This window comes from Aythya fuligula, chromosome 4 (genome assembly GCF_009819795.1).
Source record: "Aythya fuligula isolate bAytFul2 chromosome 4, bAytFul2.pri, whole genome shotgun sequence".
In the NCBI taxonomy this organism is placed as follows: Eukaryota; Metazoa; Chordata; class Aves; order Anseriformes; family Anatidae; genus Aythya; species Aythya fuligula.
The window spans coordinates 56,302,879-56,374,967 of NC_045562.1; positions in this window are offsets into that span (position 1 = coordinate 56,302,879).

Below are 72,089 nucleotides of genomic sequence, written 5' to 3' on the forward strand. Positions count from 1 at the left end.
CTTGTTGAACTTCATGCAGTTGACCTCAGCCCATCGGTGCAGCCTATCCAGATCCTCCTGCAGAGCTTTCCTACCCTCAAGCAGATCGACACACGCACCTAACTTGGTGTCATCTGAGAACTTACTGAGGGTGCACTCGATGCCCTCGTCCAGATCATCGATGAAGATATTAAAGAGGACCGGGCCCAGCACCGAGCCCTGGGGGACGCCACTAGTGACTGGCCTCCAACTGGACTTGGCTCCATTCACCACGACTCTTTGGGCCCGGCTATCCAGCCCGTTTCTAACCCAACGAAGCGTGCGCCAGTCCAAGCCAAGAGCAGCCAGTTTCTTGAGGAGAATGCTGTGGGAGACGGTGTCAAAAGCCTTGCTGAAGTCAAGGTAGACCACATCCACAGCCTTTCCCTCATCCACCCAGCGCGTCACTCTGTCATAGAAGGAGATCAGGTTCGTCAGGCATGACCTGCCTTTCATAAAGCCATGCTGACTGGGCCTGATCGCCTGCTTCCCCTGCAAGTGCTGCATGATGACTCTCAGGAGGATCTGCTCCATGAGCTTCCCTGGCACTGAGGTCAAACTGACAGGCCTGTAGTTTCCCGGGTCTGCCCTCCGGCCCTTCTTGTAGATGGGCGTCACGTTTGCTAGCCGCCAGTCGATTGGGACCTCCCCCGATAGCCAGGACTGTTGATAAATGATGGATAGAATGTTAATATTTATGCCATCAATTAGTAAAGTAAATACCACTCTTTAGGAAAGTAAATAATAATTATTAAATTTTGGCAAACATGAAAAATATGAAAACTATAATTTGTTGTTTCAAAATGTTTTAGCAAATAAGCAAATTCACCATTCAGTAAAATTTGCCTTGACTGCCCTGTGTTCCCTGTGGAGAACTGAAAAATCCTGCACCTGGGTTGGATATTTTATTTTATTTTATTTTATTTTTTTTTTTTTTTACTATGAGGGTAATCAAATACAGTAACAGATTGGCTAGAGAAGTTGTGGATGCCCCATCCACAAAGTGTTTAAGGTTATGTTGAATGGAGCATTGAGCAACCTGGTCTTGTGGAAAGCGTCCCTGCCCATGTCAGGAGAGTTAGAACTAGATGATCTTTAAGGACCATTCCAACCCAAACCATTCTATGATGCAAAAGCTGACTGGACATGTCTCTGAAGAACCTGGTTGAGTTTTCCTTGCTTTGAGCAGGATGGGTGGACTAGGTAATCTCCTAAAGTATATTCCAATCTAAACTGTTCAGTAATTCTGTAATATAGGTATCTCTGAGCATATACAGCCCCAAATTTATATTAACAAATTAATACTTTTTTTTTTTTTTTTTTAATTTTTAAACATTTGTGTATAGGCACATATGTATTGCAATTCGAGGTAATTAGGATATATATTAGCTAGACTCAATTCATTATGTAATAAGAGATACGAGATATATAGATTGAGGTATTCTTTCATATATGTCTTTTTGTCTTCGTTTCTTTTTGTTGGATGTGCTAGATTTTCAGTCCCCAATTTGATATCCTAGGAACTACTTAACTACTTCTGCTAACATTACAGAAATAGAGACTGTAATTTAGAGACTATAATTTAGGGACTAAATTAAGATATTTTAAATCAATTGTCATATGGTTCAGTACATTATCTTTCTGAATATGGATAACCTGTGCTTGATCTTACCAGCTAATAATGTCTATCAGACAGTAATGTCAATATTGAGATGAACCTCCTCTCCCACTACTGGATGGACAGTCTTCAAAATGCATTTGACCTTTATTAACCTTTTCTGTTAGCTGTTCTTCCCACTTCTGTTTGTACAATTACAGGTTGGCTACATTCAGTGAATTATTCACTACAAATAGTTTGTCCTGCATAGTCTTAAACACATTGAGAGAAATTAAACTTCTACTGGGGACAATTATGTAGCAAATAATTTTTACCATCAATGAACATTCTGTGCTACCCATATGGTGGAGCATCTGAACTTTATAAACTCTGGAATCATAATGCACATTGTTCTTTCTGACAGGGCAAAAGGGAAAATAACACATCGGCCTTCAAGTGTTTCCTAGAGAGACAGTCAAGTCCTAAACCAAATACTTTCATCTGGAATATGAAAAGTACAAATTTTTGAGATTCCATCAAATCCTTCTGCTGAAGACATCTTTCAAACATCTTTAATTCCTTTTTGACTCTCATCTATTCAAGTAAATGTTCTGCTTCACCATTATGATATTTAAATGTATTTTTACTACATCCCCATATTACATTTTCTGAACAGATCTTGGAATTGCATTCTGGTATGCCTCATTTTATTTTATTTTATTTTCCTTTGTATCTTGAGTCTTGAAGGGAGCATTGACAGCAAATGGTTGCCTGAGATGTATACTTCCAAAAAGATTAAAGTTATTATTATTATTTTTTTTTAAGCTTATTATGTTTCTTTATTATTATCACTATTATTATTAATATTATTATTATTATTATCATCATCATCATCATCGTCATCATTATTTTTAAATGTTCTGTGTGACCAGTTCTTCAAAGGAAGTTGTTTAAAACATCCAATTTTGTTGGAATTACTCATCTCACATTTTACAATTCTACTTGCAGAAATGCACTCGCCAATAAGGAATGTTGTTCATTTCAAAGTTTTGAAATTAAACCCCTCCCCCCCCCTTTTTCTTTCACCAGCAAACATTTCCACTCCTTTAAGACACAAAGACACTGTTCTACAGAGTATACCAAGTTAAGTTCTGTTGCTATTTTACAGCAAGTAAACATATATTGACTTTTTTAGGTCAGTATTAAGCTTATTGACTGGAGGATTTAATATTTACAGTCTTTTGCCATAATCAATATGATGACCTTAGGGGGAAAAAGAAAATGTCTTTGAGTCAACTAAATAACAATATTTTCTATTTGTGCCTGAAGCCTGCTGATATTTAAATATATCTACACTGAAAAATTTGGAATGTAGTTACAGTTAACAAATCATCATTCTTCTCCTGGAACTCAATTTTTTCAACACAAAAAATGCTACTTTTGAAAAAGTCTATGGCACTTGCTAATGCTATTTGATGTTTTAAGTTCTTTTTTAGAGACAGCTGATATCACTTGCAAGTCCCAACTCAGAGAAATTCTGAGCAAATTTTAGCAAAAACACATAGAAATCTGTGTAACAAAGTGACTGCATACTTGTTTGATAATTGTATGCTCACATAATAGTTATGATATAACTGATTAGTTATGAATGTATTTTGTGTTAATACTCATTTTATGTATATTTTCATAATTTGAATAGTATATATATTTTTAAGTTTTGTTCTACTTTTTGTATTAATCACTTTTTCACCTTTTCTCTTAGAGATTCTGAACATTATGAATGTCAGTGGGGAAGTTTGTCCAAGAAGCCCAAACTGAGGAAACTGCGTTTTAAATTTTAAATGTAAGTTGTTTTTGTAAGTTTTGTTTTGTTTTGTTTTGTTTTGTAGAATGCCAAAATCTAAATAATTTTATAAGAGCATCTGACTAATTTTCTATTTGATAATCAACTCTTTGTAACTGACTATGTTCATGAAAACATTAATAAAGATACACCTTAATATGCAAGAATAATGGAGGAATCAGTTCAAATGCTTATTTCTAATGTATATAAATGTTTTAGATTCTCTCCATTATGCAATAACTGACTTTTTAATGTACTGGATAGAACGGCTTTAAGGAAAAAAAAAAAAAAGACACTCCCCTCCCCCACTTATTTTTTTTCAAGTTGAAATTATCTATTTTCTTATTACAAATCCCCCCAAATCTCTTGGGATGAAGTTGGAAACAAATGAGCTACAGAGATGTTAAATGGTTCACTCTATGATGCCCTAAATACTTATTTACTCTGAAATGAAAAAATAAGGGAGAAGGGACATAGCACCTGTAACAACCCATGGTACATGTGCTGTTGCTGAGATACAGTTTATTTTTAAAGAAAAAAAAAAGTCAGTATGTAGTACAAACTCTTGTTCTGTGTTACAAGACAAAAATAGCTCCTACATGAAAAAAAAATATATATATTGCTCACCTTTAAAACTTCTCTTTCTTTTTTTTCTTTATTTTTTTTAAATATTTCCTTTATTTTTTTTATATTTGTCCCTGTGAATGCACGCATATTTGTCTTTGTATCTTTATCAAAATGATGCCAAAAGGAATTCAGAGGTACATTTGATTTCAACGCAGCATGGAATGAAGAGAGAAAACATTATTATTTCTGTGTCTCTCTCTAAGTGCCTGGCCTGAGTACACAGACTTAGCACTTGTACTCATTTTTTGTTTGTTTATTTGTTTTGCCTGATCACCTGTCTTTGCCTGTCACCTGTTCTACCTGTAACGCCTGATAATGGACTGGTTGCTATCTTTACTCACCTTTTGCTCACACATGGCCTTAATAAAGATGAGTGTAAAAACTGAAGAACAGCTGTACACTGTCAGGTGAAAAGTTAATCTAGTGAAAGGTTTCTTATGCTGACTCTGGCAATGTCCACTAGCAAAGAGTGATAGAGTGGAGCAGCCACGTGGTACTCTCCTACAGTACCTTCTTAGTATCCAACTGTTTTTGGCACTTCTTAGGCCAAAAGTGTTTACTTTCTTCTGAAAACTCTGAAACTCTCCAATTCCCCTTTACATGTGTTATTCTAACCTGACTTTTGATCCTAAGTAATGTAAATTACTACAAGTTAAGCAAGTACTGTTTCTTTCAGATGATCTGCAAAAGCTGAAAAAAATATTTTCAAACAAATGTTAACACTGGCTACAGAGAAAACCACAATCTGTTATAGTGAAAAATATTGTTCAAAAAACAAACAAACAAATGAAAACTTGCTTCTTAGGCTATAGTTTGAATGTTTTTCATCAATTGCATATATCTTTCAGATAAAACTTTTAAAAATCACGTTAAATGTGCAACATAAACACAAGTCGAATTGCAGTGTCTTAGGGGAGAGATTTGCCCAATTATATTAAGACTTAGAGCTTCTGTAAATAACAGTCAAATTCCATAGCAAAAGCACTTTGAATTCAATTTTAAAGCTATATTCTTATGGTGGTTTTACCCAGCTGGGCAGCTGAGATCTACCACAACCACTCTCTCACTCTCCCTCCTCACAGAGAAGAAAGGGGAGAGAAAATATGATGAAAAGGGCTCAAGGGCTGAGATAAGGACAGGGAGATCTCTCAGTCATCGTCACAGGCCAAACAGACTCAGCCTAGGGAGATTAATGTGGTGTATTACCTATTGCTAACAAGCTAGAGCAGTGAGAAACTAAAAACAAACTAAACCACTTTCCCCCTCTTCCACCCTCTTCTACTTCCTCTCCCTGAGTGATGCAGCAGAAAGGGGAATGGGGGCTGTGGTCAGTCCATAAAGCTTTGTCTCTGCCTATCTTTCATGGTCATTCTCTTCCCCTGTTCCAGTGTGGGGTCCATCCCATGGGATGCTGTCTTTCCCGACCTGATCCTCTGTGGGCTTCACACACACAGCAACTCTTCAAGAGCTGCTCCAAATACGGGTCTGTACCACGGGGGCCATTCGTCACGAGCAAAATTCTCCAACATGGGTCTGCCATGGGTGGCAGCTCCCCCCAGATCCCCTGCTCCTGCATGCTTTTCACTCCAGGGACTACAGGTCTGTCCCACTTTGGCAGGCGCTATTCATAGGCCACAGCATCCTTCATGCCAGATTAACCTGTTCTGCCTTGGGCTCCTCCACAGGCTGTAGTGTGGAGATCTGCTCCAAATGGTACACCATGGGCTGCAGGGTGACAACCCACCATGGACCTCTCCATAGGCCACAGGGGAACTTCAACTCTGGCAACTGGAGCATTTCCTCCCCCTCATTCTTCATTGACCTTGGTGCCTGCAAGGCCACTTCTCACTCTTCACTCTCTCAGCTGCTGTTGTGCAGCAGATTTTTCCCTTTTCTTAAATATGGTCTCACAGAGGCGCAAACAACATCGCTTATTGAATTGGCTTTGGGCAGCGGTGGATCATTTTGGAGCTGGCTGAAACTGGCCCTTACCTAATGTGTGGCAGCTTCTGGATTTTTCTCACAGATGCCATTCCTGCAGCCCCCTACTACCAAAACCTTGCCACATAAACCCAATACAATTCTCATATCAGAGATATCTCTCATATCTCTTCCTACAACTATGTGCAGGAAAACTTCCGTGTTTTCATAAACGCATATGTGAGTTTGTCTCTGCTTGATTTCAAAAACAAACAAACAAAAACCAAAACAAACCAAGCCAAAACCAAAAACCAAAGAAACAAAGAAACAAACAAAAAAATCCACCACCACTACCACACACACACACACACACAAAAAAAAAAAAAAAAAAAAAAAAAAATCTGTGGTTATTATTATTCTAAAAAATAAAATATAATAAAAATGTCATTTATAAGAAATGCCAGCTAAGTCAACAGGGCATACCTCTGAACCCAGTTACTCTTAAAAATATCTGAGGTTCTCTTAGTCACTCAGATCCATGTTATATAGTATTCTCTACCAGTTTAAGTACATGTTGATATTTTGTAACCAAAGGAAATTTAGAATGTTTTCAGGGGATGCTGTGATACAAACAAAATGCTCAATGCAAACAGGTTGTAGTTATACCAGTACTCCTGCCTTGTGGTGAAGTATCATCCAAGTGTACATTGAACATTTTTCTTGCAAACTATTTGCTTTGTATCTGTTTTCTGTATCTTCATATGCCTATTTTCTGATAGCCTGAAAATAAAAAGATGGTATGTGAAAATGCAGGAATGACTCAATTGTGACAAAAACTTCCAAACTCTCAAACAAAAAAGTAGAAAACATGTCAATATATCTTAAATCTGTGTTTTGTTGTGTGTGCATTTTTTGCTTATTTGCTTTTTCCTTGAAATTTTCATTGTATTTAATTCAAGAGAAGACTTGGTGAGAAACAACATGTGGATATTGATGTACATAATATTCTTTACTGTGCAATCCTCTCTGTGCAAACACAGAGTGTCTACTGTTCATGATAAAAGTTAAGAGCTATTGAAAGGTGCTTAACACCTCTTGTGAACAGTCTGAATTTGACAAAAAAAAAAAAAAAAAAAATTAAAAAATTGCTTCTCTGCCTCCAGACAGTTCATTTAAGACTATTATTCATTGTGTATCTATAGAAAAAAAGTTTGGTTCAAAACTGAGTGATTAATTATTGCCTGACTTGAAAAAAACAAAAAAAAATATAGGAACTTGTCTGCATTGTCTGGAGAAGCGATGACCCTCAGTACTTCCCCAATTTTAACAGTTTGTGTTTTCTCATTTATTTTATTGAGTTTTGAACATATAGGGATTGCCTAAAAGGACTGAATAAAAAAAAGAAGAGGGGAGAGGAGAGGAAAGGAGGCAAGAGGAGGGGGGGGGGGAAGATGGGGAACTAGTGGAAGAAGAAAATAAAAAAAAAAAGCCATCTTAAGCTAAGGAGGGGCAAAATGAAAATGAAGGCAAATATGTAAGCACACTCTGAAAAATAATAATAACAAAGAATAGACATCACATAATGCTTATTAATGATATGTGCAACAACTATACAGAAATGTAAGGCGATGACATTAGAAAAGTAAAAAAAAAAAAAGTCTCTGATTGAAGAGCTTTTATTGGAAATGAAGGCTGAACTCTCATTAAAGTAGTATGAACCACTGTAAAATAAGAGCTATATCAGTTGCAGGTGCTTCTGTGAATTTTCAGTTGTTTTTACGAGATAAATTTTGATGGGATTACTTGAGATAACTTATTCAGTTTCTCAAACCTAAGGACTGAAATTTACAATATTTTAACTGGGAATATCAGTCACCTCTGATTTGAACACTAGACATAATGAAATGTTATAGTTGATATCAAGAAATAAATTAATGCACTCAGTAGGAAGATATTTACAAAAATAACAAGTGAATGAATGGATGGAAAAGAACTTCAATCTGTCATGATTTTTTGCAGAAGAATACATATATTATGATGGTTTACAGGCACTCTGCTCAAGTAAAGCAATAGACAATCTGTTCCAATTTTGTGTATGTTGAAATAACAGCTGGACAGACACAAACTGTAATGTTTCCCAAATGATGGGAGAAATTTACAAATTCTTCTTAGAAAAATTCTTTGTTAGACATTGGAACAGGCTGCCCAGGGAAGTGGTGGAGTCACCATCCCTGGAAGTCTTTAAAAGACGTTTAGATGTAGAGCTTAGGGATATGGTTTAGTGGGGACTGTTAGCGTTATGTCAGAGGTTGGACTCGATGATCTTGAGGTCTCTTCCAACCTAGAAATTCTGTGATTCTGTGATTCTCTCAAATTTCACAGTCCTCTAATGCAATAGCTGAAATTCATATTCATATGGATATTGCATGTCTGGAAAAAATTATTGTGATGTGTATAAGCAAGAACTTGGTTGCAAATTATCGATGGCAGCTGTTTATCAACTATTCTATTTTGGAAATTATCAAGGGGGAACTTCAGCTGTGTTTTACCATTAATCATCGCTTAATGAGTAACGTCAAAGGTATGTAATTTTTGTATAAAATATAGTTTAAATTCACGTCTGTATCCTTGAATCATTTAATTTTTTTTTTCATAATTATTATTGCAAACAATAATTTATATAGACGTTGAACAGATATAAATACTTCCTATAAAAATATTCTCATTTAAGTGAATCAGGTAATCTTCATTCTATCATCTGTTGTATTTTCTTCACATTAATAATGTAACATAGATATACATTTTTGAAAATATTGATTAAAACCAAATATTAAAGAATGTGAGAAGAAAATCAGCTTTGGGTTTACAAATGCAAATTAATTTACTAAAGCATTGCTCAACATATTTTGGATTTTGAATTTTAGAATCTTGCAGGAAACCTAGTTTTAAAGCAAGTTAAAGGTCAATATTTACTCCTGGTAAAAACACAGTAAATAATTTTGACAATGAATATATTTAACTGAAAAAAAAACAAAAACAAAGACAAAAAAAAAAACAGCTCTCTGCATGAAAGGAGGAAGGATTAATTACATAAATTGTTATATTTTATTTTTTTTTCCAAAATTTATATTTATGTCTATGATCTTGATATCACGTTATTACCATTTTTCTAGGTTTGGTTAAAGTCTTGTAACTTAAGGAAATAAATAATGAAACTATTCTAGAGATAATAATCATTATTTAGGACCAATACTAATACCATTACTCCGTAGCTGGTAAGGTTAAGGATACTTACAACTCAATTTGTCCATGAATAAACTCAGCATAAACATCTTTTAATTTTAGAACATAGTTACTACACAAAGCATTCAATACTATCTCTGAACCCTAAAAGTGTACAGCCTAAGACAACTACTACATGTAGATTGGCTATTAGTACAAAGTAAATCATAGGAACGTCATAAATGATAAATTAACAGGACAGATTTGCACCTTTCTGGATCATACTGGCATTAAAAATACTTAAATAGAAACAAACTACCATTAAATACAGAAACTCTAGATTTCCTTTTATTTGGTCACAGCTGGTCATATTTTCCCTTCCAACCTGAAACCTGCAATCCTAAATTTCATAACCATAATTATAAAGGATTTTTGCATGACCAGGATATATTTTTTTTTCTATGTTTTTATTTATTTATTTATTTTTTCTCCATGTGGGATGGCCAAAGTCTGTTTCTGTCTTCTGTTTCATATGTGACCAGATTATAGCAGATCAGAAAATACATATAAATAAAAAATCTGTAGGTAGGCCATACATACACAAAATTAGCTTTCATAGATATTTTGAAACCTGGCTGTGTCCCTGAAATTCCCTCATCTTCTTCATTATTTCTGAGGAGAAAAAATGCACCATTTATATCATTTTAGGAAAGTAAACATAATCATCTATAACGTCTATGTATATCTTCAAACAAGAAGACTCATAATTATTAGAAGAAATCAAACTTAAGTAACAGAAAAACTGTAGTGCTGGCTTATTACAACATCTAAATAATAACACATCAGAAATTTGAAATTATATTGTACAGCTGAATGAAACAAAAAACAAGTAACAAAAGCATTTAATGTATGTGTGCTTCACTGACCCTTGTGTTTGTATTAGATCAGAACAGATAATTATTCTCATTCATAAAAGCTGAAAAGGCTACAGGGAAAATGGAGAAACACAATAAACCAGATAAAAATGTCACAATTAAATTAAACTCTAAACTAAAAATAAGCAGTTATAATAGTAACAATAGAAATCCATAGTGTTACTCTTAGCCTGAAAGCATTTACTGGATCTTTTTATTATAAAAAGAAATAAAAATAAACTGAATTATCTTGTGATCAGTAGTTTGTGCTACTACAGAGTCACCTAAATGTGAACTGCAAACAGAAAGTGAATTTTACATTTGGTAGAACAATATGGTCGTATCAGTATTTCATACTACTGTGTGAAATGTCATCTGCAAATAAGTTAATGTAAAATCAATTTCAAGCTCTATATTGTATAATTTTATAATTTTATTTTATAACCTTTCAAAAAATTGCAGTTGAATTTCCAGATCCCTGGAACAGAAGAACAGAAAACAGAAGAACAGAAAACAAATACTTTATATCTGGATCTTTTAAATAACAGATTATCTGTAAAAGATAATAGGGACAAGTCATTAGAACTTCTCTTTTTACACCTTAATTATTTCCAGCTGCATTCACTTGTTATTAGTGAAACTTCCATTGGTAACAGAATCAGATTTATAAGCATGGTGACTCATAAACCCCAATGAGTATATGAATGATTTTTTGTCTCTTCTAAGGTCAATTCAAAGATTTTTTTTTTAGGTTATATGAGAGGTGACTCTCCATTTAAATTTAAGTCTTTCTTAATGTCTTTTTTTGTTTGGGAAGGAATAGTTTGAGTCATGGAAAATACCTTTCAATAACAAAATAATGAATATTAGATAACGAAAGATATCTTGAAAGATACTGAAAAATGCCAAGATAATATATCACGTACAAAGTACTATAATATTAATTATAAGTGACTTTTTTGCATGCAACATAAACCCAGAAAATTTGGGAGTGGCTTGAGACTGTTGCATAAATAGGTGAACCATTTCTAAAAAGGTATAAAGACATGCAGAGGTAAATAAACTGACTTTATTATTTGTATAGGTGGTATTTTTTTTGTGAATTCATTCTTGAAGAATAGGTTTGCACATGAATTTTGGAAGTAACTTAAATGATGCATGACTCATTCCCTAAGGCAATGATGTTTATACTTACCTAGTGCTTGACAACTTTAGGATTGAGTACACAGTATTACAACTGTTACTTCTTTGATGGCATTTGGAGTGTCTCTGGGGATAAGTATTCACAGTATGGATTTCACACACACAAAAAAGTCATACAGGTTCAAAAACACAAGTGCATTGTTTAGTCTAAAGAAGTGAAGACTCCTGGCTTAAAGAAGTGAGACACCATAAGACAACAGCCCTTAAGTATACAGAGGACTTTTGTGAAAAGGAAAGTAACAATTTGTTCTTTATGTCTGTGGTAGATAAGGCAAAGGATGGTGGGTTTGTATTGTTGGATAGACAATTCATATTAGATAAAAGAAAAAGCTTTATTATGACAACGAAAATGAAACACAGGATATATTCGTTGGGAAGGGGTTGTAGTGTTCCTCATATAGAGTCTTTGAGAACAAAATAAACTATCAAGAATGACATAAACTGTTCCTCTCCTAGTGCAAGATGATGAATACTCAAAATCTAACACTTCTTCACTTTTATTGTCTTTTAAAATAACTCATTTAAAACAGGAAACAAAAAAAGAAGTTGCTGAGACTTTAAAATTGTCAAGTGATAGCTCAGCTTTGAAGAGAAACAAAAAATAAAACAGATTATTAGGAAAAAATTACATTGAGTTTTTATATGGAAATTATAGTTTTACAAGTATGTTTTTTTTTTCCTTTTTTTTTTTTTTTTTTTTTTTTTACCCATTTCAGTGTGAAACTAGTACTATATTAAATCAGAAGAGTTTGGGGTTTTCTTTGAATATTTTTACATACTGTAATACAATACAGTAGAATTCTCTAAGATCTACAACTGCCATTAGTGTTTTTAGGCACTGTACTCATGCACAGTGCTTTTGTATACCACCATGTTCTGTACCTGATGTGAAGAACAAGCATTTTAATTCAGTTTGGTCTTGATCAAAATCCCACTGAATTTATTGGGAGGATTGTTTCTGATTTCTATTTTGCTTTGGATCTTTTTTTTTTTTTTTTTTTGTGTGTGTGTGTGTGTGTGTGTGTCCGTGTGTGTGTGTGAAGATATTTCCTTTGAAAAGCTGCATGTGGAATTACATCAGCATTGTTGACTGGCTTCACTGTTGTATAAGCAAGTAGGGCAAACTGACCAAGCACTAGAGGTAATTTAGACTTTCCAAGCAATAGCAAAACACTTTTATGTGCTGTATGCAGCAATGTGAATTTCTGTCTCCTTACTAACACCTTCTGGAACCTTCCTAAAACCTTATTTGAAAATGATTTTCACTATTTTCAAGTGAATCAGATGTTTCTTGTATGCATCCAGATACTCTAAATGTGGGACTGAAACAAGGTAAATATAACCCAGACCACTTAGATGCTGTCAAAAAATAAAGTTTCAAAACTTCAAAATATTAACTACTTTAAGATCACATACGAAATTCTCATTTAGAAGGTTATTCTGTTTTACTTAACTTATTATAATATATAATAATTCTGATTAAAATTAAGAGAAATATACTCAGGAATTTACTGAGTCACCATTCCTAGAGGTCTCCAAGAAATATGTAGATTTAGAACTTACTATAATGGTTCAGTGGTGGACTTGTGAGTACTGGGTTAAAGGTTGGACTAGATGATATTAGAGGTCTTTTCCAACATGAATGTTTCTATGATTCTATGAAAATAATTAGTGCTTGGGGGAAAAAGGACTACAAAGAATAATTATGCTAACAGCAGAAGATAAAGTTGTCCAGAGAATGTTTTAACATATGAATAATGCCTTAGTTGTAATGTATTGTTTGTCACAACGGAAGGATTACAATTAGAAGATAATATGCTTTAAAAAATGCATGCATAAATCATATCCACATTTATGACACTCTAAAGATATATTTCACCTTAAAGTCTGTGACTGATATACAGTATTATGATTTACAAAGTGAAATTTATCCTCTATTATGCATGTGTGTAGTACTGAATTATTCAGCTCAATAAAGGACGTAATAATAATCAAAATAGTAATAATGAGAATACCTTGGTTCTGCCAGAGGCATGAGGTTATAATGCCATTTACTATATAATGTCATTATGTTCTTGTTAAAGCCAGGAATCTAAAGACTGACTTTTTGAGGTAAAAAAGCTATACTGCTAATTACTATTTTTTTTCATACTATAATTTACTTTGGAGTCTAGCTCTGATGCCCCCAACAAATGTCTACACTTGTCTAAATGCTCAGATCTTACACCTGCTGAGTACCATCAGCAGATTAAACTGAGAACTTTTAAATTAACAGCAGTTTATGTTTAGTGTTTTCAAACAACATTGTTCATCTGGGTTTCTAGATATGTATTTAACATCTAAATGAGACCACTCATTAATTTGTTTTTGTTTCTTACAATGTTCAAGCAGCAGCTCTATTTCAACATAGATTTATTATTATTATTATTATTTTTTCTGCTAAGATTGTATTTTCTACAGCTGATATATAATCATTTGGTCTTGGTTAACAGATTTGATTTGTATATTCAAGGCTTTAGTGGTCTAAAGCTGAAATGAAATGATCAGTTTCTGGTACTACTATGCTACAGGAGAGGAAAAAAATGCAAGAATGTTTATTCAAAACAGAAAGGAAAAAAATGGCTAGTGTTGTTGCCATTTTGTGGTGGCACAAAAGTGGTATAAACTGGAGCTACATCAGTACAGAACCATGTTCCTTGTTGATCCAGACCCTGACTTTTACCCACAAATCATAAAATCATAGAACTGTGGAACGACTATGGAAGGAATCATAGAATGGCTTGGTTTGGAAGGGATCTGAAAGATCATCTAACTCCAACACCCCTGCCATAGGCAAGAATGCCACCCACTAGATCAGGTTGGCCAAGGCCCCATCCAACCTGGACTTGAACACCTCCAGAGATGGGGGCATCCACACCTTCTCTGGGCAACCTGTTCCAGTGCCTCACTACCCTTACTGTGAAGAATTTCCTCCTAATGTCTAGTCTAAATCTATCCTCTTTTAGTTTAAGACCATTCCCCTTTCTTCCATTATTATCTACCTGAGTAGAGTCCCTCTCCATCTTTTTTATAAGACCACTTTAAATAATGAAAGGTTGCAATAAGGTCACCATGGAGCCTTTTATTCTCCAGGCTGAATATGCCCAGCTCTCTCAGCCCTTCTTCATAGCAGAGGTCCTCCAGCCCTCTGGTCATCTTTGTGGCCCTCCTCTGGACTTACTTGAGCAAATCCACATCCTTCTTGTGCTGGGGGCCCGAAACCTGGATGCAGTACTCCAAGTGGGACCTCACAAGGGCAGAGTAGAGGGGGACAATCACCTCCCTCAACCTGCTGGCCATGCCTCTTTTGATGCAGCCTAGGACACTGTTGGCCTTGTGGGCTGTAAGAGCAAGCTGCTGGCTCATGTTGAGCCTTTCTTCCACAAGCACCCCCAGGTCTCTCTCCGCAGAGTTGCTCTCAGTGAGTTCTTCTACCAGTCTGTACTCCTGTCTGGGATTGCCTTGACCCCGGTCCAACACCTTGTACGTGGACTTGTTGAACCTCATTCAGTTCACATGGGCCCACTTCTGCAGCCTATCCAGGTACCTTTGAGTGGCATCTCTTCTTTCTTTGGTATCAACTGCAGCTTGATGTCATCTGCAAACTTGTTGAGGGTGCACTTGATCTCACTGTCTATGTTATTGATGAAAATATTGAAGATCACCAGTCATGTCCCAAGACATACACCTGAGGGACATGGCTTGTCACTGTCCTCCACCTGGGTATAGAACCATTACTCTCTGGGTGTGGCCATCGAGCCAATTCCTTATCCACTGGATAGTCTACCCATCAAATTTGTAAGTTTCCCAATTTAGAGATTAGGATGTTGTATGGGACCGTGTCAAAAGCCTTACAGAAGTCTAAGTAGATGACATCAGTCGGTCTTCCCTTGTCAACTGATGCTGTCACTCCATTGTAGAAGGCTACCAGATGAGTGAGGCATGATTTGCCCTTGGTGAAGCCATGCTGGCTATCACGGATCACATCCCTATTCTGCATGTGCCTTAATATTGCCTTGAGGAGGATTTGTTCCATAATCTTCCCAGACACAGAGGTGAGACTCACTGGTCTGTAGTTCCCTGGGTCTTCTTTTTTTAAAAATGTGAGTGATGTTTCCCTTTTTCCAGTCACCAGGGACTTTGCCTGATTGCCATGATTTTTCAAATATGATGGAGAGAGGCTTGGAGACTACATTAGCTAATTTCCTCTGGACCCTGGTATGCATGTCATCAGGGCACATAGACTTGCATGTGTTTTGTTGTGTCAGGAGGTCCCAAACTTGCTCTTTGCTTACAGTGGGAGGGACTCTGCTCCCCCAGCCTAGAGGTTTGGTGACTTGAGAGACCTTTTCCACTTCTGCTTTTACCAAATATGTTATCCTGTTTTGACTTCAGATCTGCCCCATTATTATGGACTTGATGGAGACCATGGCACTGTCATTAACCACTTTACCACAAACATACTCACCCTGACTTGTGGAATTCCTGTCCTAGCTTCAGAACATACCTTCTTCATCACTATGGACCTATCTAGCTGCCACCTCTGGGCCTGCCCTGACAGTCTTGCTTGCTGGAGTGTGGCGGGACACTTCACTGTGCCTGCCTTGTTGACAGCTAAGATCTCCCAGTTTGTCTTTCCGTAAGAAAGACCAACCCTCTTATTCTCTGGTAAAATCTTATTCCTGATAATTATTAAAACATATTTGAGCAAAAGAGGAAATTAATGTTAATTGTATGATTTGGAGGTTAGTTGTCCAATGATGCCATCACAAGGAAGGAAAACACACCCTTCTAAAGGAAAATTTAACAACTACTGCCAGAACATATATTGCTATATAGTAAGGTACACTTTGCTAATACCTAATCAAACCTCCAGGTTTTGGATCCCTGCTATATCAGTAATGATATAAATCAAATTTATAAAATTGAAACAAATACAGAAATTTAAATTCAGTCCCCTGTGGCACTTTAAGGCTACAGGCTACCAGGACTCTGAAAGTGATGCAGTGGGTGAATAAGTTTTAGACTGAGATACCTACATGCAATGCAAATCCTACATTAAAAGAAAGTCATGCCTACACAGTGCTATGGAGTATAATACAGAAATAGCACCTCCAGAAATACAGCAGTGTATCTGTGTAGGATTTGGAGTATATCTATTTTAATTAAGTATATTGAGAAATAGAGTTGATTAGTCCAGGCAGAGTGTAACCCTCCAATGGCTATCCTGCCTTTGACCTGAGCTTACAACCCTTCATGGAACGGCACACCATGATGCAAATGTGCTAGCTTAGATGCTGGCTAGGGGGTGTCTCATGAAATTATTATTAATTTCTGAATTATATAAATCATGAAATCTATGACATTTGACTTTACAAAGATCAAATCTGGAATAAAAAGGATATAACATATAGTCAAAAGATTTTTAACACAGCTGTGATTCTTGTTTGTTGTATCTGGGAAGCAACATTTTAGCTCACACAGTACTATAGTTCTTAATAAATGGATTAAATGAAAATAGAATATTGTAAATTGATGCCAAGAAGCTAAAGAGGAGAAGATCTATAAACTGTTCATAACTTCTATGACTTTATTTGAACTATCATCTTTCAGTGCACTAAAATTTAGGTAATTTTGTTTTGTTTTGGAAGATTGAATAATAAAAGTATTTTTGTAATCTTCACTAGGTTTTTCAGCATTTTATTGTTCTGAAGTAATGTACTTTTTAAAGCAAGCTTATTTATTTATTTATTTATTTATTGATATCTAGCTATTGATACACAAGGACACAATAAAGTCCCTTTATTGTGACTGTGGACACTTTCCTACTTGAATGACTGGAAATCCACAGTAACAGCATCATTCATTACAAAACCCTTTCTGTCATTTTCTCTGTGACTACACAGATGAAAAAAAGTGTTTCTTAGGTGTCCAAATGGATCAATCAACAAACTATACTTTAAGAACTGAGTTGGAACAACCTTTCACCTCCACTGATACAAGCTATATATATGAAAGGAAATAAATGTTTTTCTATGTTACAAGGAAGTACAAGGTCAAAGATGATCATTAAACTTGATGAAGAAAGTAATTGATACTATGTAGTTTTCATCTTAATAGACATTCATATCAGTATTCAAACAAATTAAACCCACAAATTAAACCAGAGGATATTACAATATAAAATATTTTTTCATGTGTTTCTTTGGACTTATTCCACAAACAATAGCAGAATGTATTTCATCTATGACTGGTTTGGGCTTTATACAGACAGGCAAAATAGGAGGATTTCTTTGCACGCCTTGCATGACAAACATTCCATGTGAGCATAGATGTCAGTGTATCATTAATTTCTACCGTCTACCGACACAGCTGTATGATATGAGGACATTTTATCAGGGCCATAAGAACAAATAATTTGCTTTAGTTATTTGAAAGAAAAATATTTTCTAAATTATAAATTGTGTGAAAATTGAACATTCATAGTCTTAAATTTTATATTTCTTGCCAGGAACATACAGAATTTAACATATGGAATTAATAAAAGGTTTACTGTAGGAATATCAGTAGAATGACAGCACACAGACATTTTTCAGTGAGATTATCTTTCTTCTGGTATATATTGTGTCACATTCTGACAAAATGTTACCTTACTTAGATGAGATACAATGCTTTATTTTTGACAAGATAGACCCACTGAGAACACAAAAGAAAGACTTTTTTTAGACAAACTTTTATTTGATTTGCAAGTAAAAATTCTCAATATATTTTCTAATTTCTAATCTCACTAATCCATGAAGTTTCTTTTCATATATACAAAGGTGCAGAGTTTGTGTAAAATTTTTATCTTGTGCACCCAAAATAAGAACACATTGATGTCAGATATGAAATATGCGCATCCTCATCCATCGCTCAAACTTGTTTATACAGCAGTTGGCAAAAAATATTTCACTGTGGAATAACCACACTCCAAGAATGAAAATTCCTTCACTTCAAGAAAAAAAAAAAGAAATTCTTTCACTTTCATGCTCGAAGTCTGATGTTGCAGATGAAAAGGTCTGTTCACTTGAAAGAAAAAAAAAAAAAAGGAATTTGGATTCAGATTTATTAAATAAATAAGAGAAAAGGTATTTGTACACATGAATGATGAAAATGTATTTGTGTGCATGGGCTTAGGCGTTAAATAAATTTATTCATCTTCTTTCAACCTTAATATATATATATAACAGTAAATACTGTCTGATCAATGTATATTTATGTCTAGAAGAACTTGGAATATCCACACATAATTTTCATAAAGTATCTTTAGTTTCCAGAAGAAGAAAGCACATTACAAAACTAGTATTCTCTGGTACCAGGCCTTGTACCTCAACTCACACCAGTATGTTGATGAAGACATTTTATATTTACAAAGCTGTCCACTGATTTACCTGCAGCATATTCTAGTCCCTCACCTGGACTACACCATCTGGAGATAAAGCTTCAGTTTGAGGGAGCAGCTTTTTGTCTTAGACTATTACTAAAGTAATCCAAAGAAATAATAACGTTAAAGTTTTGCTAGTGGGGAGATGAGTATTTAAAACTTCATGTGTTCACTTTCAATAAAAGTTGTTAGAACAATTCTCAGAAACCTATAAGAGATTTTGACAGTGAAATAATTTGGTATTCTGTTACAGTGGTGTCCTGGGTTTGACTGGGTTAAAGTTAATTTTGTTCATAGCAGCTGTTATGTTGCTGTGTTTTGAGTTTTAGATGAAAATAATGGTGATAACACAGCAATGTTTTAGTTGTTGCCGAGCAGTGTTTAAATTGTCAAGAACTCTTCTCATGCTGCCCTGTCAGCGAGGTGTGGTGGTTTCACACTGATGGACAGCTAGGATCCACCACACTGCTTTCTGACTCTTCTTTCTCAAAAGAGCAGGGGAAGAAAATATGATGAAAAAGGCTCATAGGTTGAGAAAAGGACAGGGAGATTGCTCACCAATTACCGTCATGGGCAAAACAAACTCAGAATAGGGAGATTACAGAAATTTATTACCTATTACTAACAATCTAAATAAGTGAGAACTAAAAGTAAACTAAAAACACCTTCCCCCCCATCCATCTTCTACCTCCTCCCCGAGTGATGCAGAGGAATGGAGGCTGCAGTTAAGTCTATAATGCTTCACCTCTGCTTCTCCTTTATGGTCACTCTCCTCCCCTGCTCCAATGTTGGGTCCCTCCCACGGGATGCCATCCTTCCCAAACTGATCCTGCATGCGCTACACATAGGCAACAGCTCTTCAAGAACTGCTCCAACATGGGTCCGTACCATGGAGTCCATCCATCACGAGCAAACTGCTTCAGCACAGGTCCCCCATGGGTGGCAGCTCCCTCCAAACCTCCTGCTCCTGTGTGGGCTCCTCTCCACAGGCTGCAGCTCCAGCCCAGAGCCTGATCCTGCGGGGATCTCTCCATGGGCTTCAGCCTTCTCCAGGCCATATCCACCTGCTCCACCAGGGGCCTCTCTATGGGCAGCAGACGAGCTTCTGTTCCAGCGCCTGGAGCACCTCCTCCCCCTCCTTCTTCACTTACCTCAGTGTCTGTGGGATTGTTTCTCTCTACATTTTCTCACTTCTCTCTCCCAGCTGCTCTGGCACAGCATTTTTCATTTTTTAGTTTTCTTCGGTGTGCTCTCCTAGAGGCACAACCAGTGTCAATTTGGCTCAGCTTTGGTCAGTGGCAGGTCTCTTTTGGAGCCAGCTGGAGCTTATCTAACATGGGGAAGCTTCTGGACTCTTCTTACAGAGGAGGGGTGGCTTCTCCCTGTGGGCCTCCCCCCCCCCTCCTCTTTCTCCTCCCCTTCCCCCCAAACAAACAAACAAACAAACAAAAGCTCTTGCCATTTAAACCTATTACATAAGGAGGCTGGGAGGGTAGAACAGCTGACCCAAACTGGCCCAAATTCCTTACCACATGGGGAGAAGCATCATGAGTAGGGGGACATTCAGGGTGATGGCTTTTGTATTACCAAGAAACTTATATGAGACGAGCTCTGCTTTCCTGGAAATAGATGAACAGCTGCCTGTCAATCTGTCAATGGGAAGCAGTAAATGAATTATTTGTTTTGTTTTGTTTGTATGCACAGATTTTTCTTTACATAGTAAATTGTCATAAACTCAAGCTGAGTTCTCGTACTTTTATCTTTCCAATTCTCTCCCGCATCCCACTATGGGGACAGTGAGTGAGCAGCTGTTTGGTGCTTAGCTGCCTACCAGGGTTAAACCACAAGTGGCTACCCTGTGTACACAGTGGGGTACAAGTGGTTCTACTGAAATAATTTCTAATGTGCCATATGTTGTATCTGTTCAAACAAAAGCTCAGCAGATCATCTTCCTCTGGGATTGTCAGTTTTGTGCATGACTTTAGACACAAGCTGATTTCTTATATCAAATTTAAGCAGCTAGTATTTGTGGATGACAGTTTTGGAATAAAACACCTAAATTTAATCTAAATCATGTTTTTTTTTTTTTTTTTTTTTTTTTTTTTTTTCATTATTAAGCTGTATTCAGAATCTGATTCATACTGTATGTAACCCCTGAAACATATTTTAATGTTATGTTGGGCACAGAATGGATGCCGTTGTGTAAGAAAATATACTGAATTATCTGCCTTATTGGTATGTCTCTTTTGAGTTACTTGTCATATTACAATGATTATTTTTTTTTCCTTTCTCCTAGCTCATGAACATTCATTTTGATTCATCCAATGTTCATACATATAGATACACACATACACACATGCATACACACAATGCATACAAATTAAAACTAAGCCTCAAGGATGAGTAAGTAGACTAAATACCTAGTGCAATTTCTTTGGGAAAAGTACATCTTATCATTGTATACAAACTGAAGCATAGGAGATTCCCTCTGAACATAAGGTAACACTTTCACTGTGAGAATGACAAAGCACTGGTAGAAGTTGTCCAGAGAGCTGTGGAGTCTCTTGCCTTGAAGATATTCAAAAGCCATCTGGATATGGTTTTGTGCAACCTGATTAGGTGTCCCTGCTGGAGTAGAGAGATTGAACTAGATGACTTCCAAACTCAACCATTCTATGATTCTGTGATTCTATCATCTTTTATGTTGAACTATGAATATATTATTACTCATTCTAATTAAAGTGTTGGCAATCTAATAAATAAATATGTATATATACATATATTAGTCCACTTGGAACGATACAAACATTTTAAATTCAAATTTTTGAATTACCAAAATGAAATAATTCATTTTGAAAACATTGAATACTGCATTTCAAAATATATTTCTTTATGTTTTTCTAACAAAGGCTATTCACCAAATTCTGCTTAAATAAGCAATTTGAAATTATTTTAAGTGAATGTAGTGGCTCTGGCAGTCCCCAATAAGCAATGAAGTTTTGCAATTAGAAACCAAACACAGAATTCAAAATTCTGTTAATTCCAAAATGGGATATTTGAGACAAAGTTTCATCATAGCTAGGGACCATGACTGCCTAGAGTTGTCTAAGTGCTTCCAGTATTTCTCTGTAAGAGTGCAAATTCTGACATCTCTAGATCTCTAGATATAGCCTCCACCATCAGAACAATGGCAGGCATTTGGAAACTCATCACACTAAAAACATCATAAAAAGCATCTCTCTTTCAACAAGTAGTATTATCCATAAGAAATTTTTCACTAGAGATTTCTGAAAGTTCTGTCATGTGAATATGGGTGAAGAATGAGGAGGATCCCCTTTACTCATTTCATACTCTGTGCTTATGGTCTTGTTGAGAGTAAAAAGGACAAAATTGTTATGAATATACAGGAAAAAAAAAAAATCAGTGCTACCTCTTTTTCCTTCTCTAGCATATCATATCAGGAAACTACCAAGAAAAAAATTGTTTTTGTCTGGTAGAAGTTGCCTTTTAGCTGTATTTTTGTCACCTTTTCAGGTTTCTTCCATGCCTGACTTTATTTATTTTTATTTTTATTTTTATTTTTATTTTTATTTTTATTTTTATTTTTATTTTTATTTTTATTTTTATTTTTATTTTTATTTTTATTTTTATTTTTATTTTTATTTTTATTTTTATTTTTTATTTTTTTCTAAAACTCTTATACATACATAGAAGTGAGATGAATGGACATTTCTTTGACAGAACCACCTTCCCTCCCTCTTTTTCTTTTCCAAATTCACTAGTCTGTGATCACACAATTATAATTTAATATAAATTTTTTTCTAGGTAGATCATTGATTACATAGTTTATTATTTAATCTTCAGTTCCTCTGAATTAAATCACAATATAAAAATATTGCTATGCACTTAAAACAGAAATAGAACATATTCATTGATGACATAGTGGTTGATCTTCCTTTTTCTTTTTCTTTTTTTTTTTTTTTGGCAAATGCAGTGTCATCACAAGCACATGCTTTGGTTAACAGAAATATAATCAGTAAGGATCTTAGATCAGTTTCAGATAATAAGCATGAATTATGTGATATCTCACAGCTTCATTGTAGCCAAAAGGATAGCAATAGAAAATGGTAATGTGTGAACACCCAAAGTTGCTTACTGAAGGTTAAGCAAGCAGTGTACGCATAAAAAATCTCAGCCAGTGAAATGATGCAGCTTTTACAGCTTACAATTCTTCTCTTGAGGATGTTTACTATTTCCTCAGAGAGTTAAGGCAAGTTCAGTTGAAAAGGAAAATTTTGAAATACCTGAGGTCAACAAAAAGCAGTCTGCTTTATATTTATTTAGTTAGATAAAAATATCATGCCTTTTGACAACTGTAATAGTCAAAATAACATTCCTGTTATTGTGAAAGTGAACAAACAAATCTATTGCATCTCCTAAATGAAACACAGTAAAATATGAAATTTGAAATAGTACTTCCTCTGCTGGAATGGTGGAAAGCTTGACTCATTTACAATTTTTTTAACCTAACTTAATGCTGGGTAAACAGAATGGACTATCATCGAGTTCAAACTATAGTATTTCCTAGCCTGTAATAGGAGAAGTTAAATGATTTGGGAAAACAAACATCTGGTCATCTTTGAAAACATACAGAACATTGTTTCTTTTTGAAAGAATAGTGCACCTAATGAAGTATTTAAAGCATATGAAAGCAAATATTTGTATTCTGAAAATGTTAAGAATTTTTGTTTTACTTCTCTGGAAACAGTAATCAATTCTTTCTCTTTAAAAAGTTTAGCCAACTTCTTGCCTTTCTGTTATAGTACTTACCATAAAATTGTTGTAGTTACAGTTAAGTTATAGAAAAATAGATATACCTTATAAAAAGGACATTATTTGTTTGGTCACTAACTCAAATTCATTCTTCTTTTGTTTAGAATTACACTTTATTTTTAATCATCATGTCATTAATCAGACATTATATGCAAAGTTTAATGCATTTTTACTTAGAATACATTTGGGGATTTAAAATCTAGATTAGATTACTGCTTTGTTACTATGAATTGTTATTGTTAATGAGTCCAATCATAGTCTTAAAGAAATATTATTTTTAATTCCAGAATTAAAAATTGGAAAATATAGTTTGATCTTTTTTTTATAGTACAGGCTACTTTTTCCTGGGTTGAGCCCAACCACATACATTTTTCCAAACCTACTTTCTTCAACAGATCTAATATTTGAATGTTAGTGTTAGTGTTATATTAACATTTTTAATAATACAGGTCTTAGATATGGACAAATTGTCATGATATGCTTGGTGTTTAAGATGGACAGAATTTATTATTCTCCTTTGGAGTTGAATTCAGCAATTAATTACCTAAGTGTTTAAAATGTGCCTATTTATGCTTTTAATTTACCTAATTTAGTTTTCAAGCACTGATTCTTCCTGTATCTTTCTATGCCAGATTAAAGTACTTTCTAGAACTCATTACTTTCTTTCTTTAAAGGTGTTTTAATTCTATGACTGAATTTGAAAATGGTAAAGAGTGTATTTTATTTTTTTATTTTTTTTAAAGTTAATTGTCTGGAATTCAGTGTATATAGGAAATTCTGAAATGATTTCCTTTTTTTTCCCATGTTGGTTTCCCAGAGATTTTCCCTCAAGTCTGAATGTATTTTGTGTTAGCTTAACGTTTTCAATAAAACTGTTCAATACAGGTCTTAGATGTGGACAAATTGTCATGATATGCCTGGTGTTTATCCATGTTTTGGAAAGAGAAATGCTCCTTATTCCAATCCTTGCTCTTTTCTGTCTATTCTTTTTAAAAGTTTCTGTAGAACAATGTTTTTGTTTATATCAACTGAAATATGATACATTCAGGATACCATAGCTTTAAGTTAATCATTTTCATCTGTGTTTGAATTGTTTGAGTATTGGGTATTGTTATTCCAAATTTGCATATGTGGGACTTTTTATTTATTTATTTATTTATTTATTTATTTATTTATTTATTTATTTATTATGACTGCTTTGTATTTTATGCAACCAAGTGAAGAACTTTTTCTTTTTTTTTTTTTTTTTTTTAAATCATGCTTTCATTCGTCCATGACCTGTTCAGATTTTTGTATGCGGAGTATGGGCAACAAAGATAACAAAAGCAGAGAATTACTATTAAAGGGGAAAAAAAAAAAAAAAAAAAAAAAAAAAAAAGAAAGAAAGTAACACCTGTCTCTGGCTTTATTCTGTAAGTTTTATAAAAAAATGATTTCATAGATTGCAGTAAGAAGTGGTGATTATTGAACAAAATCTTCCCCAAAGCACGCTGATTTTCCTTTACAGTGACACTTCCATCCAGAGCTGAGCACTTTCTATTTGGAATATACACTGAACTCTGACAATAGGCATCCTGATATTCAGCTGATGAGAACTATATAAAATGCTAATAGTAATATAGCGTTCTGTAGAGATTATTCAAGAGTATAAGAAAATGGAAAAATATTAAAAAAAAAAAGAAAAAAGAAAAAGAAAAATAGAAGGTAGAAAAATCGGAGTGATCTAAAGGATGTACTTTTAGAGTAATACAAGAATTAAATAGCTGTAGTTCAGAGCTTGACTGCCCAGAGGACTACAAGGCAAATAAAATCTAGAAATTATCTCTTTGCATTTTTAGCCTATGTTTTCATTACTTCAGCAGGACTACAGGGCACAGAGAAACTCAGTGGATTAGACTTTGTACATTATGTTGTAGATTTGAGTCTCTTGTTCAGAATGAGTTCTTATTACTTTTCAAATTATATATATATATATATATATATATTTGTATTAGCTTTTATTATCTAAGGATTTTAAATTCTTGTACCAGAGGAAATATGAGTGATTTCCTCTCAGGAAAATGAGTTTATGAATTATTTTTTTTGTTCATGAAATCAGTTTAATATCTGTCGTTGAACCCCTGATTTATTTCTTTTCCCCTAAAATCAAACGATAGACAATCAAGGTGTATTGCTTTTCTTATGTAGATGATTTATCTAAAAATAACTGACATGAATCTATGCCAAGGATCATAGTCTGCAATCTAGCTCTATGTCCGGGTGAAGGCTGGTGATGTGTGGTGCCCCACAGGGGTCCGTCTTGGCACTAGTGCTGTGTAATATCTTTATCAGTGACATAGGCAGTGGGATCGAGTACATCCTCAGCAAATTTGCAGATGACACCAAGCTGAGTGGTGAAGGTGATGCAATAGAAGGAAGGGATGCCATTCGATGGGACCTGGACAAGCTTGAGATTTGAGCCCATGTGAATCTAACAAGTCAAAATGCTGCTCCTGGGCCAGGGCAAGCCTGGACAGGAGTCCAGACTGGGAGAAGAACTCGTTGAGAGCAGCCCTGCAGAGAAGGACGTGGGTGTTCTGGTGGATGAAAGCTTGACATGAGCCAACAGTGTGCACTTGCAGAACAGAAGGCCAACTCTGTCCTGGGTTGCTTCAACAGAGGAGTGGCCAGCAGGTCAAAGGAGCTGATTGTCTCCCTCTACTGTGTCCCCATGAGAAGCACTTGGCATACTGCAGCCAGGCCTGGAGCCCCCAGCAGAAGGTTGATCTGAATGTTGATCTGTTAGAAAGGGTCCAGAGGAAGGTCACAAAGATGATCAGAGGGCTGGAGCACCTCTGTTATGAAGAAAGGCTGAAAGAGCTGGGGTTGTTCAGCCTAAAGGAGAGAAGGGTCTGGGGTGACCTCATGGTAGCCTTTTGATACATAAAGGGGTCTTATAAAAAAAAAAGGAGAGCAACTCTTTGCTCAATCAGATAACGACAGAACAACTGGGAATGCTTTTAAACTAAAAGAGGGGAGGTTTAGATTAGAGATTAGGAGAAAATTCTTCTTCACTCGGAAGGTGGTGAGGCAGTGGAGCAGGTTGCCCAGAGAATTTGTGGATGCCTGGTCCCTGGGGGTGTTCAAGACCAGTTTAGATGAGGCCCCAAGCAACCTGATTTAGTAGGTGACAACCCTGCCTATGGCATGTGGGGTGGAACTAGATGTTCTTTAAGGTCCCTTCCAACCTGTGCCATTCTATAATTCTATGAAACCATTATATCATTCTATGAAACCTGAAAATTCCTAATGAATATTCCTGGACAAACCAAGTTCACTGTAATTTTATTAGGATTTGACTGAATAAGAAAGTTTGGAAAGATTTATAGACTTTACTTTTCATGTTAATAGCACAGCTCAATGAAATTTTGAAAATGTAAAGATGTGCAGAAAAAAAACAAACAACCAACAACCAAAAAAAAACAACAAAAAAACACAAATAAAACCCCCAAAACACACCACATTTGAAATGCTTATCTTTACGTAACTTCTGCTTAAAAAAATTATAAAAAAAATAAATAAAAAATCCGCATAAATGAGATATTTGTTTCCAAAGCCACTGAGTCCTCCTATTGACACATTCTTAAACGTGAAGCAAATGTAGGCAAGGAAAGGCATGTGACAAGAGCTGTGAAAACTAAGTTCTGAGTTATGAATATGAAATTCAAGTATGTTCTTTAGTAGTAATTACACTGTCACTGGGAATAAAGGCTGTGCCTGTGTGCATGTTATTTTTCTGGGTGGCCCATGAACTCCCTAGGTGGTCAACTAAATAGATGATACAATAGACAGGTAAGTGGACTGACTTGCTGACTGAACTCTTGCTGATTGGACTCTTAGCAACCCCATAACTGATTAATTGGTGAAAGAGTTCTCTAGGTGAGAATTTCAGATTGTCCTGAAAATTCCCTCCAAGCAGCTCCTTTAGTCCAAGGAGTTTCCAAAGGAGTCTATCATGTGCTTTGACTGAACATGAGCCAGCAGCGTATCCTGGCAGACAGAAGGGCCAACCATGTCCTGGGGTACATCAAGCACAGCATTGCTAGTCAGTCAAAAGAAGTTGTCCTGCTCTACTCCACACTGATGCAGCCTCACCTCAAGTACTGTGTGCAGTTTTTGGCACCACAGTACAAAAAGGACGTGAAACTATTGGAGAGTGTCCAGAGATGGGCTACAAAGACGGTGAAGGGCCTAGAGCGGAAGACATATGAGGAGTGGCTGAGGTCGCTTGGTCTGTTCAGCCTGGAAAAGAGGAGGCTGAGGGGAGACCTCATCACAGTCTACAGCTTCCTTATGAGGGGAAGTGGAGGGGCAGGCAGTGATCTATTTTCTTTATTGACCCAAGGGAATGGTGTCAAGCTGTGACAGGGGAGGTTCAGGTTGGATACCAGGAAAAGGTTCTTCACTGAGAAGATGGTCATGTACTGGAACAGGCTCCCCGAGGATGTGGTCATGGCACCAAGACTGTTGAAGTTTAAGAAGCATTTGGACTGTGCTCTTAGTCATATGGTCTGAATTTGTGGGTGGACCTGTGTGGAGCCAAGAGTTGGACTCGATGATCCTTAAGGGTCATGCTCTGGGGAGCCTGTTCCAGCGCGCAACCACACTTTTGGTGAAGAACCTTTTCCTGATATCCAACCTGAACCTTCCCTGTCAAAGCTTGAACATAGGATATTTAAAATCTTTTTTTTTTTTTTTTTTTTTTTTTTTCCTGTTAATTTAATCTATGTATTATCGTCACCCAGATTCTAAACCTTGTTCTTATATGATTCTACTATGCTTAGTATCATAGAATCATAGAATATCCCAAGTTAGAAGTGACCCACAAGGATCATTGCCAACTCCTGGCACCACAAAGGTCTACCCAAAAATTCAGACCATAATGGACACTTCAGACCAATATGTACACTTTGAGTATGCAGTTCTTACATGCTAAAACAGTAATACTTGTCAATATTATTTTATGGTAGGATTCAGTAAAGCTAAACCAACCATGAACAAATGACATGAAACATTATGAGATGAACCATAATGGAACAGTTATTTATGTATTTGATATTCAAATACAGTTCAAACATTCTTTATAATAATAATTACTTTAAAAATGAGAAGAGGGGAAGGGGAACATTTAATAAATTTATATGATTTCAAGGATGGACATGTTATAAAGGTCAGTCTCTAAAAACCTGAAGAAAAAGAGAAATATTATACCTACATTTTTTTTGTGTGTGCAAAATTTTATCTCTGTCTACCATAGCTGTCATAGATACCAATGGAAAGAATCATGCAGACATTAGTTGAAGTTATGTTAGGGTTTTTTACATCAAATACATATAAAAGTTCATGAAATACATGTGTTCACCTAGTTCATTTTGTCTTCAAAATAAATATGCTTGAAAAAAACCACACCCATAGGATTACATTTCAAAGCCAAATAGAAAGCTTATTTAACATTTCTGTCAAGAAAACTTTTCAATGAGAAGACAAGCGAAGTCTGAGATTGTTTCTGGAAATGAAGAGTAACATCTGCCATTTTAGTCACAGTAATCATCAGACATGTCTTTTAAGAGACTCTAAATAGTATGTACCTGTTAAAGTTTCAGAATAATCCATCTGCCTTGTTATATAAATAATTCTATAAATATTGCACTGTAACAAATAATATTTTATTAATGAAGCCAAAGTATAATTTTTATATTTACACTTTAATAAACATTTATTGTAATTGAACCCTTAAACTAATTGCTGTATATATATGACGTTCATTCAGTATTAAAATTATTTATCACATAAAAAAATATCTTTTCAATATTAATAAAAGTATATCAGGAAAGTAAAACACAGCTTTACAAAAATTCCATATGGTATACAACAAAACGCTGAAATAAACACAATGGTTTCAGTTGGAGGGATTTAAAGATCCCACTACCTTATGACATTCATAATGACACAGTTCCTCTCCTGCATCCTATTTCAGGCTTTAAAAATCTGTCAGTATTCAAGTACTGTCAGTTGACATGGTGAATGTGAAAACAATGTGATGGGAATTTAAGTCAGCACCCCATCTCTCGTTTTATTGAAGTACCTTATTCATGTGATAGATCCAGCTGACTGTATCACAGGAACCTATGGTAACCTCAATTTCTTAGCTTAAGAAATATTCTGGTTAATATTAGTTTTGCAATGCTAAGTTTTGGCAATGCCTATCTTCAGTATTTTTTTTTCTTTTTTCTTTCTTTTTTTTTTTTTTTTTTTTTCTGATAGGAATTACAACAACAATAATTATTGTATCAACACTAGTAAGTATACCAATGCAGAAAGCTCAATAAATTGAGGAAGTCAGTGTCCAGATTCCTACTACCTTTTACTACCTTTTATTTATTTATTTATTTATTTATTTATTTATTTATTTATTTTTGTGGAGGGGGTGCTTTGGATGGTTAGATATAGTTTTACCTACCACTACTGCACAAATTAATGCTGCTACTGCACAAATAATTCACAGATTTCTAAACAAAATATATTTCATAAACTTGTCTGTCCCCAAATGTGAGTAGTATGAAACGCTATACTGACTTTTTATCAGTCCCAAAGATGGCGTAATGTATCAGTGGCCGCGCCTCCACAATACCTGAGAAAATCTTATTGATGTTTCTCCTTGTATTTTTCTGAATGGCTGTCTTGTACCTGCTGACTAACCCATCTCCCAGCTATAACTCTAGACAGTGTGTTGGATGACATAGTGGAAGGGTGTTAAAATAATTCAGTAGCTGCAGCAGGTATTTCAGGTAGTCTACATTATTGCTATTGCTTTACATTGGTTTAGGGGAGAGTAGGAAATATCTTCAAACCCTCTTGCAAATCACTTCACTTAAGATCAGCCATCCCTTTTAGACAAACATGGCTACTATGATTGTTCTCTCTATACAGTTTTTGTCCATTCCTGTGAAATGGCAGGAATTGCCTGATATCTTTTCATCCTTCAATAAATATTATTTTGTTTCTGGATATATGTCTGCTTAGTGCTCAGGACTTGACTACAGTAAATTTGCACAGGAAAATATTATAGTCAGTGAGTCTATGTGTAGATACAAGAGGACCTGCGGGAGAAGGCAGGTAGAGTGAAGCTTGACAAAGGCTTTGAAAAGAGAAGGTGAAGTTCCACAGAAGAAAATTTTTGAGGAATTAGGGATGTAAGATACACATGTTGCTTATTAGGCCATGGTATCTAGAATAAAATCCTTCAGGAAGGCTGTAATCTCCTCTTCTCATCATGACTAAGACAAGAGCTTTTATTCTTTTTAGTTCTGTGGATTTTTTTTATCCTTTGTCCTATTTAACCTTTATCCTTTTTAGTTATCTGAAGGTATCAGCTACCACTCTTTTTCCTAGGCTTTTGGCTGAAGTACTCTATTCAAAGAAAAACTGTGACAGAATATATATATATACATACATTTTTTATTTTACTGTTCAAAATTAATAATTACATATTTCACACATCTTCTCATGTGGTATGATGTGTAGGACATCTTTTTCTTAGGATGGGATGGGATAGGATGGGATAGTTCACTAGGAAGAGACTTTTAAAGATCATCATGTTCAAGTGCCTGATTTCTTCAGGGTTAACCAAAAGTTAAAGAATATTAATGAGAGCATTATCCAAGTGCCCCTTGAGCAATGACAGGCATGGGGCATCAACGACCTCTCCAGAAAACCTGCTTCATATTAAAGGTGCATTCACATTTTGACCACTCTCATGGTAAAGAAATATTTCCTAATGTCCAGTCTGAAACTGCCCTAGCACAGCGCCATTCCTGCATGTCCTTTTATCAGGGAGGAGAGGCACCTCCCTCTCCACTTCTCCTCCTCAATTGTAGAGAGCAATGAGGTCACCTCTCAGCCTCCTTTTCTTGGGACTAGGCAAGTCAGGTGTCCTCAGCCTCTCTTCACTTGATATGCCTTCCATCCATTTTAATAGGTTTGTTGCCATTCTCTGCATCACAAAATGCACTTTGCCCTCCTGACTGACAAGACACGCTGCTTATTCATACTGAACCCACTGTCCACCAGCATACCCAGATCCTTTTATGCTGAGCTGCTCTCCATTAATTCATCTCCCAGTCTGCACCCATGTCTGGCTTTACTCTGTTTCAAGTGCTGCACCTGTAATTTTCCTTTGTTGAACTTCATGCTGTTGCTCACTGCCCAATGCTCCAATCCATCTAGATCCCTTTGCAAGGTTTCATGTGCCTCCAAGGAATCAACAGAACCTTCCAGTTTAGGGATGCACTCCAGTCCTGCATCCAGAGCATTGATAAAAACACTGAATAGAACTGGCCCTAGAACTGAACCCTGGGGAACACCATTAGTGATCATCCACCAGCTAGGTGTAGCCCCATTCACTACAATCGTTTGAGCCCTGCTGTTGAGCCAGTTCATCACCCAGCATAGCATGAACTTGTTTTTTTCTCACAGTTTGACAATTTGTCCACTGTCAAATGCCTTACTAAAATCCAGAAAGATCATGTCTTCTGCCTTCCCTTCATCCACCAGGATGGTGACCTTATCAAATTAGATCAAATTAGATCAGAAGATCTAATTAGTAAGGCCGGGCTTTCACTTCATGAAGCCATGTTGACAGTGCCTGATAATACTTTTGTTTTTTAAATACCTTTCAATATCTCCCAGGACAATCTTATTCATAACTTTTCCTGGGACTGAGGTTAGACTAAGGAGACTACTTTCCTCAGTCTTCTGTCATGCCCTTTTTGCAGATGGGTATAATGTTAGCTAGCTTCCAGTCTTCCATCAGCAGGGACCTCCCCAGAACTCAATGACCTTTGGTAAATTGTTGAGAGGGGTCTAGCTATAACATCCACTAACTGCTTCAGCACTCAGGATGAATCCCATCAGGTACAGGAGAAGCAATTGAAATTTTTCCCTGTGAGCATATTAGCTATACCTGTGAATATGACCTGTATCAAGTCTATAATTCAGACACTTGGACACTGATCTGGTTCTTCTGATCGATGTGTACAATTCTATATCTTAATAATGGAGATTTTGGAGACCATTTTTATTTTCTTGACATATTGCTGTGGAGTGCACATGAAAGTGTGGAGAACAAGTCTTATGAGGAGTGGCTGAGGGAGCTGGGGTTGTTTAGCCTGGAGAAGAGGAGGCTCAGGAGTGACTTTGAATTAATTTTATTTGTAAGAAGTTACCAAGGGTATCATTAAAAGCAATTCATTTTTAAGCTAGATATAAATAAAATAAAAATAATAATTAAAAAAGGGAAATTCATTTGTCCTGGTTTGACTGTACAACCTTATAACCTTGAAAAAAAAAAAAAAAAAAAAAAAAAAAAAGGATTAATGCAGACACTGAAAAACTGATGGAAATTTTGAATCATACAGAATTGTTTAATCTGTCATTGAAAAACTCCAAATTGTTTAATGGATTGAAGTGTTCTAACAGTGTAGACTTTTAGTACTTTCTTGGATGCAAGATGCCAGTATTTTGCATATTTATGCTATTGGTTCAGACGGTCTTATAACTCTTCCTCTCTGGGTCACAATACAGGAACTTTTTCCAAGTTGCAAAGTGACTCTGCAGAAAGGTTACACATAATTTAAGAATACCAAGCAATTATTCTTGTCTGTAAATATATTCAATAGATGGCCAAGACTAATAATTTCCCAGCTTAATGCTTTATATGCTCACTATTTGAGATGAGACACTTAACATGCTGGGAAATTGTAATGGACTGATCGTAGATGTTGCTAAATTTTCACTTTTCTACATGATTTTATTTTTTGTTTCTGTTTTATACATTCCCATGTCAGTGCTTTTCCTCTTGAATCTCTGAACTTGACCTCTACCTGCATTTCTACCCATGCTATCTTTTATTGTTCTTTTCTATGCATTTTCTCACAGCTTATCATTTTTCTCAAAAGTCTGAGCCAAGCTTACATAACTGTATTATACCCGGACTAGTACTTTGGATCAGAGATACCTTGGAAAAGATTTACAACCTTATTCCATTTCCTTATTTGCATAAATCTAGCATTCTCCATAAAAACAAATTGTGTTATAAAATGTGGTTTCCATGGAGGGAAGAAACAAATCAGAGGACAATGATATCTTATCACAAGGTACCTTTACAGTATTTTGCCCACCTAATTTTTGGTCAGCTAATCTAACTAAAATGCCACCAACACTAGGAAACAAACAAACAAAAAAACACACACACTTCAAATATCAGTGGATTTCTCTGCTGGGTTTCTGTGGCTTTGTATCTGATATATTGAAAGGGGTTGGTATACCTTCGTAACTAAAGATGCAGTAGCTTAAAAGTGTCAGGGAATAACGTGGTGAAGGAACATGCAAGACTTTTTTCAAGTCACAGGTTACTTGAATAAGTTTAGAGGAGGAAAATGATTATCAATGGATCAATAATTTTTTTGGGAGGTGATCGTCCCCCTGTACTCAGCTCTGGTGAGGCCGCACCTCGAGTACTGTGTTCAGTTTTGGGCCCCTCGCTACAAGAAGGACATCGAGGTGCTTGAGCGGGTCCAGAGAAGGGCGACGAAGCTGGTGAGGGGCCTGGAGAACAAGTCCTACGAGGAGCGGCTGAGGGAACTGGGCTTGTTCAGCCTGGAGAAGAGGAGGCTCAGGGGCGACCTTATCGCTCTCTATGGGTACCTCAAGGGAGGCTGTAGCGAGGTGGGGGTTGGCCTGTTCTCCCACGTGCCTGGTGACAGGAAGAGGGGGAATGGGCTTAAGTTGAGCCAGGGGAGTTTTAAGTTAGATGTTAGGAAGAACTTCTTCACTGAAAGGGTTGTGAGGCATTGGAACAGGCTGCCCAGGGAAGTGGTGGAGTCACCATCCCTGGAAGTCTTCAAAAGACGTTTAGATGTAGAGCTTGGGGAAATGGTTTAGTGGGGACTGTTAGCATTAGGTCAGAGGTTGGACTCGATGATCTTGAGGTCTCTTCCAACCAAGAAAATTCTGTGATTCTGTGATTCTGTAATATCTAAATAATGGTAAAATATGAGGGTATATGAATGTTAAAAATATTTTAATGTAGTCTCATTATTCAGAAATCATTTTTTTTTTTTATCATTAAAAACAGAAAAGAAAAAAAAAACAGAAAAATAAACAGTTTTCTGTTCTATGTCAGATCAGAGGGTTGTTTTCATAGCCAGCATTCAGAACTTCAGATCCTCAGAGACAGGAAATCAGCTACAGATTAGGTGGCTAATAAATGGCCCAGAATTTTAAATTAGTGACCATTGTAGGCAAATAAGAAAATGAGGGAACCACTCACAAGTTCTCAGAAGATAGGTTGTATATTATTGTAATGTTAAAATCACTCAGTTCCCCACTTTTTCAGATTTATCTTCATACAATTCTTTACTTGTATTTCTGATTTGGTTAACTGAATAGAATTATATTTTTAATTTATAGTATTATTTATGGTATTCCTCCTCATTGTCATATTCTTGATTACATTTGTTAACAGAAAATAAATTTTTTTGCTTACTGTTTACAATAACAGTTTACTACCTGTTTAGCATCATATTTCTAAGTGGACCCAACTTTTAGGACAGTAAAGTATATTTTTCCTAGCAATATAATTTTAATAAAGTAAAAACTAGGCCATGGTTATTTTAGGATCCATCTGAGCCTTCCCCATATAAAAAAATAAAAGTCTGACAATATACTGGTGACTAAAGACTTTACAAATCCCATTTTCTTGGATAAGGTGAAGTCTCATTAGACCAGTGAAGCAACTAATAGCAGATTATGACTTTTTAAAACTGAAATGATGATCAACGAACATTTTTTAGTTTTCAATGGCATACAAACTATTATAGGACATGACATTGTAGCCATATCTTTTGTTTCTAATTGTATTAGGATTGCCTAGAGCTACTTGAAAACTTTAGTCAGATAGTTACAGCAGATAGAATTCTTTCACAATAATGAAATTAGACTTCTTCCATATATTGTGTTAACACAGGGAAGAGGGGAGAGCCAGGAACACAGATTAAGTCTTCATCTGCACAATTTACATGTACTTTCTCAATATTTATTAATTTATATTAAAAATAAATAAATAAATTATGCAATGTCTCAAAACCATACTTTTGTGGATAAACAAGAAATAAAAATCATAATCCCACTCATTACAAATGCATTTATTTAATCCAAGGCAGAAATGAAAAATGCTAAGCATGCCTGTTTACTTTACTTGTCTATTATTAATTCATGTAGATCACCTGTGATTCTACTGGACGCTGTCTCATTTTCCACAAGGGAAAATATAATCAGACATAAAATCACTCAATTTATTATATTTTTAAAATAATAATTTTAACCTTTACTTTATTAAAAAAAATAATAAGTGGGCATGTAGTATGTATTTTTACTTTATAATTGTTTGATGGGATTCTCACTAATGAGAGACATCTATTAGAATCTTTGTCTTAAAATGGAGATAATCTCAAGTTTATTGAAGGTTGCTTTTTCAATCATGCTAATCAGAATCTTCCATTATTTAAAAGTGATTATCTGGAAAGAGTTTTGCTCAAGAAACTTTTATCACTTCTAAAATCAGAGGTAAGAATTATTTATTTTTTTTCACCTCTATTTATTTATTTATTTATGTCAGATAGTAAGTTTAGTATTATGTGTTGCCTATCCAGAGGAATTAGAGATTTAATGTTTTACTTACATTTTACTTTCCTCTTTCCATGTAAAGCCAGCTGGCAGCTACTAAACACCTGTTCTCCGTATTTCTGCATTGATAGAAAAGATAGAAAGAGAGAAAGTATGTAACAGGAAATAAAGCATCAGGAGAGTGTTAACCTCAAAGTGATTCACCAAACGAGTAGCCTATTTGCAGCTGATCTAAAACCAAGCTACAAAATCAGCTGAATTTGTTAAGGGAAATTATTTTCTTTCTTTCAGTCATTATTTTCTTTTGTGTTGTGTGTCTGTGTGTTGTGTCTGTGTGTGTGTTTATTAAAGGAGTTTGATTTTTTTAAGACTTTGTATTTGGAGTTGTCAGAGATTAGGTATATAACATGTTGAGGGCACTGTCTAACACCCAAGTTCTTGAATTTTGATGCTACTCTGATATAGCCAACAGTCAGATCTCTGAACCCCTACAAATAGCCCTCTGTGAGGTCTCAAAAACCAAAACAAAATGACACAGCAAAAACCTTGCTAACCAAAAGTCCTTGCTGACTTAAAGAGACATCTTTAAAAGATGTTACTGCATGTCTTTTGTCATTCAAATTTATGTGAAAGAAGCCAAGAAGCAGCACACTATTGCTTTTATGTATCAGTGAAAGAAAGAGTATTTTTCAATTATTTGAATAATTTGTTCAATAGAACTCTTGATTATTTGTAGAATTTTAAGTTTTAACTCAGTTTATAGCAAATAGACCTTTTAATTTTTGAATTTTACAGATTCTGCTCCTTAAAGCAAGAGCCGCAAACAATTACAGAGTGAAGATTGGATCTTTTTTAAACAAGAGTAAAGAACTACTGAATGCAACCTGTAGAGCTGACTGAGTAATCATGGTAGATAGAAGTTTTAGAAGAGTGACAAGCTATTTTTCTGCAATTATTTGCAAGGTGTGAACATCATGACATCATGATTGAGACCTTGACTCCTTACAAATCAGTGGCAAACAAACAAACAAAACAATTGATTTCAGAGTTTCAGCCATAGCAAGAAAGATGAATTAGTAGAGAAAGGGAATGAAAAGAATAGTGATGAAAAGGAAAATATGAGGATAAAATCCCTGTCTCTTCAAAATTAAACAATACGTTTTAATACATTAAAGCAAGCATATATACATATAAACATTCACAAAGTACTCAAAAAACAGTTCTGTGAAATAATAAATTCATAAGGAAACAGTGGAAGCTAGCTTGTTTCTGAATTCAAACAGGTTCAGAATTCAAACATTCAATTCAAACTCTTTTAAGCGGGAGACATCAAATTGTGTTACAGAGCTATATACCTTTTTTTTTTCCCACAATGTACTATATAAATATTGAGCTCTAGAGTGTTCTGATTGTTTAAGATGTGATATAGAGAGATTTGTAATATTATGGAAAGCAGATTTACTAAATATAAAATAATTCAATTTATTCTTTGAGGCAAATAAAGACAAAATTTTGTTTAGATGTTGGAGATGAGACAGAGGTACTGTGGGCTAAATTTTCTGAAGGGAGGTTGTAATTGAAGTTCCTTGGTAAGTCATAAAGTGGTACTTGACCTCAGCTATATGATGATGTCTCTGAAAAAAAGTCTTTTGCTAAAATGTGCAGTTTCATTTAGCAAAATTGTTCCTGTACAGGAAGAATTTCTAGGCTACTAAAATAAAATATGACTGAATTATGGATTGTTATATGTTAAAGAAATAACTCTGAGAGTATGTACTCTCCTACTCTCCTTCATGGTTGCCTTTTTTTTTTTTTTTTTTTTTTTTTTTTTTTTTTGGCCCTTTGCCCCAAAGAAGGCTAGTGGTATCATGGACTGCATAAGGAGTTTTGCCAGAAGGTCAAGGAAAGTGGTCCTTCCCTTCTTTGCAGCACAGGTGAGGCCACACTCATACACTTTATTATGGTGAAGGTCACTGAGGACTGGCTCTGGCTTGTACGTATACACATGTACTTTAAGATGCAGGTTGGCAAAGGTACCACCAGACCACATTGCTATCTAAATGGAATAAAGAACATTATTCTTAAGTGGAATACTAATTTATATTAAAGCTTTTTACATTTTTAAGTTTGCTGTGACCACAAGCAGTATTCAACTGGACAGTGCAGTGGACTAACAAATCGTATCCCATGAGAAATACTACATTAGAAATATGCTTATCAATATGCCCTCTGAGCCATCATATAGCTTGATTGCTCATTCCTGAATTAATTATAATTAGCTGAAAAATCTAGTCTTAATGTCAGTTTTAGAGCTTAAACACTTTTCAACAGCTTGTAGGGTATTTAGATGTAAATATAAAGCCTAGCTGTCTGTACAAAAGCTAGTTCACAGTTTTGGAGGGTTTTGGAGCTCACTAGAGCACTATATCCATGAAATCAGGCTTTGTTTTCCCTGCTTGTGGGATCAGTGCCTATTATTGGCTGTCAAGTCAGACTTTTGCGAATTGTGGTTTACAAGATAATATTTAAAAATTATGTGAAGCACTAGAACTTTGTGGATGTGGCCCACCATTAATTTTTATGCAAAGAAACCTTTTCATTTGCTTGATGTGTGGCAATACAAGGCTCACTAAGATTTGGTGGTTTAAAAAACAATGAAAATTTTAATATGAAATTAAAAGATGACATAACATACAGCAAGGAATCTTGTCATCTGTTGCAATCTCCCTAAATATTGTTGATGTATACAGCAAAATCTAAAGTCTCTTCACAGTTAATGGTGAAAGATAGGCACATCTAAAGGTATGTCTGTCTATTTTGAATAACTATTTGTATGGCACCATAAATAATCTTTCAGAATTCACTTCAAGATCCCCAAATACTTTCTACCAAATCTAGCTTTCTTGTTGTTTACATGAAAAAGAACAGAGCTTCAGAACTAACCAGTTATTTAAATGTCAGTTAAATATGCTCTAGCTCAATGAATTTAATAGCATTACACAGCATTAATGGGAAGGCTTGATTTTTTGTAGACATATTTTTAAAGTAGAAACAAACCTATAAAACCACTATAGTAAATAGAGTGGGTTGAATATCTGCTGTGGTTTAACCCTACTGGCAGCTAAGCACCACACAGTTGTTCACTCACCCTCCCCTCCCAGTGGGATGGGGGAGAGAATAAGGAAAAAAGTAAAAGCTTTTGGGTTGAGATAAAGACAATTTATTAAGACAGAAAAGAAATATTAATAATGATAATGATGATAATAATGATGATACTACTACTACTATTAATAATAAAGTAAAAAAGTGATGCACAATGCAGTTACTCACTAGTTGCTGACCGATGCACAGCCTATACTTGAGTAATGGCCCCCCTACCCTGGCCAGCCATCCCATATTAACATGACATCACATGGTATGGAATATTCCTTTGGCCACTTAGGGTCAGCTGTCCTATGTCTGTCCTCTCCCAGCTTTTGTGCACCCATAGACTCCTCACTGAGAAAAAATTTAAAAAAGATAATGTCATACTTCTCTTGTATTAGTATAATAAATCTTCTCTCATGCTTCTATCCAAAGCTTGCAGAGGTTAAACCACAGTGTTCAATTTAAGAATTCATTTCAAATTTCTGCATTCTGTTTTGCTGTTAAAGCTTCTGCTAAAGCCACCAAGTTCTAGTTGTTTCATTCTCATCTGTTTGTGTTACATATATTCACAGAATAATAGAATCACAGAATAGTTGAGGTTGGAAGGAACCTGTGGAGATTACCTAGTCCACCCCCCAGCTCAAGTAACATCACTTACAGCACCTTGCACAGGTTCACATCCAGGCAGGTTTTGAATATCTCTAGCAAACGGAAATACACAACCTCTCTAAGCAAACTGTCCTAGTGCTCTGTCACTCTCACAGTAATGCAGTTTTTCCTAATATTCAGATGGAACTTTCTGTGTTTCAGTCTGTGTTGGTTGTCTCTCTTCTTGTCATTGGGCACCACCAAAAAGAGTCTGTCCCTTGTTCATCTAATGTTTATTTTGAATTGCTTTCCATTTTTCAGTCCACTTGTTTTAGCAATATTTTTATTTTATTTTATTTTATTTTATTTTATTTTATTTTATTTTATTTTATTTTATTTTATTTATTTCATTTCATTTCATTTATTATTCATGGCATTAGGTGTCTTTTTAAGCAATCATTGATTTAAGGTTAAATTGTCATCTTTTGCCCTTTTCTCATCTCTTTTGAAAATACACATACACTGTCTTGTTTATTAGTAACATGCTGAGATAGTGACTTTCGTGTTTATACCTTTGACATTCTAGGTAAAAAAGAAGGCAATATTCTTAATTACTATTTTGCTTCCTTTTAATAACTTCTGAAAAAGCTTCCCAGTTTGTATTGTTTCTTTGACAAGATCATTCTGTTTCTGACACTAGCTGACCAAAAGGGGAAAACTATTTGACTATTAAAAATAAATATATCGACAAAACCAGAAATACATAATTTGTGTATTTGTCTCTTTAAAGAATATTAATAAGTCAATACATATTTTCCCTCTGAAATTTTGAAAATGAACATAATCAGCTAATTTTTTAATTAGCCTACTTTTTCTATATCTGTTTCCATGATATTCACAAGCATGAAAAAAAAAATCTTTTTTTTTTTTTTTTTGATTTATAAACAGTACAGCTTTATTAAACTCCAGCATCTTTTGCTGAAAATATACCACTGATCAGGGTGAAATAAAGGCACAGTCACAGATGTTCTTTGACAAGGAGATGCTTGTGTACACACATTTTGTTCTCAAGATAAAAAAATACCTCTTGCTACTTGAAGATACTGTGACTTCCTGTCTTAATTAATTTCCTTTTTAATTCCAGATATTTTGGAAGGGGCATATTTGGACTTGATTTTAAGATATTTGAGAGTATTGAGTGAGAGTTTGTTAGTTACCAGAGTTTGTTTTTTCCAGACGTGTAAATCCTTTCATATTTCTTTGTGTGAATTTTTATTTTAAACAGTGAACATTCCCAGCTCTTCCTCTATTTCGTGTGAAAAATGATTTCTGCATATGATGTTTATCTTAAATGGAGTTGCACCATTTATTTGCCAGAATAAATCCACTATGTCTGATGCAGATATCTGTATTTGATACAGCTGACTTCAGTGCATGTAATATCCCTTTAGTAGCACTTGGACACTGCAAAATAAATCACTGCTTTCTTAAATAATTTCTCAATATAAATGAACCCTTTCACTCATTCAAACACAATAATTTGTGTATGCCTGTGTGATTTTGAAATACATGTACACGTGTGCAAGCTTGTCATAGCTATAAGACAGTGATGGCAATGTAATGTATGGTAAAGAGAAGATGCAGTCAAAAGCATATAAGCTAATTTTCTCCAAATAAAATTAGAATTAATACTCTAAATACTAAGCAGAATTCAAATAACTTCACCCATGCGATTACAAAATAAGGAAAAAAATCCATCCATTTAATCTTAGGCTATTGTGGTTTAAATTTAATTTTGGGTTAATGAGTAGATAAGGAGGTTTATATTTTCTATTCCGTTTCTGTGTATCAGAGCTAAGAATAATTCCAAAGAAAATGAATTTGTATTTCTAACTACTTGGACAGTTAATGGCAACCACTTTGTTTACAAACTAGGATTTTGCTTGCAGACAAAAGGTAAGGAGTTAGCATCTCAAATAGTAGGAATTTCGGGGGGAGGGGGGGTATGACTTATATATGTGGGGTCATATATATGACCCCACAAAATTATCTTGACATGGTTAAAATAATAGGTTATAACAATTCCCTGGGCTCTTTCATAATGTCTTAATGCACTAAGTGAAAATGCCATTTTTGAAAGCTTGAACTTTTCAAAGGGAGACAGTAACTTGTCTGGTGGTGTTACCCTATGCTGTGTTGTTGGCCCAGAACTTAAAATTTCAGAAGTGTTTCCTAAAAAATTAACAATACACCCCAAATTAGCAAAGGACACCTTATTAAAAACTCCTTTTGCAACAAGAAAATGCATATTCAGTGAAATTTCACTATAGAAAATAGGATATATTTTTTCTGCTCATGGTCTGTCATAGTTATATACAGAACTATCTTGAAGTTCTGTATCATCTCTACCAGTATCCCTTGCTTGTCAGTTATGGACCATTGCCTTACATTGACCTTTCCTTGGTCTAATACTTATTAGCCAAAAGGAGCCATTGGTATGTAAATACAACTAGCAAACAGACAAGCAGGCAGAAAATTTTGAAGTGGAAAAAAAGTGAAACTAAAAGAAGTAAAATTTTATTTTTCATAGAGCATTTCATACTAGTGCAGAAATCAGCCTGGTGACCTGATTTTACACTTATGTGAAGTATTTTGAGGACATTTTTAATATAAAAAAAAAATAAAAAAAAAAAAAGAGAAAAATTTTCTCAGCATAGACAGCTGCTTTGGAATGTTTCCGTGTCTACCATTTGCTAAGGTTGTTTACACTGAAAGAAGGAGCTATTATTTAGGTATGTTGGTTGCAGTGATCTGTCTGTTTTCTTGGAGTGTCAACATCTTGGCTACATTGAAGTTCTTATTGGTGAGTCTGATATAAATAAAAATTTAAAAATTGCTGAGCTCCATTCACAGTTAGTAAAAAAATTGGCACATTTAGGAAGACACTCAAACTGAAAGTTCTTTTCCCTTTTCATTAGCTTTAAAATAATATAGGATGGCAAACTCTGTTTTAGAATTCAGTGATAGAGATATATTATGTGAGATAAATTTAATTACAGGATTTTATCATTAACTCCAAGCTAATCATAAATAGATATTTTAACTTAGAAGGATTGTTTGTGATGATGTTTATTCCACTTCTTTTCATGTTGTTTTGAAACTTTACATAAATTTTACTAGAAAGTGACTCACAGTCTTCTTCTGAAGTATATATAAATATATACTTAATTGCACGTATTGTGTGCATTTTTAAATTATTTTTTATTTCTTGCTTGTTTGTTTTCTGTTCAATAAGACAAAGAACATGGTCAAAAAAAAAGCTTTCAGCCAGTCACCATTTTAAGTACATGTTTAATGCTGCTGATCAACCATTCTTCCTCCCTGGGATTATTGTGTTATCTGCAGTAAGAATACAGTTCTGATCCCAGTGAAAACAACTGTTTAACATAATGATGTTAACATTCAAGATTCACACTTTTATCCATATCTTGACAAAAAAAAAAAATAAATAAAAATCAGTGAATCAAAATTCCCAAGAAATGGGCTAAATACAAAACAGGTTAACTACAAAATTAAATTATATTCCAATAGCATGTCCATTCCAAGGATCATATTTACATGATTAATTAGTAACTTATTTATTGCACTATTCTTTCTTTTTAAATGACCCCATTTGGGCTATATTAATAGTGTATATTGAGGGACTACTTTATTATTATTATTATTATTATTATTATTATTATTATTATTATTATTATTATTATTATTATTATTAATTTTAAAGTTAGTAGGTAATAGACATAGATATGGAACTCAACTCCAAAAGAAAGTGCTGAGAAAAGCTCCTTATTTCCACTGTGGACATGAAGGTTAGTCTTCAAAGCATTCATATATATATGGTCTTAATTAATTTTATTGCCATGATCATATTATATGACTGTAATAACAACCATTAGATATTCTGCTTCCATATAGATTCTGAAAGTAGTTGTTTTATACATTCTATTGTTATACAGAGTTCTGCATTTCAATACTTTGCTGTGCTAGCAAGTTTATCTAAAAAATATTCAGTGACAGCAATGAAAGTTATATGAATGAAAAAATTACGAGTATGCTGCTAAGCACATCACCAATGACAAGAAAAAACTCATTTGGTCCATGCTGTAACAGTTCTCACAAAAAAAAAAAAAAAAAAAGGAATTGCAATATCAGTAAAAGTCCATTACCCTTTTTCAAACTGAGAACCCACACATAGTTCATAGTCCCTGCTACAGAAATGTGTTTTATTGTTTTAAGAAAGAATCTCCAATTTCATGACCCTTCTTGCTGGAAAAATGTATTTATTTTTAAATATTATTTTCCTCTGTTTCTGTTCTTTCTTTCTTTTTTTCTTTTTTTTTTTTTTTTTCATAGTCTCTTCTCTTAATCAGATTTTTCCATATCAGTTGTCTTCTTCATAGGGAATCAAAGGTTAGCAGATTCCAGATTCATCTGAATTTAGACTTCCTTCTGGACACGTGGACACATTTATCAAATATTTTAAATAATACTATTTTTCTTAGATAAAACTGATGATTTTCTTCTGAATGTAGCACTTCCTTCTGTTAGTATTAGGAATGGATATTTGTCTGAATGTTACTTTGCAAGGAGTCAATTAAAGACATATATAAGAGTCAAGTTTGCCATGCCAAGTATAAAGCTTTGTTAAGGGCTATAACATTCAGATCTATAAAAAACAAAGCCCAAAAAGAAATTAGGTAAGTCTTGGAAACATCCAATCCACTTTTTTTTTTTTTTTTTCATTTTTTTTTTCTCCTCTGTACCCAAATGATGAATGGATCCTTCCTGCCTTATATGGTCTTGTGCTGCTTAAGCAAAGACAGAATTAAAGAACGCCTTTCGAATGTCCTATTCATTATTCAAACTATTAATTAATTACATAAAGAGTCATTCGAATCATTCCTTTTTTCCACACAAAGAAGTAAAGTAATATTTACAGCATAAAGGGTGTGGTCATGAAGAATTAGACAACCATAGTGTTTGCCTTAAAGCCTCTGCACAGACAAGAGAGAGGGTATGACTGCTTAATTAAGCATAGCTAATGAACTTTATAAAAATCCTATACCAAACTGCATGTTTCTTAGACTATTTGAATAGTTTTTAGGCTATATACACTATTTTAACCTATTAAACAAAGTCACGTTTCTACCACTAGAAATGTCTTATGTTCTAATTTCTGTTGACATCAGAATTTGTAAGTTATGTGATCACAGAATCACAGAATTTTTCTAGGTTGGAAGAGACCTCAAGATCATCGAGTCCAACCTCTGACCTAACGCTAACAGTCCCCACTAAACCATTTCCCTAAGCTCTACATCTAAACGTCTTTTGAAGACTTCCAGGGATGGTGACTCCACCACTTCCCTGGGCAGCCTGTTCCAGTGCCTCACAACCCTTTCAGTGAAGAAGTTCTTCCTAACATCTAACCTAAAACTCCCCTGGCTCAACTTAAGCCCATTCCCCCTCGTCCTGTCACCAGGCACGTGGGAGAACAGGCCAACCCCCACCTCACTACAGCCTCCCTTGAGGTACCCATAGAGAGCGATAAGGTCGCCCCTGAGCCTCCTCTTCTCCAGGCTGAACAAGCCCAGTTCCCTCAGCCGCTCCTCGTAGGACTTGTTCTCCAGGCCCCTCACCAGCTTCGTCGCCCTTCTCTGGACCCGCTCAAGCACCTCGATGTCCTTCTTGTAGCGAGGGGCCCAAAACTGAACACAGTACTCGAGGTGCGGCCTCACCAGAGCTGAGTACAGGGGGACGATCACCTCCCTAGCCCTGCTGGTCACACTGTTCCTGATACAAGCCAGGATGCCGTTGGCCTTCTTAGCCACCTGAGCACACTGCTGGCTCATATTCAGCCGACTATCCACCATCACTCCCAGGTCCTTCTCTGCCTGGCAGCTTTCCAACCATTCCTCTCCCAGCCTGTAGCTCTGCTTGGGGTTATTGCGCCCCAGGTGCAGGACCCGGCACTTGGCCTTGTTGAACTTCATGCAGTTGACCTCAGCCCATCGGTGCAGCCTATTCAGATCCTCCTGCAGAGCTTTCCTACCCTCAAGCAGATCGACACACGCACCTAACTTGGTGTCATCTGCGAACTTACTGAGGGTGCACTCGATGCCCTCGTCCAGATCATCGATGAAGATATTAAAGAGGACCGGGCCCAGCACCGAGCCCTGGGGGACGCCACTAGTGACTGGCCTCCAACTGGACTTGGCTCCATTCACCACGACTCTTTGGGCCCGGCTATCCAGCCAGTTTCTAACCCAACGAAGCGTGCGCCAGTCCAAGCCAAGAGCAGCCAGTTTCTTGAGGAGAATGCTGTGGGAGACGGTGTCAAAAGCCTTGCTGAAGTCAAGGTAGAAAACATCCACAGCCTTTCCCTCGTCCACCCAGCGCGTCACTTTGTCATAGAAGGAGATCAGGTTCGTCAGGCATGACCTGCCTTTCATAAAGCCATGCTGACTGGGCCTGATCGCCTGCTTCCCCTGCAAGTGCTGCATGATGACTCTCAGGAGGATCTGCTCCATGAGCTTTCCTGGCACTGAGGTCAAACTGACAGGCCTGTAGTTTCCCGGGTCTGCCCTCCGGCCCTTCTTGTAGATGGGCGTCACGTTTGCTAGCCGCCAGTCGATTGGGACCTCCCCCGATAGCCAGGACTGCTGATAAATGATGGATAGTGGGTTGGCCAGCTCCTCTGCCAGTTCCCTCAGTACCCTTGGGTGGATCCCATCCGGCCCCATCGACTTGTGCACATCTAAGTGCCGTAGCAGGTCACCAACCAGTTCTTCATGGATAATGAGGGCCACATCCTGCTCCCCATCCCCTTCCACCAGTTCAGGGTACTAATTGATTGTTGCTTGCTTTATGTTCCCAGGTTTTTCTTGCATATTATCTATTCTTCTGTTCACATATAAATTGGGAGTAGTGGAGATGATTCAGCTCATGGCCTTGAAATTCAGTCTAGAAAATTGGAATAGATTTTATTGTAGCTGCACAGGTTTCTCCTCCATCAAGTGAGCAGAGAAATCTCATTTCTTGACTTAAGCATCTAAATTGTATGGAAAGTAAAAGCTGCAATTCGTGTCATGGTTGTAATGACTTAGAATAGGAGACCTTTAATTTTGTGCACATAAATTTCATTCTCATAGAAATCAAAGAAAGACAGAAGGGGGATACTAAGGTCAGCTAAGTTTCTCTGGGTCTCCTCTCAATGGTGAGCTACTTGATGAGATATAGTGCAGCTTATGCTAATTTTGTCATCATTTTCTAGTAATTTGGTTACCCAGACTTTCTTTGAGGAATTACAGTTACTGTCAATGGTAAAAAATATATAATATAGTTTAGATAAATGATGTAATTACTGAAGATTTTTGACAGGCTTGTAATTACACCTCAAAATTTATAAAGAATTTCCTTTTTTTTTTTAATTTTGTAAATCCAGTGTTTAACTAATATTACCTGGGTTATATCTAATATCTACTGAAGTACAAAATTGCAAACTAAGCAGTAAACATAGATTAAACAATATAAATCTCTTGTTCATAAGGCCAGCTGCAGTTGTCCTGTAAGACATATTCTTATAAAAAGAAAGACAACCCACATGGGATTACTTAGAGATAATGTATTCACATTTTAGGTGAAAACATTTGTTACTGAAAAACTGTGAGGATCACACTGATGCCATTTAGGATAAGCCAATAATTTTTGTTTCAGTTTTCTCTCAAGAGTAATTTCTCAGCCAATTGTTTGGGAAAAGACTCTTTGGGAGTGAATTTAAAAGATTTTTTTATTTTTATTTTTTATGTTCTGGTGTTTCATTCATCTTATTTTTCAGACCAGTTATACCCAAGATAATTTCACTAGTTAGTGGACTAACATATTTGCTACTTCGTGAACATGACAAATATAACAAATATATCATTTGTTCTATTCATTTTCTTCATTTCATATCATCTACCATTATCTCTTTCTCATTCTTCTTTTCTCCATCTTAATCATCTGATATCCATTGTGCCATTGTTTGGCTTTAGATCCCATAATAGAAAAATATACAGCTGATAAGAGACTGTGATAGAATGATAATTTATTTCTGAAAAATTGATACCTCTAATTGTAGTGGATAATTATATCTGATAATTCATGACTACATTAACACTGCAGATTGATTTTTTTTTTTTTGGTCATACTGCAAGTCATTAAACAGCATAAAGTGTTTAAATGATACTGGTCCTCTCAGTTAAGTGTTTCTGTCCAGTGTTTTTGCCATTATATGTTTATATGTGGTAATTGTAGAAAGTAAAAATAAACATACTGGGGGATATGAAATGTGGCATTTATAATTTTTTTTTTTTTTTTTTAATGTTTCTAGTCCCATTCTAGTATATTGGGGCCCTGAGGGCACTATCAGACCGGAGTAGCCCCACTTTTCTTCTCAGGGCCTCCACTGGGCCCTGTGCAGGCCCCAGATCTCCATTTAAGCCCCATCATGTCCATCATGGCTGGTATGTGTACCATACCAGTGAGGCCACAGCAGGACCATGTTCCATCCCATTGCCCAACCATGTCCAGCCCAGCCATGGGCCATCCCTCTCTCCCACCTTCTCCCACAACCACTCAATGCCAAAACAATTTATTAAAAAAAAATAGGGTTTTATATATATACATATATATATATATATATATACATATACATGTATATTGTTGTTGTTCTTACTGGGGATGGAACTGTTTCTCATACAACAGACAGGTAAACTATTGCAGGAGCATCAGGGTCAAAACATCTGTCTGAGCATTCAGTGTATAGCCTGAGTTTTTTTTTTCCAATATGTGAGAATTACACAAATTTGATGCAGTAGGGTATGTGGCATTCAACAAAATGAACCTGCTTATGGAAAGCAATGTAAGAAACAGATTTTTCATGTTCAGTGTATTCATTATAGGAGAAATAGCATAATATAGGATGGAAGTAGAGAACCATTATCTTCTACTGATAACATTTCTGTGGTTTGATATGTAGTTGTTTCAGTTTGTTCCAGTGTGCACTACTAGAGTAGGAACAAATGAATTAACAAAATTTACAAAACCTAATTCAAAGTTTTGATTTTATTGTAAGAAAATACAGAACTTAATATCCCATTTTCCCAGAATTTTTGCTTTTATAATATTGGACTTTTCTAGAATGTTTCTAAAATAATACTTATTGTGTTTCATCTTTGAATTCATCCTAAATTAAGATTCTCCCAAATATTCTGTAAAATTAAATATGTAAAAGGTTGCAGTGCCTTCTTCACAGATTGTGTCTGAGGATGAGACACAACAGCCACTTCTGCCATCTCTCTCTTTAAGTCAAGTATGCATATTCAAGCTTTAAAAAGGATTTTCTCCTACCATTTAATTAATGTGAACTACTGTGTCTAAGCTGTTCTCTGTGCTACAAAAACAAAACAAAATAAAATCCCAATACACAACCAAAACAACTACTGAAAAAGGTCACATGATCTTCTTAAATGTCTGCTTATGCTACTTTTTTATGACTTCTGCTTATTCTTATGCTGCAACCAGTAAAAATGTTTCTGATATCTTCCTTCTGCCTGACTTAAATCTCATAGTATTGATAAGAAGTCTTCTGATCTAATGTTAAACTGGTGAAATGATCACGTTATTTTTATGCTGTTCTCTAACATGGCACAGAAACATCAAAGAAATATATATATATTTAATTTGGTACTAAAGAAACCTCTTGATACTTTCTGAAGACTTTATGTGATATTATTTTATTATCCAGTATTTTTTGCTACTAGTAAAAATTTGCAGTACCTGCTCTTTGATCTGGTATTTCAGCTTCCTCTTACCCTTTCACTCCGAAGTCCTTTTCCATTATATGAAACATGCTTCTGATTGTAGTTGGTTGTTATTTTTATACTGAATAGGATTTTTTATACTGAGTAGGTTTTCTTTTGCTGTGCTACTGCCACTGGACAACTGAGAGTTCTAACCTGGTATTAGTTAGTGGCAAATGGAGACTCCCTGAGATTTTTAGCATAACTTATGTTGTCTAACCACCTAAATTTTAAGTATCTTTTTAAAGATAGTAATTTAGACTGTTTTTGAGACAACTGATAGATGTCCATTTTGGTATGACCAATTGTTTTCTAAAATTGAAATAGAAACTGTTACGAATTATGCTTTGAAAGATTCTTTGGATATAGATTTATAAATTACTTTTGAAACAACAGTTTTTACTGTATTTGTATTTTCTACCTAACTACACATTATTTTTCCCAGTTAAACTCATACACTCTCTCTCTCTCTTTTTTTTTTTTTTTTTTTGTTTTTTGTTTTTTGTTTTTTTTTTTCTTTTGCCGCGGTGCCCCAAGAAAAGATGCCTGGAGATGATGATTCCAAATGCAACCCTCAGCATTTAGAATCAACAATATTTGAATGCACCACTTAATATTAGGGATTCAACTGTCTTAACAAGATACATTTCTCTTCTCTTCTCTTCTCTTCTCTTCTCTTCTCTTCTCTTCTCTTCTCTTCTCTTCTCTTCTCTTCTCTTCTCTTCTCTTCTCTTCTCTTCTCTTCTCTTCTCTTCTCTTCTCTTCTCTTCTCTTCTCTTCTCTTCTCTTCTCTTCTCTTCTCTTCTCTTCTCTTCTCTTCTCTCTTTTCTCTTTTCTCTTTTCAAATAAAAATACTTTAATTGTACTGTCTGTAGTACAGGGCTGTCCTGCACTTCACTGGCTGAGATTTATTCATACCTCCTTTATACCACTGTGTACCCTTCTTTCATTACATTCAGTTTCTGTTCTTGAGCAACATAAAATATAAGAGTTATAAGAAACATGACTGTTTTTGCCATAGACTCTATTAATGGTGTTTTAGAGATAAATACCAGTCTATGAAATTTTGCAGTCACAGTACTCCATACAAAAACTAGTCTACTCTTCTAGTCAATGGTGATTTAATATCTTGTCCTGAAGGTGTGCATGTGCTTTATTTTTTCCTTTAGACAGGATTCATTTTGTTTTCTGATGTTATTTTTTTTTCTGTTAACATTTTAAAATTTTTGTGGGTTTTGTATGTTCAGAAATTTTTCTTCAGTGCCCTACTTATTCTATTCCAATGAAAGACAATCAGTGAGATTCTTCCAGTTTTTAAACTTTTATAAAATGTCTTTTGTTCTTCCTAAGGTATTACAGCAAAGATTAGCAAACTCAAAAATAACTGTAAATTGCCACATACTATTGTTTCTTGCTATAATAATTTTAAAACATTGAATCATACATGATAAGGTTTGCAGGTATCATCAAAGCCATCTCTTTCTCTGTTTTAGCACATCTAGTAGAAGAAGCTGTAAAGTAAATACATAAAAAGCCAGTAAGCAATAATCTTCAGTGAATTTTAGATGAATTAATTATTAGCAATAAAACCATTTAGGAGTAGAGAAACTAACAAGACAGAGATAAAGAATAGAACCCTGCTTCTACCAAAACAAGTTAAAGAGCAGGAGACATATGGATTAATGTTACTATGCATATACTAATTAAAATGGGGTATTTTGCCAATTAAAAAGATTCATGACCAGGACAGAGGCTGCCAATTTTGCTGATGATTCATGAAAACAAAATAATTTATCCCTCTCTAGTCTACAGCTTGTTCAACTCTGCAGGACAAACAAGTATTCACTTGTTTTTGTTAGTATAAGAAAATCCAAGATGTCAACAAAGGGAGTATAGTGATTTTTCATCCAAATATATTTTAAATTTACTTACTTAATGAGTATATAATGCCGAAGTGTTGAATCAAACCCCTTTGTACATTCTAGCTTAAATGATATGAAGAAAACTGAAAAGTCCCCAATGAAAAGAAGATAGTATTGCCTGTTGGCTCATTGAGAGACATTGCTCTTCCCGATAATAAATCAAGGGGAAGAATAGAGGGTTTCTCTCTTAAAATACCACGTAGGTAGTCAAAGAAAATCTTGCCATGATTCAAGCCCACTAAGCAGAGTTCAGTAGATAGTGAAAGATTATGGTAAATAATTTTCACTGGATTTTGATAGTCTAGGAAACAATGGAAAACATAAAATGTGATCAGATTATAATATGATAATATAATAATATAAATATAAATAATATATTATAAATAACAAATATAACGTAACATAAATATTATAATATAAAGGACTAAAATAGATTTTTTAAGGAGGAACATAGTAATGTAATATACAATGACACCAAAATAAAACTTTATAAACCTTATAAACCATAGGCAAAGTTCTTGCTGCTTATCTTTTAGCAAAAACTGTGCCAAACTTACTATGTTGCCACTTTTATTATTTTGAGAACTGTAGATATATGAAATATTAGAGAGAAATGAAAGCACTGAGAATTCTCCAGAGCTTTATTCATAGCTCCCACAAACTGTTCTTTGGAGAATAGTAGCATATAAGAATTCTATGTGCTTGGCTGAGATGGCACAGATATGTCACTAATGAATAAATCAAATGAAGATGAAATAGTGTTCATTTCTCAAATATTTTTCCAGTTTAAACAAACGAACAAACAAACAAACAAAAATGGGTGCATTAGTTAACCTTGGAAGGATTAAAGGCTGTACAGACTTGCAAAAGAGACATCATAGGTGGTGTTGCACTTCTGCATCTTTATGGTCATGAGAGGTACTGCCTCTACTCATTGAAGTGGTATATTACCCAAAATAGTACTTAAGATTTTACAGATATTTACCTCTAGTGACACCACTCAAACAAAATAAAAATCTCTGCAAAAAAAAGTGATATAATTCTGGATCTCTTCATTTTACAACAAGGCATAGAAAACGTCAACTATTATGAAATTTATGAGAATTATATTTATGAACATTTATGAATATTATTGAAATAAAGTAGAAGCCTAAAAAAGGCTCGAAGGTCTTTTCCAACCTTTATGATTCTATGAAAACAATAACATAATATATGGCTATTTCAAACTGCAAGATACAAGACTGCTTAGTTAGAGTCAGAGCAAAAAGTCACCCCAGATTTAATTGAATGATGAAGTTGAAAAAATACAAATAATTCTTGAATTTTCTTTTCACAACAGAACATTTTATTTACTGATAGTGTGTATTTTTCTGCATTAAATCTTTACATATGAAAGATAATATGAAAAATATTTGACCTATTTGAAAAGATTTGTCTCTGTATTATTTTCATAAAATTAAATTAATACACTAATTTCTGGCACTAATATCATAAAAAAAGTTCAAAATTTAAAAAGTATTTTACTATTTCTACTACATCAATATCTGAAAAATTCAAGCTTTCTCTTGTTGCATTATGTCAATTAAAAATATAATGAAAATGAAAGCACAACAAAATATACAACAGATTTTGAATTTAAATAATTAATATTTACACAAAATTGGACTTGTTGACTAAGCAGAGTTAAGAGATTTCAGAAATGAAGGACGGAATTTCATAGAAATCGTATCTCTCAGTGTAGCAGATGCAAACAATTATCAGAATAGTTGTATTTCTCTGAGCTTCAGGAGTTAGAATTGTACAGTTTTAATTTCACCATGTTACGGTGAAAGAAGGTCAAAAACGAACCTTTTCTACCTTTTCAAAACTACCTGAAGAATGAGGTGCCCAAACTTTGGTGTAGATACCATGTAGTTTATTTGACAAATGTGCATATATATACCTTTAAAAAAGGTAGGGAGGTGGATTAGAGAAATATTTTTCCCCATCAAGAAAAATAAATAAATAAATAAAAGACTATATTCTGTAGAAACGAAAATTTACTAGCATGCAGTGCAGGAAAATAGTAATTGTTTATTCACTACCCCCTTCTGCACCTTGAGATAGTGCTTTCATTTATTTAATTTATTTAATTACATGTGATACTCTAAATGTAATATTTTCACTATTCTGATGCTCTAAATATCCTTATTCTATCTTCTGGTGAACAAAAGAAAGTACACCTTCTTTAGCTTAATCCTTCAAGAAGAAGCATGCACTTTTCCAAGACAATATGGGGCTGTTAAAAAAATATATATATATTTTGTAATTAAAAATCACTGCTAAATTTGGGCTTCTGACTTACGACACAGCTCTTCTGTCCATGTGAAGAGTTTCATGAGAATATGATACTTAAGAACATATGAGCTGGATTCTTGTCTTTGTGGAATTCTTGTGATTTCAGTGGGCTTCTTATCAGACGTTATAGTACATACTGCAAAGCTATAGTCACATGCTGCTGCAAGGCAACTTTATATGTCTTCTTTTTGCTAGAATTTAATCCATCAGTAGGTGAACTGGAGCTAACTGTTTCAAGCCTGCATCTGTCATTAAAATGATGTTTGTCCTAAAGCTGTCTATGTGACTATTTTTTAATATCCTTATTTCAGAGAGTTAGATAGAGAGTGTAATATCCTTGTTCATAAAGACTCATTGTTTATACCCTGTTGTATCAGTTTTTGCTGTGTTCCCTTTATATTTAATTTTTCCTGCTTTTATTTTAGTGCACCGTATTATTTACATCTATTTATTGAAACTATATTAAAAAAAAGAAAAAAAAAAAAAAAAGCAAACACATTTTTTGTCATTCTTGCTGTTTAATGGAGAAAATCACTGCTAATACCTCAAGAAAGCAGACATCGAGCATTGGCTCATTTTATTTTTCCATGTCAGCTTCTACTGAACTGGTTCTTAGAATGGTATGTATGCAGAGAAGCATTTCTTCACATTTGTCCTGTGTAAACTAGTGCTCCTTGTAACTATGTAGCCCTGTTTTGGGGTTTTACCATTCCTGGTAACAGTCCATAAGGTTTGCACTGAATTTTCAAGGTGTTACGACTAAACTCAATCTGTGTTTAGCTTTGTTTCACTTGGTTTGGCTGTGAGAGAAATTTCTCTAATTGACTAGGCATATATGCCTGATTTGTTTTACTTTTGTTTAGCTTTCTGTAGTAAAGACGTAGTTTTATATAGTGTGTGGTAACAAGCAGTTATTTTACATAGAATTAGATATTTACAACTCTAGTGCAGTGATGTAGGGTAATACAGGCCTGGTATGACAGCAGAGACCCTGAGAAGCTGAAACACAGTATGAGACATGCAGTACAGGCATGGGATGATAGTGGATGAGTCACAGGCCTGGCCTTGGAAACACCATGGCTATGAGCAACAGCCCATTGTCAGATAAAGAAATGGAGGCCTGGAGCTGGAAAGAACTGCTTTTGCAGATAACAGAACAGAGGAGTAGCATCTAATGTCCATAAAGGTCACAATACATAGCAAATTTGGATGTAACCTTCTGTAGGCCCTTGGATAAATAGGAATTTGTAAAAGCATGTTAGTAAACTTATAAAAATAACCCTAAGTTTATCTTAGAGTTTTGAAGAAGAAACCATCAACGTGAACCTCTTTCTCCTAGAGAAGGAGACCAGATGTTGATAATTCACTGTAACACACTCCCTTGTCAGAGTGAAACCACTGAAGGCCTAGAGGAGCAGGTAAAGAGAGGGCAAAAAAAACCAGGAAAAGGGTTAGAAGTTAAAAAGTACGTGTTGAACAATTTTAACTGCATCATTATTCTTTCATTTTCTGTAACATTAATAAACTTTTATTTATATATAAGATGTGCTTCCTCTTTGCCCAGAAAGACATTTTTTGAAGATAACATCCTTCAGGACCTAAATCACTACATTCAATTTTTTCTAATTACTACTGCTGACCTAGTGGAAACAAGGTAAGTAGAGCACTGCTAATTAGTAAAATATTAGCAAAAAAAAGGAATAAAAAATTAAAAAAATCTTACTTAGATAGAAGATGTTTTGTTTAAAGCTTATAGATGTCTCAGGTAAAAGATGTAATTATCTTTGTATGGAAAACTGACCCAATTACAAAATCCGCATGGAAAAGGCTTTTAAATTTTCTGCCATCAAGAATAAATTCTATTCATTTATTTCACTGGCCAAAAGAGAGAAAAAGAAAAACCATAGTGTAACCATAGTTTTATATACATATCTGTAAGAAACAGTTATTCTATATACAACGTATTTATGACTCCAGCACTGTTACATATTGCAGAAAAATTCAGACCCTGCATGCTATCAGAGGCCTTGAGAAGTGGAGATGCCAGCTGCAACTTGCGGATAATATTCCACAATTTGTTAAAAACTTGTTGCTCTGTAGTCTTCTAGTAGGTTGTCTGTCACTGATATTGAACCATGACGTAATAATTATCGACTTCTATGGAGAACTGAAAGTCAATGCTTCAATTAACGTGAAGAATTACAAGTATCTCAGTGTGATCACTGTACAGATCAATTTAATTAGATGTCAGTGCAATATGTTTTTAAGTGGAACACCCATAGAAATGAATTTTGTAGAGCATAGGATGAAAAAGAAAAAAATCTCTCTCTTAGTCTGGTGGAACACTTCTGTAACCAAGTAGGAAGTTCCCTATTGAATTTGCTTTGAGATCTAAGACATGAAAATTATTTGAACACAAAAGCAAAACATTCTAAAATAGAATGGAAGTTTTTAGAGTCCAAGATCTGAATGCCACAGCAGGAATCAGTTTGTGAAGTTTTTGGGACGCTCCACCTAGAACATTTATGAGCACATTGAAGCATACATTTGTCTAGATATCGTAGGAACTCTTTCAGCCTCTGTAAATCAGTTATAACTTTAAACTTGTAGCCCTTGACACATAGGACAGTAGGATATGCAGATGCATGTGTGTGAATATTCAGAATCCAGCACTGTCCTCTGAAAATATACATTTTTCCTAAGTTTTCTTCTGTCAAACTTATAGAAATGTGTAAATATAAGACCAGTTTCTCATGCATAATGGACCTTTTTCTACTCTTCAGGTAAAAGAAAAGAGCTCCAAAGATACAAATTACATCTTTATCTAAAAACTCTTTCATGCAGCCAGAGAATAAAATAGTGTTTCTGTGTTCTAGAAATATTTTCATCTTTCTATTCATTTTTTTCTCTTTTTTTCTATTAAAAAAAAAAGAACATTACAAACATTTCCTTATATTTTGCCTTTCCCTTTTCTCCATTCTCAAGTAACATGCTTAAATCTTTAATAAGAGAACTTTATTTTTTCCATCCAAGTTTGCAGAATTCAACCCTGTTTCACTCAGTATTATCTTTAGATAGATTTGTCTTGACAAAATGTGCAGAAATAGGTAAGTATGGAATACCTAACACTATCTATTACTCTTATGTAATTTGGGCTGTCTTATATCCAGCTGCTAGATCCTGAGTTTGAGTTATTTTGTCTTTTAATGCATTTATGACCATTTTTTTTTTTTGTAACAATACTTTTCAAAAAATGCCTGTACACCAGTAACTTTCACCTAGAGTTTCTACAACATTGAAAGGCAGAGATAGTAGCTTCATCCATTCCTGAAAGCAGAATTATTCTCCTGTCAGAAATGCTTTGTTCTGTTCCCTAAAGCTCAAATCTTCAGATAAGAAAGATCCAGCCTTGCTCTTTTACACATTTTAGTAACCCCTGAAATATATACTCTAGAAATATTTGTAAGTTTCATGAAAATCATGAAGTTATCAAAATCAATTTATAGTATTTGGATGCAAGCTGTAGATATCAGGTACCTCCTTCAGTGAACACATTTATTGTTTATACATAGCAATACCTACTAATAAGACTAATGATGTCCCAATTCAAAGAGCATGTTTCACTTCTTCCTTGATCTGGTGTACTGTATTACATAAGGGTTGTTTAATGAGAGATTAATTTCTATTTTTATTGGTAAATAGGTTTTACAAAGATTTGTTATTCCTGCATGTATTATAATTTGTTATTGCATTAATTACCTGTACTTTATTTGAGAGAAGTCATATGAACAATTGAAGAGAACTAAAATTTTGCTATAATATTATTAGTACAAATTAGTTTAACACTGGAAGGTTCCAAGTAACCAAATTATGATAATCAAAACAGTTCATTCAAGTGTACCATAAAATTGTCTTTGGTATATATAATTTTTAGGAAAATTTAGAAACTTCTTGTTACTGTTTTGTAAACTTAAAGAGGAAAAGAACCCAAAATAAAGGGAGGGAAGAAAAGAAGAAAAGAGAAAAGTAAGGGACAGTATTTTTTTTTTCTCTAAAATGAAAAGGCACATTTGAAAAAGTTTCAACATTTTGCATCTATTTATTTTTTTAAATTAGAAAGGAAGGACACAGTAATAGTCCATCAGCTAATTACCACCTGCTGCACTGTGTTATAATGGTGCATACATTCTAAAGAGTAAGGTGTAAGAGAAGGTCAAATGGCTCAACAGAATAATAAAAAATTAGTGTCAAAAAAAAAAAAGGAAAAGAATAAGGTTTGTTATTTTAGAAAAAGAGTAAAAAAAAAAAAATATTTGGGGATAGGAAGATTCTAATTGGTGATATTAAACTTTACTTTTACTACAAAGAACTTTCAAATATTCCAAAACTGCAGGGAGAGAAACACAGAATCCTGTTACTCTGAGCTTTAAATATGTATATATATTCCAAGAATAGATATACTTGTTACATCTTAATGTTTCTTCAGCAAAATTATGTCTCAGACATTATATCTACTCTTTCTAGAATGACAGTCGTTTTACCAATAGATAACAAAATGACCAGAAGAATTTATACACCTAAAAGCAGAAGTTAGTTTTCCATGGATTAAAAGGTCTCGTCTTAAAAGACAAGACAATGGAAATTCATTGTCTTCAGGACCTGAATATCTAGGAGGATTTCTGCCATATCTTCATGTCAATTTGACATTTTCTAAGAGTTGTCACTAGAACATGTGACAATAAATAAACAGTAAAAATGTTTACCAGGCATAGCATTGTGTGGTCATGGAGTTTGTTGGAGAGCTGGTCTGATCTAACTTTAAGTATAAAGGTATATTTGTTGAGATAGAGGATCATCAATAGTGACTCAGAAAGATGAAATTCATTTTGTCCTGTATTTCCTTAGTTACTGCAGACTACAGTGCACATTTTTGGTTAAATGAGCCAACCAGGCAGACTATTTGATAATTGTTTTCCCTGAAGATATAATGGCAAAGACAGGAGTCCTGATAGTCCAAGAGGTCCAATAGTCCTCTTCTTGATCTAAGTACCTTTGCAATTATCTGGAGGTTATGCCGAGAGACGCTTTCAGGGTATATTTTCACTTGTTCTGGAAGTTTCAGTCTTATGGATTTACCCTCTCCCAGATTTGGTATCTGATCTAATAGGCAGCTTTGGGGAGTGAGGCAGAGAATGTATACTAGACTGAGTATATTAACACGGTGATGCCCCAAGGTAAAGCCTCTTTTTGTTCAGTTGCAAAGTAGTGTTAACAGACAGAAACACAAAGAGGTACTCTAAGAAAGCTGATATTGCAATTCTTTTCCTATTGAGAAGTCTTTGGCTTTTCTTTCCTTCAGCTCCATATGCTTTAGAATGTATAATAGTACTTTCTAATGCCTTTGAGGTATGTTAAAGACAATCTTATGAAAAGGCTTTTAGATGCTTTGAGCTTTTATTAAGGGAGTCTATGTACATATATTAGTTGTTTGTGCACATGTGGTTTACAATACATTTAATGAATATAGCTTTGATAATTGATGTGCATATTGAAAAGAGAAAAATAGAAACAAAAATAGACAGAATAACAGTCAAACGTTATTTTTAACAAAATGAACACTTCATTATTCTAATATATATGTCTGCACAAAATCATGACTTAAGGTGTAAGTCTCTGCCTATTCCTGCCAACCATTATATCTTATCTATATAATCTTTTTCAGTGTTTGGTAGCTCAGTAGTTTTAACCATCTCTTTGACCAAGATCAAAACTAAAAATGTTCTGACTTCCAGAAATACTTCCCTTATCAGCGTATCTGCTTAGATTCTACAGGGAGTGAGGGGTGGCTTCGTGTTCATTTGGTTGTATAGAAAAGGGAATATATTGGCTGTATGCTTTCAGAACAGCACAGAGTATCAAAATTCTTAATAACCTGGGGAGCAAAACAACACAAGCAGAGAGGTTTTCCTGCTTGTAATAGATTTTATTCTACCCATTGTTTACCAGGCTACTGCTTTAATCATAAGCAATAGATTTTCAAGAGATATTAACTTTTCTGAGAGATTATTATTACTTTTAAGTTTTGAGTATTTTGTATTTCCTCTGTCTACAGAGAAATTTATATATGTCTGTCAAATATCCCTCTGACCTTTGCAGAAACTATAATTGAATGCTTACACAAAAAAAAAAAAAAAGCATATTATTTAAGTACTTTTGATATGCTGTGTGTTTTAACCTTATTTAAAGATGATAGCAAACTCTACATCCTTTCAATATGTGTATATATATGTGTGCATAAATATAAATATATACATAGTATACTTCTGTTCTCAAATGTATATACTAAAATATAGCTGTAGGCATTAAATCCATTCATGAATCCTGTACAAAATTTTGTAGCCCTCATATTCCTTTTTCTACTTTTACTCTCTAGCTTTGTTTTTGGCTTATATTATCCTGAAAATCTTAAAATTTGAGAATTAACTAGTCAAAAATAATGAAATAGTGAACGTGGTATGTGTTTGGGGAAGAGTAGTTGGAACGATGCCTGATAGGAAAGGACCTGGGTATGTTGGTGTCTTCGTTTCATCTAGCATAGAGTTAATTTTCTTCCTAGTAGCTGGCAGGATGCTATTCTGGATTTAGGATGAGAATTATGTTGATAACATACTGAAGTTTTAATTGTTGCAGAGCAGTGCTTACACTACGCCAAGGACTTTTCAGCTTCTCACGCTATCCTGCCAGTGAGCAGGCTGGGGGTATGTCAGGAACTGGGAGGGGACTGAACCAGGACAGCTGATCCAAACTTGCCAAAGGGGTATTCCATACCATATGACATCATGCTGAACAATTAATGTGGGGTGGCTGGCCAGGGTGGGTGGACCGCTGCTTGCAGATAAGCTGGGCATCTCTCATTGGTGGTGAGCAATTGCATTGTATATCATCTGTTTTTTATACATTATTAGTAGTATTATCACCATTATTATTATTCTCCTTTATTTTCTTTCCTGTCCTAATAAACTCTCTTTATCTAAACCTACAAGTTTTCATTTTTTTTTTCTGATTCTTTCCCCCACCTCATTGGGGTGGTGGGAGGGGAGGGTGAGTGAGCAGCTGTGTGGTGCCAGCTGGGTTAAACAACTGCTGGTAAACAAGCAGGCTGAACATGTCAGCGTGCCCAGGTGGCCAAGAAGGCCAATGGCATCCTGACCTGCATGAGAAATAGTTTGGCCAACAGGACTAGGGAAATGATTGTCCCCTTTTATGCTGTGCTGGTGAGGCTGCACCTTGAATATTGTGTTAATTTTTAGGTCCCTCTCTATAAGTAAGGGTATTGAGTTTCTTGAGTGTGTGTAGAGAAGAGCAATAAAGCAGGTGAAGGGACTAGAAAACAAGAGATATGAGAAGTAAATGAGGAAGTTGGGGTTGTTTAGTCTGGAGAAGAGGAGTCTGAACGGAGACCTCAATGTTCTCTACAGCTACCTGAAAGGAGGCTGCAGCAGGAAGGGTGTTCTTTTTTCTCAGTTGACAAGTAATAAGATGTGAGGATGTGGACTCAAGTTTTTCCAGAGAAGTACGTTAAGGAAGAATTTCTTCATGGAGAGGGTTGTTAAGCATTGGAATGGACTGCACGGGGAAGTGGTGGAGTCCCGATTGCTGGAGATACTTAAGAGATTTGTGGACACACAGCATTAAGGGACATGGTTTAGAGATGGGATTCAATAAGTCAGGTTGATGGTTGGACTTGGTGATGTTGATGGTCCTTTTCAACCCAGATGATCCTGTGACTCAGTTAATTTCCTATGGCAAATCTTTCCTGTGTAATTTGCAAGAACTTTAGGCTTGAGAGAGGTCAAATACCAGACACGATAGAAAGCCAAATAACCCCTACTCAAGAGATGTTCACATCCGTCTAAAAAGGCAGGCTGCAATTAATTAGAGTAAGAGCAGGAATGAGGGAGAGAATGATGATAAAAGTTGTTAAAGCATTAAACTATGATCATTAATCATGTAAGATTATTAGTTGTCAAACTGGGAAAGATTCCACTGATGCCATGAAAAATGCTATTATTTGAACACAAGAGAAGACCTTACCTTTCAGACTTTGTCCTCCTGATACATAAGTATATATAATGGTACAATTCACATTTTATTTTTTACCACCCAAACACCAGTCAAATTTAGTATCAGGGTAAGAAATTTGGACAAACTATGGAAAAGTTGATTAGCTGCTACATGTATGTAGGATATGCATGATCTTCTAGAAAATGCATTCCCTTCTAGAAAAAGTGGCTTGATCATTGGTTTTACACTACTTATTCCTCCCTCAAACCTCAGTCATTACATGCCATAACCATCTTCAGAATGGCATGCCCACATCTGAGTCCTGCAATATCCAAAATGACACTCAGCTATGAAGTCTACAGGTTCCTGCTAGGCTAGTGATTATCACCTCTTCGAGGTGATAAATGACAAAAGCTTTGCTTCAGGTTCACCCATAGTGCCCACCTACCTTTCTTCTGTTTGCTTAACATCCTTGAGTATACTGATACAACAAAATGTGCATTTGTTATGGTGTAACTATAACATGTTATAGAACAGAGAACTATATCCTATGAGAAAGCATTTGTGTGACCGTGATTTTGCCTACATAAAAATTAATACCTATATCTGTATTTATGGGAATTAATGGTCCAATAGCATTAATGCTGTATTATTCTATGTTGCATATTCTCTTATTCTCTACTATGATTTAGAAATGAATTCTGCATTTCTTTGTGGAGCTATGATTTTCTTGACAATAATATTAAAGCATTCAGCACAATTCTTATTTCCATGGAAAAGTCCATCTCTTCAGATTTTCCCATGGGAGTAATTTTGTACCTGCTTCTCCACTTAGTCTTTTTTAAGACTAGTGAATCTCTGCTCATAACCAGAAAAAAAAAAAAAAGTTGTTCAGTTTGTGATACGTGAGAGTAGAATGGGTCCTGTACTTGTTAAGTATTTAATGCAAGCTTCTGACAGGTAATTTGCTGTATGGCACAATGCACTATAGACATTCAGTTTCTTCTAAAATGCTTTGAAAAAGTACAGAGCACAAGCAAGATTACATTTTGTTTTAGGCAGTCATATCTGTTCTGGGAACACTATTGATCAATTGCCACCCTCTGTCTTAAAATAAATACCTGAAAACTTACCTGGGATGCTCATTTAATGCAGTGAGTTGTTATACAAGTTTCTGTTCCACAGTTCCTGTTTATAATTTATTTGCAAAAATAAATAATAAGGTGTTTAAATGACAAATTGTTGGAGGAGTGGAAGGTGGAGGTGTGATGAGGTTTATTTATGTAAAAGTAGTCACAGTATGAAATTAAATGTGGTAAACTCTGCCTGATCTGAATCTAAGGGGTACCAACTTTTTATTATGTATTGTTCTTCAAAAGGAAGTGAAAAGAACTAGCAAATTATGTTTCACTGTCAGTGAATTCAACCCCCCCCTCCAAAAAAAAAATAAATTACTCTTTTTCTCTTTCATTAATATTGCAATTAAATTAGTCATAAAAGACTAATGTCAGGATAACTTACCTGAAGATATTTAAGAATAAGATTGAATATGAAAAGAAGATAGGAAACTTTTGTTGGAATTGATCTTTTGCTGGATCTTCAAAACACAGAGGGTTTTTGTTATAAACATATAGTTTATTATTAGAATATTTCCACTCTGCTTTGTTTTATGGAATTAATCCTTGCCACATGATCTTCTAGAAGACTGAATTCAAAAGGATTAAGAACATGATTTAACAAAGTCATGCAAAAATGTCTTTAGATCAATGTCAACAGAGATGAGGTGATTGTAGATTCAGACGTTCTAGTTCAAGACTGATGAAAGAATGAGACAGCTGTCTGCTTTTCTTGCTACTCTATGCATTTGTTACTGGCCTGTATCAGACACAGATATGAACTAGTGATCATTTTTATTTTCTTTAGGGTACTGAGTAGTCAACTAATGAGAAAATCAGCTTTGGTGTTGTGACATGAGGGATAGTGGTGTACGGAGGGGGGTTCCTGAGCCAGGGATACCCTAGGGTAGCGCAGAGACCCAACATGGGCGGGCAGCTCTCACGGGAGCACCTGATGAGGCATGGGCTAGACCAGAAGCAGTGGTGGTGTCCCCGCCCCACTCACAAAAGGTATCCCTAGGGAGCGTGATGACCAGAGTGTGGTGCATCAGTCAGGGAGTGGAGCAGCACTTTGCGCAGAAAGGTGCCTCTTGGAAGGAGAGCCACTCTCTGGCTGAGTGAGAGCCTTCAAGTATGTATGACCCAGAAGACAGGCACTGTTCTGTGACCATCTGCACTCATCCTGCCTGATCCTTGAGGGCAGAAAGGTGGGCATTTGTCTGAGAGAAAAGGCTGCAGATCTGTCTGCACCATCTACTCTAGTGGTGGCTGATGCTTCCACCCAGACTGAGCTGCTGAAGGGATAGGCTATGGTGCAGTCCTCAGATTGCAGGAAGCACCTAGGCCTTTCTCCTGTGGCAGGGATGGGGGGAAAATCTGCATGTAAAAGTTGTGCCCAGGTGGAAGATGTCCTGCAGCAGAAGGTGGTGAAAAGGCTACATAACAACAGGGAGGCTGAGAAGGAGTTAAATAGCAGGTTCCAAGTGCCGTCTGCAGCCCCTGGCCAAACAGTGAAAAACTCTCTGCACCAGCACACACAGAAAAGAGCGGAGGCAATAGTTAACACAGAAAAATGGAAACTTGCAATGGTGTACTGTGTCTGGCTGGGATGTTAACTTTCCCTGCAGCAGCCCATACAGTGCTGTGCTCTGCAGTTGTAGCTAGAAGAGCAGTGGTATCACACCAGTGTTGGGTCTGCTGCTCAGTGCTGGCACAGCATCAGGACTCTAACCCTCCTAGGGGGTGGGCAAAAAAGTGAGAAAAGAAACATCACCAAGGCAGCTGACCTAAACCAACCAAAGGGATATTCCATACCATATGATGTCACACTCAGCAATAAAAGGTGGAAACAGGAAGAAGAGGGGAGCGGTGGGCTCTCGTGAAAACGTTGGTCCTCCACCCGAACACTGGCTACATGTGCTGAGGCCCTGCTTCAAGGATGTGGTCAATCATCTCTCATTTGTGGGAAGTAGAGAGTAATTTCTTTCCTCTGTGCTTCCACATAGTCTTTATTTTTTCCCCCTCCCTTTTCCCATTTCTTTTTTTTTTTTTTTCCTTAGTTAAATTGTTTAGTGTACTGGGTCTGGCTGGAATGTTAACTTTCCCGGCAGCAGCCCATTCAGTGCCGTACTCTGTACTTGTAGCTGGAACAGCAGTGTTATCACACCAGTGTTGTGTCTACTGCTGAGCAGTGCTGGCACAGCATTGGGCCTTTCTCTAACCCTCCTAGGGGATGGGCAAAAAGTGAGGAGAGAAACATCACTAGGGCAGCTGACCTAAACCAATCAAAGGGATATTTCATACCATGTGATGTCACACTCAGCAATAAAAGGTGGAAACAGGAAGAAGAGGGGAGGGATGGGCTCTCGTTGTGAAACGTCGGTCCTCCTCTCGAACACCGGCTGCGTGCGTTGAGGCCTTGCTTCAAGGACGTGGTCAATCATCGCTCATTTGTGGGAAGCAGAGAGTAATTTCTTTCCTCTGCACTTCCATATAGCCTTCATTTATTTTGTTTGTTTGTTTTCCTCCCTTCTTTTTATTTTTCCTTTTCCCCTCCCTTTTCCCCTTTCCCTTTTTATTTCCCCTTAGTTAAATTGTTTAGTTCATGGTAGTCTTTATTTAATTATTATAATTATTTCCCTTTAATTAAATTATCCTTATCTCAACCCGTGAGTTTTTCTTTGCTTTACTTCTCCCCCTCCTCATCTAAAGGAGGGGGAGTGAGAGAGCGGTTGTGGGGTTTAGCTGCCCAGCACGGTAAAACCACCACATTTAGTTAATAATAATCTTTCCTTAATAATTATTTTTTTTTTCCTTTAGTTAAATTACCCTTATCTCAACCCATGAGTTGTTCTTTATTTCCACTCCTCATCTAAGGAGGGGGAGTGAGAGAGCGGTTGTTGTGTTTAGCTGCCTAGCACGGTAAAACCACCACAAATGGCAAGGATCAGCAAGAGGAAGAGGCTTCCCTGTAACCTAAGGTGCACTTGCAGTACTGCTTCACTGCTCTGTTGACTGAAGAGGAAAGATCTGTCACATCAGGAGAGATGCTGGAGCTGACTAAGGCAGCCTGATCTGCTCTTTGTATAACAATCAATGCAACTAAGAAAAGGTGACAGGTGATAGAAGTAGGTGACTCTCTTCTGAGAGGTACAGAGGCACCTACCTGCCAACCTGACATACTTTCTAGAGAGGTATGTTGCTTGCCAGAATCTCGTTTCAGGGATGCCACCAAAAGATTACCAAGCCTCATAAAGCCCACTATTATCCACTGCTGTTGTTTCCAGTGGTCATCAGTGATACAGTCATCAGCCCTGGGAGGGATTCTGGAGTGCAGGAAGTTTTTCCCCAGTCCTCACAGTGAAAGGGAAGGGATTTAAAAGGGACAGTCAAATCTGGAAAATCAACAAATGGTTACAGGGCTCATGCTACAGTTAGAGGTTAGGCTACTTGGACCATGAGACTTAGACCATGAGACTAGCTTTGAGAGTCCTAGTCTACTGGGGGCTGATGGGGTTCATCTGCCAGAGGAGGGGAAGAGCATCTTCAGTCACAGGCTTGCCAAGGAAGAACATGAATTGTGCAGGGAACAAATGCAAAAGTCTTTTCTGTCCCAAATCAGGCCTCACTACAAGTTGTCTAAAATTTTAGCCAGTATTTCAGAGTCCAAACATTAATAAATTTTGCATTGATAATGAACTGAATGATAACAATAAAGAACTGAATGATAATGAACTGAAGCAAAGATCCCAGTACACAGAGCCACAGAACAGCTGAGGTTGCAAGGGACTTCTGAAGGCCATCTGGTCTGATACCCCTGTTCAAGCAGGGCCCCCTACAGTCAGTCACCCAGGTCCATGTTCCAATGGGTTTTAAATATCTCTCAGAAGGGAGTTTCACCTTGGGCAACCTGTTTCAGTGCTTGGTTACCCTCACAGTAAGAAAGTGTTTTGAGGAAATCTTCCGTGTTTCTGCCTGTGTCTGTTGCATCTTCTGTCACTGGCACCACGGTAAAGAGCCTGACTTTGTAGTCTTCACACCATCTCTTCAGGTTTTTGTATGCACTGATGAGGTTCACCCCAAATCTTAGCTTGTCTAGGCTAAACAGTCTCAGCTCTTCAGCCTTTCCTCATGTGAAAGATGTTGTAAACCTATTTCTCCAGACTGTCCAAGTTCTTCTGGCACAACTCTTTGGTCTATCAGCCACTCCTCTCACTTTTGTGCCTTACACAGACTTTCTGAGGGGAGCACTCTGACCATCCAGGTCATTAATGAAGATGTTAAACAAGAGTGGAGTTAGTACCTCTAGGGTACACTGCTAGTTACTGGCCTCCAACTAGACTTCATGCCTCTGATCACTATGTTCAGCTAGTGATGACACAAAATAAGAAGTTTATAATTAAAAGTACTAAATTAGATCACACAGAAAACTTTTGTCTTTACCTTGTAACCTATATATTTTCAGACTATTTATTTTTTATTTTTTATTTTTTTTAATGTAACATTATGATATTGTACATGAAAATAAGAAAATTGCACTCTTGTAAAGTAATAGTGAACTGAGGTGGGTAGAGAGATAAGAATCCACTTTTGGCATGGAATGACTAAGCAGAAGTACTGCTGGCTTGAAAATAGACAAATTACTCATGAACTGTTGTATTGTACTGAGGAAAGCACTCAGGACAAAAAAATGCAGAGCAGAAATCATCAATTAATATGTTTGTTAAAAAATCAGAACTGATAAAAAGTATCTTGGACTCTATTTGTATGTATATGTGTTTGAGGAAATCACAAATGTTTGAAAGGGAGTAAGCATATGTCATCTATGACATCCAAGACAATTAGAGTCAGTTGCACTCTATGTGCCCTGACATTTGTTTAAATTATATTTTAAAGGATGTGACAGGAGATTTGAGCTCTTCCTGAACTGTACATATGGAAAAGAAAATGAGTCTTTCTCAGAAAGGGGTAACTTTTTTGACAACTTGGTATACTGCCGTGTCATAACAAGATGACCAAGAAGACACACCATTGAGTCTCCAAACCACACCAGCTGAATTCACAAATATGAAAAGAAAGAAAAGGTTACTACAATAATGCCAAGATTAGGCTTGTGCATTTCTTTTTCCTAGTACTTCAGAGTGAAATTTGTCTAATACTTAATTTTAGGAGTAGGCTATCCCTGCAGAAAATGTCTCCAAGGATTTTTTTTTTTTTTTTTCTGATTGATCTTTGAAACAAAACAATTAATGCTTTTACTTTTTGTATGGGTTCTGGGTTCTGCATAGGAAATGACTCAAAAAAAAAAACAAAACTCAGTGCAGAGTTTACATTGTTACTTTGTAACCATAATCATTGGCCTTGGATATTTATATGTATAGAATATATGAATAGAATAAAATATATTAAACAATTAGGGGAAAAAATGAAATAGACTTAAGCATTGATTTTTAGATGTGGGTTGATAAAACGTGAAATACAGAGTACCTCACAAAATTCTGAAACATGTAGCAATTTTCTGTTTATTTTTTCCACATGGATGCAGAGTTTAGATTCCTCTAGCTGGATGATTGACTTATTTAGGACTATGTCTTGAAAGATCTCTAAACATCAGACTATTTTATGGCTAGTAGCTAGGGTTGTCAGTGATCATTCAAAAGCATCAAAAGCAGTGATCTTCAGAAGCACCTGAAACACTCTAAAACACTGTAAAAACAGTATGTCTTTGTTTCTCACAGTTAAATAATCTGCCATTTGTATGACTTTTTTCTTTTTCTTTCTGTTTTAAAATAACAACATACTGAGTCATTTTACTTTAATAGCATATATGATAAACTTAACTGAATTTAGGGTCTCAGTGGTTATAAACCACATAGCATTGTTGTGTAATAGTCAACGATGGTGCACTTGTTAAATGTTAATGAGTTATTAGCAATACCAACCTAATTTTGGTTCAGAGACTACAGTGATTCAGAAGCCAAAATTATGAAATACACTCATTTATACCTCTAGATGAGAAACCAGGGCAAAAGTTTTCTGTGTAGCAATACACAGTTGCACAGGATAAACATTTCTTACACTGTGAACACTTCAAAATATTATAAACTTGCTGTTCCACATTGAAATGAACTGAACATTTTCTTATGCAAGGCATAAGAAAAAAACTATACTAAATCCATAACAAAAAGCTGCTGCATGGCTTCATCAGTATGGTATATCTCTTTTGGTATTTGACTCAGGTCAAAACTTGTATTGCAATCTTCCATATTTCAAGTGAGAGCTAAGATCACTGAAATGTCTTTTACTGCATGTGACTACAAACAAATTCTGCATGAGAAATCAAAATCTGATGGATCAGAGACCTTAGCCTTAGTCTCCCATTTCCCAATGGTGTAGTATTAAGCAGCAGATGACAGATAGTTATTGATTTTGGAAAGGATTCAGGTTGTTCCTCAGCTTTCACTGGAAATTGCTCTATGAGAATATCGTATGTACCCATGCAAGTACTCCAAATTTGCCTGTAAAGTCTACCAAAAACACTTAGAGTTTCAAGTGGAAGAGGTTTTCAGTGTGTGAAAAAAATAAGACAAAACAGCCCTTCTCCTAACATGTACTTCACACTTGTCTCTGGAGACCTCTAGTTGCCACAGAATTACAGAATCATAGAATGGTTGAGGTTGGAAGGGATCTCTGGAGGTTATTTTCTCCATCCCCTCTGCTCAAGCAGAGGCTTTTAAGATCTCCAGGAAGGGAGACTTTACAACCAATGTGGGCAACCTATTCCAGTGCTCTCTCACCTGCCCAGTAAAGTGTTTCGTGATATTTAGATGGCACCTTTTGTGTTCCAGTTTGTGCCCTTTGCCTGGCACTGGGCACCACTGAAAGGAGCCTGGTTCCATCCTCTTTGAAGTCTTCCTTTACATATTTATACACATTGATAAGATTCCCCCAAGCCTTCCTTCTATAGGCTGAACAGTCCCAGATCTCTCACTCTTTCCTTATAGGAGAGATGCTCTGGTCCCTTAATCATATTTATGACTCTATGTTAGACTCTCTCCAGTATGTCTCTCTCACACGGGGGAGCCCAGAATGGGACACAAAGAAGAAGAACTGAGTTCTTCAGTTGTCTGTGAAATTTTTGATCAATACCTTTACAGTCCAAGAAGCTGCATTCTTAAAATCAGCCTTACCAGTGACAGTTTGACTTCTCTTCAATCATAAGTGCACTTTATTAAAACTTTATGAAAAAGTTTAAATTTGTTAAAATGTTCAACAAAGCCAGCCAGAAGACTGATACCTCAGTTTGAAGTACTGTTAAATTCAGTTTTAACGTATGAGGTTACGTTGCTGTAACAGTTGCCATTATTCAAAGAGACATGAACTCAACTATATATTTTTTTCTACTGGAAATGATAAATATTCATCCTAAACTTAGACTAAACTGAACATCCCAAAGCATTTTGCATCACTGAAAAAGTCTATTGGAAGTATTTCACCACTCGATATACTGAATATTATGATACTTTTCTCTTGCCTTCTTTAAAAAGGATTTTATGTATTTCTGTGACTGAATACTAGACTTAAAATGTACCTAGCTATTATATATTTGACATCATCTGATAAGTTTTGTTTTCTGAGTGGCCATCTACTTTTACTCTCTGACAGTCCTGCTATTTTAATGTAACATCAAGACTACATAAGTTAGTGTAATTCAGCATTCAGCAGCAATTTGCTTATCAGGAGATTTATACAACTGTAACATACATATCAATTTAAAATACTTAGAAAATAAGAAACGTTGTTGAACTCAATGTGATGTCAAGAATTCTGACTGGCCTAGTGATTAATAAGTTTCTAGGCTAAGGATACTGCAGTTCACTCATCAATGAACCATTAGATTTGCTTGGATTTTATAGATAGCTCTGCCATTTGAGATCCATTTTTGAAGTGTTCTGTCAGTTCTTTCAAAGCATGTGACTTCCTTGATGGCCAAGATATTTTCGATATCTGCTGGTTTTGGTAAATAGATAAATAAATAAGTAAATCTCAGTTTGTGATTACTCACTTTAGATCTTTTCTTAGGAAACACCTGAGCTTTGGATACTGCAGAAAAAGACATGTTTTACAGTTGTGGTTCCTAAACAAATAAATATGATTAAATTATTAGGAGGAAGTCTGCAGCAAGCAACTGCATTAAATTTGACCCAATCACCAAAATGGCACTTTTTCATTTGTTTTCTTTCACTGAATTATCTTAGTATTTGCCTTTCTTTGCCAGTTAAGAGCTTGGAAGTAATATGATTTCCTGGCATATTCTCTGCTGGAAACAGGGCATTTGGCATTTACCCCAGATTTTTGAGGTTCAAAGTTTTAAAGTTTTTGATTTTATTTAAATTAAACTGCTTTCACTAAGCAGTATTTTTGCTTAAGTGATTCATCCCTCCCTCCTCCTCTCCCCCCCCCCCTTCCCCCCCCTTTTTATTTTTTACTGTTACACACTTAAAAAGCAGTATTATTAAATAGCAGTATTAGCTGTATCCCAAGCTGGTCAGGGATGAAGGAATCCATATACAAATGTACAATGAAGATAAACCTCTGTAAAAAAGAGACATAATTGGTGAATGAGACAAGCAAGAACATAAAAGCACAGGAAGA